This window comes from Coptis chinensis, chromosome 8 (assembly GCF_015680905.1).
Source record: "Coptis chinensis isolate HL-2020 chromosome 8, ASM1568090v1, whole genome shotgun sequence".
Lineage (NCBI taxonomy): Eukaryota > Viridiplantae > Streptophyta > Magnoliopsida > Ranunculales > Ranunculaceae > Coptis > Coptis chinensis.
Window position 1 is genome coordinate 7,363,060 of NC_141463.1, and position 72,089 is coordinate 7,435,148.

General features: G+C 36.5%; 1 protein-coding gene, 2 long non-coding RNA genes and 1 pseudogene across 6 annotated transcripts; 1 reads left to right on the top strand and 3 right to left on the bottom strand.

The window, feature by feature from the left end:
* Positions 1–7,613: 7,613 nt before the first annotated feature.
* On the bottom strand, positions 7,614–11,277 carry LOC147479645 (uncharacterized). The gene is made up of 2 exons (XR_015206792.1): positions 10,907–11,277; positions 7,614–10,769 (listed from the first exon to the last, which is right to left on the bottom strand). It is a non-coding gene; the product is annotated as an uncharacterized LOC147479645 (long non-coding RNA).
* A 799-nt stretch (positions 11,278–12,076) lies between these two features.
* LOC147479646 (cytochrome P450 CYP736A12-like) lies at positions 12,077–14,634 on the bottom strand. Of its 3 annotated transcripts, none has more exons than XR_015206215.1 (3): positions 13,841–14,634; positions 12,474–13,357; positions 12,077–12,365 (listed from the first exon to the last, which is right to left on the bottom strand). XR_015206215.1 is itself a non-coding variant. In XM_086580724.1 (3 exons), the coding sequence occupies exons 1-2, from the start codon at positions 14,534–14,536 to the stop codon at positions 12,533–12,535; spliced, it is 1,521 nt and encodes a 506-aa protein (XP_086436850.1). In that variant the 5' UTR covers positions 14,537–14,634; the 3' UTR covers positions 12,077–12,365; positions 12,524–12,532. The 3 variants fall into 3 exon arrangements, 2 of the variants coding, with proteins under 2 accessions (XP_086436850.1, XP_086436849.1); XM_086580724.1 differs by having other exon boundaries at positions 12,524–13,357; XM_086580723.1 differs by having other exon boundaries at positions 12,077–13,357.
* A 13,315-nt stretch (positions 14,635–27,949) lies between these two features.
* Positions 27,950–30,065, bottom strand: LOC147479647 (cytochrome P450 CYP736A12 pseudogene; annotated as a pseudogene). The gene is made up of 2 exons (XR_015205406.1): positions 29,284–30,065; positions 27,950–28,666 (listed from the first exon to the last, which is right to left on the bottom strand). The product of XR_015205406.1 is annotated as a cytochrome P450 CYP736A12 pseudogene (transcript).
* Positions 30,066–61,932: 31,867 nt separating this feature from the next.
* Positions 61,933–63,977, top strand: LOC147479648 (uncharacterized). Its single transcript, XR_015206645.1, has 3 exons — positions 61,933–63,218; positions 63,406–63,483; positions 63,742–63,977. It is a non-coding gene; the product is annotated as an uncharacterized LOC147479648 (long non-coding RNA).
* Positions 63,978–72,089: the final 8,112 nt, after the last annotated feature.

Consider the following 72,089-nt stretch of genomic DNA (forward strand, 5'->3'; position numbering starts at 1 on the left):
TTTTTACAAAACACCTTATCACCTGCCCATTGCAATTCCTCAATGTTTTCACTCCCCGAGACTTTAATTTAATCCATTAAGACCTAGAAACAAATAATTGTGATAATAAAATGTGAAAATACTTCATCGATTGCAAAGGGTTGTTGTCACAAAAACCAAAACACGGCATTAAATATGTAAAATGCAAGTCCATAGATAATTGAGAAAATGACCAAAAAATACATCAAACTTTGCAGTTGGTTTCAAAACAGACAATGTACTTTTTTTTTATTCAAATAAACATTGTACTTTCAAAACATTTCAATTTAGTCAAACCGTCAAATTAATTGGATGGCGTGCTGACGTGGGTCATTAAAATTTTCCCCAAATCTAAATTTGCTTATGTGGCATTAGTTTTAATCTTGAGAAATCCACATAACATTTCAACACACCAACTTTTGAAATATATATCAACTAAAATCCGAAATTATAGTGAAATCGAAATTTAAGATGTTTGATGAAATTGAGATTTGAAATAAAAAGGGAGAGATAAAAATAAAACCCAGCACTTAACCAAAGAAACTAATCTTCCCTCTTTTCCCGCCAATGCAACTTTTTCCCTCCATTTTCTCTTTATTATGACAGCTAGGGTTAGTTGCAAACACTCCAGCACTTAAATTTTCTCTTCTCATTTCTCTTTACCCTCTCTCTTATTATGTCTTCCAAATTTCGGTTAATACTTTCGCGTTAATTCTCGTACGATTTGTGAATGTGGGTATCAAGTTATTGTAAAAGTTTCCAACACCCAACAAAACCCAGGAAGAAGATTTTATGGGTGTGCCATTAGGGTTTGTGGTATTTTTGGGTGGGTTGATCTTGATCCTAATAGAACAGTTCAGCCCAACCAATTGGCTAATTTACATAATCGGATTAGGACATTGCAGACAAGTAATGAGCAATACCGGCTTGAATTTGGTCATTTACATAGAATGGAATTTGAACTTTTGAGGAGAATTGAAGAACAAAAAATGCTCAACAATGAATTGAAAAAGGAAAATGCGTTATTGGTGAAGAAATGTGCTATGGTGCCGAAGATTGTTTTTTTTTCAAAGTTGTTGTTTGCTTTGGTTATTGCAGTGGTTGTCTTGAGATCTCTTAGTAGTTGAGATCTCTTAGTATTTATTTGTTGTAATTTCTTTTGACTCTTTTTTGTTCTCTGTCCTCGTTGGTATTTGAGATCTCTTTGTAGTTGAGATCTCTTAGTATTTATTTATTGTAATCTCTTTTAACTATATTTTGTTCTCTGAGATCTCTTAGTAGTTGAGATCTCTTTGTATTTATTTGTTGTAATCTCTTTTGACTATATTTTGTTCTCTGAGATCTCTTAGTAGTTGAGATCTCTTTGTATTTATTTGTTGTAATCTCTTTGACGCATTACTATATTTTGTTCTCTGTACTTTTGGTATTTGAGATCTCTTAGAAGTTTTGTTCTCTGTACTCTTTGGTATTTGAGATCTCTTAGAAGTGAATTTTACAATGATAATGAATGAACTCATGTATCAATTAAATCATCTCACTACAATTTCCATCCATATTAAAATCTCACTGCAATCATCTCACTCATGTAGCCAACCCCGTACATAATATCTCATAAAGATAACAGAGATCTCAGGATAACAACACTGTCATAACATTGAGTTCTCCTATTTCAAATGTCATAAATATAACACTTCCAAAATAAAGACTACAAAATAAAAAACATTGAGACTTCACATACTGACAAATCATAAATTTTAGGTTCCATAATCCAAAACATCACACATTGTCATAACAAAATGAGATCAACATGTCAAACAAGAGACATTACTTCCAAGGTGCCCTAACTGTATTAGTTGTTGACTTCTTCAAACCCAAAGTCTTAGTCCTAGGTTTAGGTTTAGCTGCTTGGGCATCAGGTGCTGCAATTGGTGTTGTATTATCCCTTTCTGGTGACTCCATCAACAAAGCTGGCAACATCCTTCTAGCTTGAGGGTCAAATAGTTGTTGAGGTCTAGCTCTGGATGGTGTACACCTTACTTCAAGAGGTGTTGAGCTCTTCTGGGGTGGTGGAGTCCTTGTTGGTGAATTACTAGTATTCCTTCTTGGTGTAGACCTCGTTGGTGAAACATAAGCATTACTCTTCCTAGTTAATGGTTGATCTCTACTTCTTTTCCTCGAGGAAGAAGCTCCTGGGGCAGATGACATGGTAGCTGAAGCTTGCGTACCTTGAACCACTTGAGTATGATCAATGTCAGTAGTAGTTTGAACACCAGGTTGTTCATCAATATTGATAGGTGGTCCTTGTCCTGACATCTGTTTAAACAACACCACCAATATTGAAAGATGATCGATACTGAGATGTTTAAATTTGACCTCCAATAAAAATAAGAGGTCTCAAAAAATAAAAGAATACTAACCATATAAGTATTCCCAGTTTGGGGGTCATCAAACACACCAATTCCATTTGGTAAACCTTGTTTTCTCTTGTATTTCTACATAAGAATGGAAACACATTAGTGATTGCATAACCAAGATATGAGCTTCAACCGTAAATGATAAACTTACCCTCCCCGCTTTGTTGATGGTGCATTGTTGTTCTTTTAGGTCTCCCCCCTTCTCTGCCACTCTTGGCTTGTTCTTTATCTTTATTTAGCATAGGTCTCCCTCTTGTTTTTCCAGTGCTCTTTTTCTGTGGAACATAACAACCCCTTACTCCAAATAATGACTTAATGAAGAACAAATAAATAGAATATAATAACATAAAATATTAAATGAATAGAATAGAATAGAATAACATAAAATCTTACAGTTTTAGGTACTGGTTCTTCTTCAATGTTTGGGCATCTCCTTTTGTTGTGTCCTGGCTGGTTGCAATGAGTGCAAGTCATAACCCTGTGGGTCCTCCTTACTTGAACTCTAGGTGCTCCTAGTTTCTGACCATTGGGTTGTTCATGCATTTCCCTTCTCCTTTGCTTCTTAGGCCTTCCAGTCATTCTTCTGTGTCTTGGAGGTAAAAACTTCTCACCACTACCCACTGGCCATAACAATTCACCATTAATGGGCTGTATGAAATGTCCATAAACCTTCAAGTTTGTCTCCTTCTTAAACCAGTGTTCCACATAATCATCAGGGTCCATATTAAAAGTGTACATGCATGAGATAGCATGAGGGCAAGGTATTCCACTCAATTCCCACATCCTACAAGAACATGTTCTCTTATGCAAATCCACAACATATCCTTCCTCTTTATACTTCACCTCAAACTTTTGTTGCCCAGTGTGAAATGGCGACCAAAACCTATGATTATCCTTGCTCTTTTCAAGCTTCTCTCTGATAATTGGACAAATTTCATCAGTCCATGAAGCAATTATCTCCCTTCTGTTCTGCATTCTTTTCATAGCATTCATCCTTATCTCTTCAAGCATCCCAATGATTGGTTTGAATCTAGCATCTGCTATAGTGGAATTAAAACTTTCAGATAAATTGTTTTCAACTGAGTCACAAGAGGGCTTGAAGCTGAAGAAAGCTCTAGACCATGCCTGAGGAGTCTTTCCCATTATGTGATCCCTAGCCCTGAAGTCAATGGCATTCATTTCAGCCATCACCTTGTCAAATGCCTGAGGTGTGGAACTTTTGGTAGACTCCCAAGAAAAGAGACTTCAGTTGTGCACCAGGGTAGGTTTTCCTGAAGTTGGCATAAATATGCCTTGCACACATTCATTAACGGCCAAAAGGGGGAAAAAGCGGTATGGTGTGCACAAGACCCTTCTGCTGATCAGTACTAAAAGTGATTCTAGTTCCATCACCTAAGTCCAAGTCATTGTCCAAGTTCAGTAGAAACCACCTCCAACTGTCCTTGTTCTCACATTCAACCACTGCCCCAAGCAATTGGAAACATTTGGTTATTCCCATCTCTTCCAACAAAGGACAATATTTCCCCTTGACAAAACTTTTCAAGAAGGCCCCATCTAAGCCAATGATGTTCCTGCATGCCTCCTTCCACCCACTCTTCAATGCATGGAAACAAACATACATTCTATGAAATCTACCCTTTCCTGGTTCCACCCAGACTCTTCTTCAACTTGAATTTTAACAAGATCGCTGGGTTGGTTGCTCCGTATGATTTCTTGAGAGTAGTCCCATAATTTACCATAGTACTCGACCAAAGATGCCTCAACCTCACCCATGGCAAACTTCTTGGCCCTATAACACTGGATCTTACTGACATGTATCTTATAATTCTCTCTCACATCCACTTTAAAGTCTTCCAACTTCCAACATGGATTAGCAACAATTCTCCTAACATACTTTGTACACAACCACCTTGAGTTTGCAATTTTATCTTGAAATGCTTGATACATTTATGTTCATTGTACAAACTCTTTATCCTAAAAACTCTTCTCAGCTTGCATATAAGTAGCCCATAACCTCCACTTGCACTTTCTACCACACTCTACAAGCAACCATTTAGTAGAGCTCCTAGTGAACCTAAGAGGACAAAGATTGGCCACTGCATAATCAATTAGATACTCCTTAAGTTCTTCACAACTACTAAATCTCATTCCAAGAACAGGTTTCATCTTCATTGAGTCATTCTTTTTATTGAAAACAGGAAACCTTGCTCGATTCCTCTTAAGCACGCCATCCTCATCACTTATAGGACTATCATCATCAGAATTAAAACCTTCATTCACTTCAACTACTACATGATCAGTGACTTCTCTTATGGTATCTTCTTCTTCAACAATCACTTCAGGTGCCTTCTTCTTAGGTACCTTCTTAGCAGCTTTCTTAGCTGTATTTTTTTCAATTTGGGATCTCCTATAATTAATCAACACCTCATCTGCATCACTACAATTCCCCATGCTATCAATCTCTGACTCAGCTGTCTCATCAGAGTAATAGTCATCAATCTCATCATCATTATCAGTCTCTGAACAAACATCCCCCAAAATTTTCTCTTCAACACAATTCTCAACATAAACTTCAATTGCTCCTTGTTTTTTAATTTCCTCAATCATCAAATTTGTGTCGACATCATTGGAAACTAGTCTAAGACCATTTTCCAATGATTTCCAAGGAACATTGTAATATAGAGAAGCAAATGTTTGGTAACCCAACTCTTTAACTATGCCAACAAGTTCAAAATATGATAACTTATCAATCTCCAAGTCGCTATAATACATAGTCTTCCCATTTTCATAAGATAAAATAGGACAATGCACAAAAGCCCCACCATGGTGCAACTCTAGTGAATATGTATCATGCATCACTGCAAACAAGTTCAAAATATACTTTAAAGAGACTATAAACAATGTTTTTGGAGACTTTAAACATTGTTTCACATGCATCCAATCAATATTTTAATGTAAACCCCTAAACAGAGATAGTGCTTTCATAAAAAAATATATGCTTTATAAACAATTCAAGCTTTATAAGCAATTCAAACAGACAAACAGACAAGAATATGCTTTATAAATCAAACAAACCTAGAAATCAAACAAATCAACCAAAACCATTTTTTATTCAAACAATTCATGCATCATAAACGAAAAAGGAGAGAAAAAGCTTACTCTCGAATTAAACCAACGCATTTTAATATAAACCCTTAAACAGAGATAGTGCTTTCATAAATAAAAAATATGTTTTATAAACAATTCAAGCTTTATAAGCAATTCAAACAAAAAAAACAAACAAGAATCAGCTTTTATAAATCAAACAAACCTAGAAATCAAACAAATCAACCAAAACCATTTTTTATTCAAACAATTCATGCATCATAAACTAAAAAAGGAGAGAAAAAAGCTTACTCTCGAATTAAACCAACGATTTTAATATAAACCCTTAAACGGAGATAGTGCTTTCATAAATAAAAAATATGTTTTATAAACAATTCAAGCTTTATAAGCAATTCAAAAGAAAAACAAACAAGAATCGCTTTTATAAATCAAACAAACCTAGAAATCAAACAAATCAACCAAAACCATTTTTTATTCAAACAATTCATACATCATAAACGAAAAATGAGAGAAAAAGCTTACTCTCGAATTAAACCAATGTAATCCACTTTGAAATTCTCAAATTTGTCGGCTACTCACCACCAACCAATTTAAGGTTTAGGACTGGCGTTCTTTAAAAAAGAGGGAAGATGAGTTTCTTTGGTTAAGTGATGGGTTTTATTTTTATCTCTCCCCTTTTATTTCAAATCTCAATTTCATCAAACATCTTAAATTTTGATTTCACTATAATTTCGGATTTTAGTTGACATTTCAAGAGTTGGTGTGTTGAAATGTTATGTGGATTTCTCAAGATTAAAACTAATGCCACATAAGCAAATTTAGATTTGGGGAAAATTTTAACAACCCACGTCATCACGCCATCCAATTAATTTGACGGTTTGACTAAATTGAAATGTTTTGAAAGTACAATGTTTATTTGAATAAAAAAAAAGTACATTGTCTGTTTTGAAACCAACTGCAAAGTTTGATGTATTTTTTGGTCATTTTCTCTAGATAATTGTAGGTATTTTTATAAGCTGAAAAATTTCACACGGGCTGTTTTTTTGTTGTTGAGATCTTGATTTCCAAAAACAAATTGCAAGTTTAACTTGGTTCTTGTTCATATTGTTTGAGTACTCGCTTCTTACCAGATATCTGTAGTAGGTGGTACTTGTGAGTACTGGTTGAACCGCACTCCCTGTCATTGAGAGACACCACTGACCGATCAAGCTTGATTCTTTAATGGATATATTGGTATCCTTGAACAACAGAACCTACATGAGAAGGTGAGCGCTGCATTTGTACAACCCAAGGAACATATATTCTTTCTTTCTAACTTTGCCCTACACCTACTTGGTTGCCTTTTCATTCAAATTTGCCCATTGCTTTGGTGCTCTCTCTGGCCAGTCCTTCGCCTTAGACGACTAACATCATCATAACAGTTGATTCACAATCACCACGAAATAGTTGGTGACTTTCATAAATTGAAGACCCTTTATAAACTTAGCTGAAACATGTAAACCACAAAAGGGTTATGTAGATATGGTACTCAATCCAAATGACACAACAGACACGTACACTAAAAAGACATATTTATGTATGCACCATGGGATAAGTGCTATTCCTCAATTTGACAACTGACATGCCCCACACCCACCCAAAGTATCAAGCGCTTGTAAATTTTCATATGTTTGCATTGACAATTCCACAACCTCAAGATAATGACCAAGTTCTAATGAGGCCTGAACGGTGGCATAAAAGCCTTGAGACCGCTGTAGTGCCTGATTCGCCTTGCGATTATTTAGGCATTCCTTGTTTGCACATTAACTACTTATGCCACATTACCTTACTTCCTTAACCCAAAATTAATAGCCATTCTAAATTAATTCTCGAGCCACGTGTCATTGCATTCATTGTATCTTCTCAAACAGTAGCTTAACCCACCCCTTTGTCAATCCACTCATTCAATCTAGTTTTTGCAAGTGGTCATCAATTTGTAATATTTTTCTTAAAAGGAAAAAGGAATACCTCCTTAACACGAAATCCTCCGAATGAACAAAATGATTTCGTTGCATAATAGAAAATAACAAAAATATATTGGTTATTCAAACAGACGATACTTTTCATTAAAATAGCAGGCATACAACAATAACTTCATAGAAATATAGGTTTACCGAATGCCTATTTGTGTCATCGATTCTCCCCATTTACAAAGCCATGCTATATTACAAAGCAAATCCGGCATTTGCATGCCACCTAATGAAAACCTTAGAAAGTACCACTTTCTGACCAAACAACTTTTTCAGGGTACTGCTTACCACTACAACAAGTTGCAAAAGAATACAAAGAACCGAACTTATGAAAATACAGATTGAGTAGAGCACTAAAACTATTCGAAGAACCAAACATGGGTGCATGAAAGCATGTATGAAACCCCCACCTTCACCTTTAAATTTGAGATAAGAAGTCGCGACATCACGAGCATCAACTACAAGTAGAAGAAAGCTCTTGTATTCCAATGGTCCTTGAAACTTTTGACTGCGTTAGAAGCCAATAGAAGAAAGCTCTTGTAATCCAACGGTCCTTAAATTTTTTTGACTGCGTTAGTAGCCAATTTACCATCTCCCGCCTAAAACAAATATACTTGGATGATGCTTCTGTGCCAGAATTAGTTACCATCACCTCAACTACCACTCGTTCTCATCTGCAAACGGAATGTGCTATATTTTATGTATTCAACTACCAGGCCATGGTCATCTTCTTGTTTCTTAAATGTCCAAGAAAGAAATGTCTGGAAAAGAGGAAATCAACTAAGGAAGTCAATGCACCTTTTCTTTAAAACCAACTTCAACACCTAGTAATTTACATAAATATTTTTTCAAAAACAAACAAAGACATAAGACATTCATACATTCAAGAATCCAAGGATGATCTTCGTTTATGTAACTTGGACTCCTCGTTACAACAACTTCCACAAAGTGAACTTCCATTCTCTATGGAAAGCACCCCATAGCAAAGTCTCATTCGCGATTTATAACTCCTTGACAATATTTTTTGTACTATAGACAACACTGAGACACCCCCTAGTGCTCAATAAAGAGTAGTATTTCTCTAGAAAACATTCATCCTAAGACTCATATAACCATGTAACATGCTACAGTTGTCGCGCAATGTCTCACGCACCTTTTCTTCACCAAATGAAGAAGGTAGCATACCCCAACTCAAACACCAACCACGACATAATCATACCATATAGTGCATTCTATACACGACAAAACATTTTAAATGTGTTAAGTTTTATTATAAGTTCAATATGATAATGAATCATTAGTAATGTGTTGAGTTTAATATGGTTACCTAAATCAACCAAGTAGTTTCCGAAGATAAATATTTCTGGAACTAAGTCTCCCTAAACCACCAGAGGAGATGAAACAAAGACGCAAGTACATGTACTAAGGAATCATATTCTACCCCGGCCATAAACTTCTTCTAAATACGACCATGCCATATAGTGACCATACTATATATCCTCAATTTCGTCTTAGTAAATTCATGACAAACGCAAGACAAAAGCTTCGACTATATACTTGTATTTCCACTTTAACCATAAACAAAATTAAAACACACACACACACACACAATATTCACATAAAGCCTTTGCAAAAGTCATAAGCGCGGTTTCGTGTTCCACCTTACAAGTTCCGTTTCCCTGCCATCATATCCATAATAGCATTTGAACTTGCTCCCTCCACATCTTTTGGAAATGCAAATCAGCTCTGGGAATCCAATCAAATATCTTCTTGAATTTATTATTCCACTATCATAACCCTGCCATGCTCCACATTGGCAAAATATTGTGATAGCAAAATCTAGCTTCAAGGCATATTGACAAACCCACAATGCATGAGGAAGAAAAAGTCCCTATCAAATAAATCTTGGTATGAGGGTATGCCACGTGATGATCCATACAACGATTGTTCAGAGGGTTCAAAACAAGGTTCTTGACACGTGGAAACTAATGAATTATTATACATGACTAAGAACATATCAAAATTTCTGGCAGCGCTTATTAGGGCAGGAATCGGGTCGGGTTCGGGTCAGATATGGCTATATCCGAATCCGAATAGTTTCGCAATATCCGAACTCCAACCCCAACTCGAATAAAACCAAAATTTAATATTCGAACCTGACCGACCCGATAGGTTAACACTAAAAATTCAAAAAAAACCCCAAAAATTATATCCGAACCTGAACCCGACACGAATAAATAAATGGATATGAAAATGCACCCGAACCCGATGTATTCGGTAATCTCGGGTCGGGTCGGATTCGGGTCTACCAGACCCGATTCCCTGCCCTAGCGCTTATCTTGTCTATATGGCCTTTGAAAGATACCAAAAATGATTTGATATATAATTAAGTTTGAGAAGACTGACCATATGATTGATAGAATTGATTGTTATAGAATGTGTAGCCTCTACCATAAGGGCTAAAGCTAGTGTCAACTGAACCCACCATGAGAACAATTATTATGTGGCGTCAAGGATCATTCACCCTTACCATAACAACAAAACAGTTAACCAAATCTCAACATTAGATGTCAAAAAAGGAAACTAAACAAATCGAAAAGAACACCGACGTCGTGTTAGCATATTGACCAAGTTTCTTTCATGCCCAACGTCTTGTTGTTCTCTCAGTCAGGTTCTCACTATCATATTGCCTAAATTGAACCTAATAGTGCAACAGTGAACCATAGTACTTTTGGGAGCTCTAGTAGATAAGCTTGTAGGCCATGTGTAGCCTAATTTGGGAGCTATAGTAGATAAGCTTGTAGTCTAGATATGGTGTTCCTATATGGTGTGTCAGTGTGTGTGCTTTGCAGTTTATGATGCTTCTGTAATTACAATAGTGCAAATTACAATTGGAGAATTATCGTGTAATTACGTTTGGTATTTTGATAGTGCAAATGCTTGTTAAAAGGGAAAAGGAAAAGAAAAATAATAAATAAATAATAATAATAAAAAGGACAAAACTAAAATTTCAACTCAAGTGGCAAAGCAACCTAAGATATAAATGGCATAGTACGACATGAAAACTAAAGTGGCCTAGTCACCAATCTATTAAGGGATAGAAAAGAATCTAACCTGGTTTAGAAGGAAGTCTTGTGCGAAGTTCCCGTCAACTTGTACTTGACAATCAACCAATTCTACTGCTTCTTCCCATTTCATTCAATCCCAACATTGTAGATAGACACTACAAAAATACATCAAAAGTTAAGGATGGTTTTAGAAATAAAATAGTATGAAAAATTGAGTACGCCGGAAAAAAATAATTATAATAACAAAATGAAGACAGAAACATCATTAAAAAAACAAATGCAAAAGTTATACCTTCTGGGGATGGCTACAACAAGAAGCTTTGTGCAAAGTGTTGGAGAGAGATCGAGATTGCCGAGTCGGGGTTTTATACTGCTAGAGTTGAGAGAGCCAATTTCTACCCATAGAGAGTTGGGGTTTTAATTGCATGTATTAAACTCTTAATTAGTAACGGAAGGAAACAATCACTGGTGCTCTAACTCTCTTTAATAAGTATGGGGGAGGGAGTAACGGTTGTGCTAATGGTGTCTTCAATAATCCGATTAATTTTTCGGTGAAGGAAAATGAAATTGGCCGAGGTAATACCGGGTGGATTCAATGAGTCGTGGGTTATTTAGGAAATAGATGAAAAAAAGGAAAAGTTTAACCACAAAACTTATGCCCCCACGGCCCCACGCAATAAGCTGGGTTATTGATTGAGCTATTCAGGCCCTAAGCCCATGTCAAACTCACATTAATGTAAGTATGTAACACAATAATTAGACTAACGTATTTGAATAATACATTAAAATATCTATTATACTATGAATATACCATTAAGTAATAGCATGAATATTGATATATACATTAAATCCTTAATTAGAATATTGACGGGTTATACCATTGCTTTATTATTTATTAATTTGATATATTTAGTATGGAATAGCCATAAATGTGCATTAAATCAACGATTAAAGCTCCAAAGAGATCCACACGAATCCCCATGCACACCTAATTCAGATCCCCACGATTCCGATCACTCTTTGTCTACCTATTTTGTTTTATTATAATAAATTTGTATTCTGTCTCTATAAATACAATACAGGCCTGTTTCATAGTGGCGGAAAATGACAAGAATACAGGGTCTTCTGTTCATAATGGCGGAAAATGACATCAATATAATAACAAAATCATCAGAGACATAATACACAAAAGAAAAGGGTGTTTACTGTGTTACTTATAATGCTGATCTTTAGGTGACCGAGAGAAAACCCAGAATCCTATTATCAGTTTTGCACAAGCATGTAACTTAGACAGTGTGAATCTTTTTTGCACCAATTGCTATACTAGAAAGTAGATTTAAAATGGTTTCAAACAGTCACTGACATAATCCACGACATTTGGTAACATACATATCACTATTTGGGTTTAGTTCAATCTTAAAATCCATACCTGAATCTCAAACACCAAATAAAGCAATCAGAATTTGGCAAGAAACAACTTTATAAACATTTCATTAAACAGTATGCATTAACATTTCAGAATTATTTGGTACAATTCAACAAATACTTCAGGCATCATTATTTAAGTTCACGATTCTCCATAAACATGCACATGAAGATAAGATCAGTCTGCGCACTAGAAAGCTTCAAGCAGCACACTCCAGTTACAATTAGCTGAATGTTAAGTTGTGACGCAGTGCAGGTATATAAGCTCCAGAACTTGATTCCATATAACTCTATGAGCCACTTACTGAATACTTCAATGGAAGGGGCTAAAAGCCAAAAAATACCACAACCAGATTAGCAACAGCATTAGGGACAAATGGACACAAACGACGTAGTAGTGACCATATTTTGAAGGAAAGAAAAACATATCTTACTATAATATATTATCATCAATTTGAATCAATCGAATAACAGTATAACGTACTATGCCTTCTTAGATATCGGTCATTGGCAAACGGTAAGTTGGGATTGCAAGTAGATGATTAGTTCGCGGCAACGTTACGCCAAATGTCTCGCTCATATCTAAATCCTCAGCTGACATTCCATCTGGAAGCTCGAAATTGAAACAATGTACCATTTGAGCAAGTACCAATTGAACAACGGTAATTCCTAGCTGCATACCTGGGCATTTACGACGTCCTGATCCAAATGGTAGAAATTGAAAATCACGTCCTTGGTGATCTATTTTAGTACCAATGAACCTTTCGGGATAGAATTCTTCAGCATTGCTGGACCATACCTTGGGATCTTTTCCAATGGCCCAAGTATTTATAAGCACTCTAGACTTCTTTGGCATGAAATATCCGTTAATTGTAATGTCTTCAATGGACTCACGAGGGAGAAGAAATGGAGTCACTGGGTGGATCCTCATGCTTTCCTTAATAACGATATTCAAGTAGTCCAATTTCGTCATGTCCGCTTCCTCGACCATTCGATCCATGCCAACGACGTTTTTCAATTCTTCTTGGACAAGTTTCATGACACGGGGATGTTTTAAGAGTTCCGAAAGGGCCCATTCAGTAACACTTGTCGATGTATCTAATGCTGCAGCAAGCATGTCCAACAGTATCGCTTTGATAGTGTCACGATCTAGATGTTGTTCACTTGTATCGTTGGTTTCCATCAACGATAACAACACGTCGATGAAGTCCCTGTGCTCCCCTTGTATACTTTTTGCGTCTTGTACATGTTCATCAATAATCCTCTCGAAGAATCCGTCTATTACCTTGCTAAGGGCCTTCGATTTGCGTCCTATACCCTGGAGGTAATAGAATTTACTTATTAACTTTCTGCTAAAAAAAGAATAAGTTAATAAATGTGCCATAGAAAATAGAAATTATTTAGTGGTGAATGGGGCAAATACCTCCTTGGACGTGACTCTGTTTTTAAATCTATTCTTGATACATGGGTATGGCTATGATGGATGTGGTGTTTTTTTTTTAAGTGAGTTATGCAACTTTAAGACGCGCTTTGACATGACCAAATCTAGTAGATGATACTAATACGTAAATTAAAGGGTTAACCAATATTATTCTTCGACTAGATGAGCCAATTAGGATTTCTCCCCACTAGATGGCAACACAAAATAACACGTCAATCCAAATTGATTCTTTTTTTGTGTGTACTTAAAGAGAAAACCCTAATTTTCTCATCTAGTAAGGTGGAAATCCTAATTGGCTCATCTAGTAGGAGAGTAATGCTAGTTAACCCTAAATTAAACACAACTAGCAAGCTTCTTTACCTGAAGATCGAGTGCTGCCATGTATGGGATAAGGTCAGCTAGATTAAAAGTTCCACACAATACCGTAGCTTCGTCAATAATTGGTTTGAAATTAAACTTGTCATCCTTTGCCCCAAATATCATTATGAATGTCATGTCTTCCACTAGCGATCCAATTTTAGCGGTAAGATTAATCACTGAATGTGACTCAGCAGCAATTTTTATCGATTTAATAAAATTGTGCACCTCCTCTCTTCTCATGGATTGGAATGATTCGATCTTTGAGTTACTAAGTAGCTCTAAAGTGCACAGCTTACGCACATTGCGCCAATTCGGCCCATAAGCTGCAAATAGCATACTCTGCCGTCCGCGAGATAAGCACTTCGAAGCTTGGATATCAGGTCGACTAGCGAAATTTAAGTCGTGAGTCTTGAGGAGCAACTCTGCCCATTCAGGAGATGAGACAACAATGGCAGGGACCAGACCTAGCCGAATGTGCATTATTGGACCATATTTCTGGGACAGTTTCTGTAGATCACGGTGAGGAAGGTCACCCAACATGTGAAGATGACCAAGTAGAGGGAACCCCCATGGTCCTGGGGGCAGACTCATTGAGCCCTTAATACATTTTTTGGTCCTCAGTAAGGCAATGAGATAGGAAAGAGACCAAAAGACAAAAAGGAATGCAAAGAAAAGAAGAGCAACGCTTAAAACCATCGTGAACCAGTAGCAAAGATCATTCCAGATTGGTTGCTTTCTTTCTTTCACTTCTGAACTTTTGAGTATGATAAAGAAGGAAGTGATATGTGTTTTTTCATTGGTAATGTTACTATATTTATGTCTTCGACTGAGCCTGTCAACCTGATAACTGTACTCCCATTTCCTTCCCATATTCAATGGGATTGGTCTATCTTCACAACTACTTCCTACAATATTAACTAATTTAATAAATGCTTTAGGTAGATCACTACTGAAATATTAACTAACAGTCAAATATATGTTAAAAACCCAACTACTTTTTTAACTAACCTTTCTATGATGGTGCAAGAAAAAAACACTTGTACCTTTAAGGTCTAAACATATAATTCAGTAAAAGTGAGTGTCCGGACAGACATAGCAGGTCTTGTTTCGAACATTCAACACAATTTGTACTTTTTTTTTTTTTTTTTTTTTTTTTACGATCGAAAACTAAACAAGTTACAACTTATTGTTAGGGTTTATACCAATACCAATCGATTCCTCCACTACACAGATAATTTGTATTTGAATACAATTTAACTCTAGACAAATTCTAAATATTAACTACAACCTATGCTAACATGCCCAACTTCACTAGAAACTTGACTCTTTGTCACCCGCTCAAGTCCCCTCATGGCCAAAAAAAAAAAAAACATGCCCAACTTTCTAAACAGCTATTAACATCAGATAATAATGTAAAACAGAATTAAACGCATACCATAATACAAAGATATACCGTGGTTCAACCAATGGTATATATATCTACAATAGCTAGTCATTTAAAAAGTGGGAAGGAAGATTACAATCATTCCTTGCAGTCTCTCACTTTACTAGATCACTCTTATCTCTTTATATGGTTGTCTATCTGTAAAGATTATCTCTCAATCTTGATAGCTTTCAAGATTGTGTTTTCTCTAACTTTTGTGCTGTCTCTCGTGTGTTTGGTTTTGCCAAAAAACCCAAACATATAATGCAAAACTCTCGGTTCCACAAAAATAGAATCTTGCCAAAATAGGCATGCATGGGCGCGCTTCGAATCAGCTATTGAGTGAGGGGTGCGCGCTTTGCCTTGGACAATGTCTAGGAGCTTGAGCGCAGAATGCGCTCCAAAATGGCTTGTGGAGAGCGTGGGGCGCGTTCTGTCTTCTCCATACAAGCTAAAACTGAATTTCTCTCCTCTCCTCATGTGAGGGATAACTCCAACAATCTCCCCCTCCCGAACAGTGAGGGGGGATACCTCCATGCAATTTCCAAATCAATAGGAGGAGTATGCTACCATTCCGGCGGTAGCACATCAAACATCAAACATCAAACTTACTTTTCGGTAAGACTTTGGTCATCATATTCGACCCGTTCTTGTCGGTATGGATATTCTCGATACACAAATGCTTGTCTTCGAGTACTTCTCTAATCCAATGATAACGCACGTGTATGTGCTTGGATCTAGAATGAAAACACAGATTCTTGCTCAAATGGATGGCACTCTGACTGCCACATAGAACTACAAACTGTTTCTGTTTTAGCCCTAGTTCGTCGAAGAACCTCTTCATCCATAGCAACTTTTTGCAACACTTAGTGGCTGCAATATACTCGGCTTCTGTAGTGGAGAAGGCAACACACTTTTATAACTTTGATTTCCAAGAAATTGCTCCCCCTGCAAAAGTAACCAGATAACCGGAAATGGACTTCATCGAGTCAACATCACCTGCCATGTCTGCATCAGTGTAACCTTCAAGTAACGGGTTACTTCCACCAAAGCACAAACACGATTTGGAAGTGCCTTTGAGATATCTCAATATCCACTTAACACTTTCCTAATGCTCCTTCCCCGGATTTGACAGAAAACAGCTTACAACGCCCATGGCGAAAGCTATATCCGGTCTTGTACACACCATTCATACATCAAGTTTTCCCATCGGATGCATAAGGAATCTTTTCCATCCGACCGCCATGCTCACCCTTTACACACATCTCTTTGGTCATATGAATCCCACCACCGGACAACTTCATCGGGCTTTGCTTAATCCATGTTGAATCTTTTCAATACCTTCTCAATGTAGCTTTCTTAAGAAAGCTACAACTTCCCACTCTTTCTGTCACGAGTGATCCGCATCCCAAGTATCTGCTTTGCTTGACCCAAATCCTTTATCTCAAAGGACTTACTCAAGTCTTTCTTCAGTTTGGATATCTTGTTGATGTTTGGGCCAACTATCAACATATCATCCACATACAGTAATAACACTATGAAATCCCTATATAGAAATCTCTGAACAAACACACAATGAGCAGAAGCAGACTTCTTGTATCCTTTCTTCGCCATAAAGGAATCAAACTTTATGTACCATTGTCTCGGTGCCTGCTTCAACCCATACAAGTTCTTTGTCAGTTTGCATGCTAGGTGCTCCTTGCCTTTGACCTCAAACTCCTCTGGCTGGTCCATGTAGACATCTTCTTCAAGGTTTCTATGAAGAAAAGCTATCTTAACATCTAGCTGCTCAACCTCTAGGTTCATACTTGCGGTCATACCCAATACCACCCGAATAGAAGTCATCTTCACTACAGGAGAGAAAATCTCATCAAAGTCAATCCCTTTTCTTTGACTGAATCCCTTCACAACAAGGCGAGCTTTGTGCATTGGGTGAGGATTGTTCTCCTCATGCATGACTTTGTATATCCACTTATTCTTGGGAATTTTTTGTCCTTGTGGTTTCTCAACTAACTTATAAGTGTGAATCTTATGCAAAAAATCCATCTCGTCATGCATGACCTTCAACCACTTCTCTTTGTATGTACCTTCAAGTGCCTCTTGATAGTACATAGGTTCTCCACCATCCGATAGTAACACGTATGTATGTGGTGGATACCTGGTTTAAACTAGTCTCTCTCAGTTTGACCTCCTTGCCCAATCTGCTGGTGCCTCAGGAGGATGCACTTCTGCTTTCTCTGGTGGTGGTTCATGCATGTCATTTGCATCTTCTATACCAATAGGTTCTATCCCATAATGAGCAATAGGATTCTCAGCATGAGCTTCAAGCCCATGGTTCTCTGCATTCTCAATGCCTTCTACACGTTCCACAGTAGGAACTTCTGGTTCTGAATCAACAAGATCATTGGTGAAAGTCTGTAGCTTCTCACCCTCCTCAAAGTCTGCTATGGTTTGGTCTTCCAGGAACACAACTTCTTGACTTCGGATTACCTTCTTGTTAATCGGATCATAGAGTTTGTAACCAAACTTTTCATCTCCATAACCCAGAAAAATGCACTGCTTGGCTTTGTCATCAAACTTGGATCTCTCATCTTTCGGAATATGCACAAATGCTCTGCACCCAAATACCCTCAAGTATCCATAATCAACATCTCTGCCTGACCATACTCTCTCTGGATAGTCACTATTCAGAGGCTTTGACGGCAATAGGTTAATCACATGCACGCATGTACGCATTACTTTTACCCAGTAGGTTCTAGGTAGCTTAGAGTGAGACATCATACATCTCATCCTCTCTACAATGGTACGGTTCATTCTTTCTGTTATTCCATTCTGTTGCGGTGTCTTGGGAACGGTCTGCTCATGACGAATCCCATGACTCTAGCAATACTCTTCAAACGGCCCAATGTACTCACCCCCATTATCTGAGCGAATACACTTCAACAACTTCCCAGTTTCTCTTTCCACCATGCTGTGGAATTTCTCAAACACGCCAAGTACTTCATCCTTGGTCTTAAGACTATAGGCCCATATCTTTCTTGACGCATCATCAATGAAGGTCACGAAGTATGAAGCTCTCCCATGGGACTTCACTTTTATAGGACCACATAAGTCTGTGTGCACTAGTTCAAGGACATTGTCCTTTCTGTGAAACGGGAGTCTTTGGAAAGACACCCTGTGTTGCTTTCCTACCAAACAGTGAGTACATGTATTTAAATGTGTACCTTTGATGTCTGGCAAGGCCTTTCGCTTAGCAAAAACTTCCATCCCTTTTATGCCCATATGACACAGTCTCTTGTGCCACGGTTCGGAGGAAGCTTCTTCTTCCGCACAGATTCACTTCTCGCTTTTACGCTTAGCCCTGTGTTTTTGTAAAGAGAGCAAGTTTTTTTTTTTCTCGGCTGCTATAATGGAACCTCTCGCCGGTTCCATACTTCGCTACCAAACGAAGTTTACAAAGCCATCGCCATCTAATTTCCCCAAATTAAATTAGCTTAGCCGTATGTCATGGACATGTCTTACATCCTTGAGTGCCAAGATGTAGCCGACATTGGTTTCTACATGAACATCTCCAATGCCTATAATCTTCAAGATGCCACTGTTACCCATCTTCACTTCACCATATTCACCATAGTTGTAGGTAGTGAAGAATTCCCTGTGCGGTGTGACGTGATAGGATGCTCCTATATCTATCACCCACTCTGTATCCTGACATGAGGTACTAAGACATCACACACCACAATCTGACATAATTCCCACTAGGTCGTTGACTAGTGCTGTAGTATCTCTGCCTGTGTTTCTGTTCATTTGTACCATGTCTTCATGTACACAGTTATTCTTCTCATCTCTCTTTAGTGTTCTGCACTCATATATGAAGTGGCCCTTGATGGAACAATAGTAACATTGCTTCTCTGCCTTAGGAGTTCTAGCTTCACCCCTAGATTTACTTTAGTCATCACCTCTAGAACGAGATGGTTTTTTGTATCTACCTCTCCCCTGTTTCTCTGTGATAAGGATCTATGAGCGAGAGGAGCTGTCTTTTGGACTCTTTCTAGTCTCGTCATTCAACAAAGACGCGGTAGCTATCTCCATTGTAATGATTCCATCCTTGGCTGCTCTGTGTAGAGAGACTGCTAATGTCTCCCAACTTTCGGGTAGAGAGCCTAATAGAAACAAAGCCTTAACTTCGTCTACCAAATTAATCTTCATCAAATGCATCTGATTGATGATATTCTGTACTTCGTTAAGATGCTCAGACATTGAAGAACCTTCTTGGTACTTCATGTCGGCAAACTTCTTAACGACCAGCACTTTGTTTTCGCCCGACTTCCTCTCATAAAGGTCTTCGAGTTTCTTCCACAAGACAAAAGTTGTAGTCTCTTGGGATACATGGTGAAAGACACTATCGTCAATCCACTGTCGAATGTACCCAATTGCTTTTCTGTCAAGCTTGTTGCACTCAGTCGCAGCAACCGCTTCCGGTTTTTGTCTTCCATTCTCAATGGGTTGTGCCAAGTCCTTGCAATAAAGCAAGTCTTCCATCTTGGCTTTCCAAATGGTGTAGTTCTTCCTATTCAGACTCGTCATGCGAGTGTTCATGGAATGGTCTATTTCTATAAGTTATTTAAACTCAAATCTTCTCTCAAAATTTTTGTCAAACACCTTCCGACCAAGATTTGGATAACACCCTAGGCTAATCTAACTAAGGCTCTGATACCATGTATTATGGGTTTATACCAATATCAATCGATTCCCCCACTACACAGATAACTTATATTTGAACACAATTCAACTCTAGACAAATTCTAAATATCAACTACAACCTATGCTAACATGCCCAACTCTCATGATAAACTATTATGCAAAGTCTACTATATGGCCAGGAATTAAGTGGGCTTTGCCTGAAGTTTCTTCTAGGGCTCAGTGGATTTTGGGCTCAGGTGAGAATGTAGATCTATGGAGAGACTGCTGGATTGGGGAGCAATCAATTCAACAGAGGCTACAATTACAACCAGAGGTTCTCAAGGGATGTAAAGCTAAGGTTAGCAGTATTATCTCTGATGGTGCATGGTCTATCCCTCGAGCTCTTCAAGTCATTCTTATGATTGCAGGGTTTAACTTAAATCAGCTGCCTATTATCAATGGGGCAGACCATGCGATTTGGAAGCCTGACCAACAAGGTCAATTTTCGGTTCAATCTGCATTTGAGACAATTAGAAGGAGAGCACCAGGCTCTTGGTGGTGCAACCAAAGATCTCGGGTACTGCTTGGAAGTTATTGAGGAACTGTGCTGCCACTGATAAGTCTCTCCAAAAAAGAGGTGTTAAACTAGTTTCCATATGCTACATGGGATGTAATGCGGCTGATACACTCCAACATATTTTGTGGGATTGTACAGAGGCAAAGAAGCTATGGGAATGGGCCGGATTTCAGTTTGGATGTAACGACAATTTTACAAATTTTTCTGAGGCACTTAGGCTACATAGAAGAAGTTTCTCTTAAGCTAAGGCCAGGGTGTCGACGATATTAGCGTGCATGGTCATCAACCGAGAAGTAGAAATCGATGCATCTTTGAAGGGGAACAAAATGAGTCTATGTCAAAGAAAAGCACAATCGGACTAATATCCAATTCTCTTACTTGCCTTGCTACAGTCGATGAAAAGAGGGGGTAGTAAGTCTCATATCTTGAAGAATTGGGGTTTGCAAGACAAGCTAGGGGAGGGCACCTAGGATTAAGGATTGCAAATGGTACCCACCTGGAGGGTGATATCATAAAAGTTAATGTCGATGGGGCTTCTTGTGGTAATCCCGCCCCTTCGTGCTATGGTGTGTGCTTTAGAAATTATGAATGTGTGTTCCTAGCGTGTCTTTGCAGGAATATGGGTCATCGCATCTAATTTCATAGCTGAATGTTTAGCAATTCTAGAGGCGAAGTATGCTATTAAGAGAAATCGAGGAAGGTATGGGTGGAGTCGACTTCGACATCCGCGGTTAATGCTTTTGAACTTCAAGTGTACCTTGGTGTATGAAGCGAGATGGCAGAGAGATGCATAAATCTTTTAGACTACATCGCAAATTGACTCGGTTTGAAGAGAAGCCAATTTCACAGCCAGATCAATTGGCAAAGTACTCGGTCGGTTTGCAAGACAACGATCAAGTTGTTTTTATTATAAAACCCCATGGATAACCAAATGGGAGGTTCCGAACATGTTTATTATAGGTTTTGTTAAGTTCTTATAGTGCTACTGTGTGAGTAGACTGTAAGTAAGTCCTCATGTACTCTCCTCCTCCTCCCCCCCCACAACCACCTTTATCAATACAAATTTTTGCTTACTGAGAAAAAAAAAAAAAATGCCCAACTCTCTAAACAACTATTAACAACAGATAATAATGTAAAACAGAATTAAACGCATACCACAACACAAAGATATACCTTGGTTCGGCCAATGTTGCCTACTTCCACAAGAGCTAGTCCTTTATAAAGTGGGAAGGAAGATTACAATCACTCATTGCAGTCTCTCACCTTACTAGATCACTCTTATTTCTTTACAGGGTTGTCTATCTGTAAATGTTATCTCTCAATCTTGATAGCTTTCAAGATTGGGTTTTCTCTAACTTTTGTGCTGCCTCTTGTGTGTTTGGTTTTGCCAAAAAACCCAAACATATAATGCAAAACTCGCGGTTCCGCAAAAATAGAATCCTACCAAAATAGGCAGGGCGCGGGGTGTGCTCGGAATTGTGCTATCAAGGGCGCGGGGTGCGCTCTTGCCTTGGACGATGTCCAGGAGCTTGAACGCAGGGTGCGTTTCAGAATGGCTTGTGGAGGGTGCGGGGCGGGCTCTGTCTTCTACACACAAGCTGAAACTGAATTTCTCTCCTCTCCTAATGTGAGGGATAACTCCAACACTTATCATGTACTAGCAAATGCATATGAGTAGATATAATGGTGATGGAGAATTTCAAAATACAACAAAGTGAACAAACTACAACAACTCAACATAATGCAGCAATACACACACCCTCCCTTTACCAAAAAGCAGCAAAAATGAAGTGTACTAACTCCTAAACAGCTTTGTGCCTTTTCTCTTAAAACAAATAAACGATAAGTTGGGATTGCAAAGAAGATGGTTAGCTCTTGGCAATGTGAGACCAAATTTCACTCATGTCTACATCATTTGGTGCCAATCCATCCCGAAGTTCTAAGTTGAAGCAATGAACCAATTGAGTGTTGGGTTGTTGTTGAACCGCCGAAGCTTTGCTCCCGTCCGCTCACCACTCTCTCGCTCAACCTCGATGAAGAGGACAGACCGCTGGTCCAGTCCACATATGCCCAAGCTCGTGCAACCGCTACTGATGTCTGAAGAAGAAGGCGACTCGGCCACCTAAGGACTTTCAAGCCATGCTCGATGAAGAGGGCCACCCACCTATATATAAGCCAAGCTCCGCTCGAATGCGCCCAAGCCCATTTTACTTCCCTTTGTCTATGTACACCTATATAAAGGAAATAGATTAGGTTTTGAAGAACAACTTTGAGAGATTCATTTCTAGGGCATTGTGGGAGCCTCATTGAGCTGTGGTTTGAGCGAGGCCTCTTCTTATTGATTCTTGATCTCTTGTAAACTCTCCAATCTTTGTTATAAAGGAAACTTCGGCTATCAGGTGTGGATGTAGGTAATATTTACCAACCACCTAAATCTTTGTGTCTCTTTGCATATTTACTTCCATTATTATTGTTGCTATGAAGCGGTGATGATAAGTTAGTGGTTTTGCTTTGTTGAGGTTGTTGTGATAACTACCAAAGTTTGGGTGGGTGATTTCTTTGGTGTGAGCTCCAAGTTGAAATCATTTGGGATAGAAAGTAACTAGATTGAGGTGTGACTTTCTAGTGAAATCTCCCAACAAGTGGTATCGAGCACGGTTTTGAATCATTGAACAAGGTGTGTGAGGAAAGTTTCCACCTTTAGCATTTGAGGCTAGGTGTTTGAAGAAATTCCTCCGGTAGAGTCTCCACCGTTGTGTTGGTTCAAGTGGAAGTCATGACGACCGAAAAGGAAAGCTATTAAGATAGAGAAGTTTGACGAACAAACTTCGCTATTGAAGATGCAAATTGAGGATGTTCTCTATCAAAAGGATTTGATGGAAACATTGATATGTGAGAAGCCCATGAGATTCCGCAAGATAAATGGGATTTGCAAGATAGAAAGGCCTTGGCCACAATCCGATTGAGTCTTTCGGTCGGTAGCCTTCAATATTAAGACCGAGAAGACGGGCGGTCTCTCATGGAGGCACTTACTACGATGTATGAACAACCCTCGGCCGCAAAACAAAGTCTATTTGATCACCAAGCTATTTAGTATGAAAATGTTGAGGGGACCTCCTTCATGATCACCTAAATGAATTCAACCAAACTAAGGACCAATTGAGTCTGGGTGGTTGAGATTACATTTAGTGATGAGGTGCTAGCTTTGGCGATATTGACAATTGCCTCCAAGTTGGAATGCGACTATGGCGGCTATTAGTGGCTCGCATGGGAATGACCAAGTCAAGTTTGAGCACGCTTGTTAGTATGGTACTAACCGAGGAAATCCGGAGACAGATTGTCCGTCATCGCCTGATCAACTTCGTGGTCGGCATTGAAAATCGAAAGTAGGGAAGAAAGTCAAACAGAGTCGAGGGTAAGAAGAAGTGGAGGGGAGATCGAAATCTCAAGCCTCCCAATTGCAAAGCGTTGAACACAAACCCTCGGAGACACGAGTGAAGTGGTGTGCTATAATTGTGGTAGGCCCGGCCACTATAGCCCCAATTGCCCTAAGCACCAAGAAACAACAACAACATTAATAAGAACATGAAAAAGAATCAAGAAGCTAATGTTGTTGGTGATGGTAGATGACGCTTTGATATGTTCGATGGAGCACGCTAAGGAGTCTTTTGGGTACTTGATTCCGCCAAGATCTTTCCATGCTACCTCACATCGAGTTCCTTGAGAACTACAAATCGGGGTGACCTTGAACGGTCTTTCTGATGACCAACCTTGTGACATTGTCGGCAAGCGGTGATGTGCATATCAAGATGAATGGCTCGCCATGGTTATTGAGGGACGCCGACATGTTCCGGATTCGAGGGAAGAATTTGATTTCGTGGGGCAATCGCAAGTGAAGGATTTGTTACGCCTTTGCCGGATACTTGGAAGGTCTCGGGCGGTTCATTGATTGTTGCAAATGGTAAGAAAGATGGTACTCTCTACATGACCGCACATGGTTGTGGAGTCGATTGCCGCGGGCTTATGGCAAAGAGGATCCGAATGTTTGGCACCGCAGACTTGGTCACACGAGTGAGAAAGGAATGAAAATCCTTCACTCTTCCTCGGTAAACTCCCAAAGTTACAAACCGAAAATTGACTTCGGGAGAACTGCGGTATTTGAAAGCGTAGTTCGGTGAGTTTTCGCAGAAATGGGTCGACCGAAAGCTAGAAGGCTTGAGTTGATACATACGATGTCCGGGGCCGCCTAATGTCTCTTCACTCATGGAAAGTCATATTTTGTGACTTTCATCGATGACCATACTAGGAAGGTGTGGGTCTATTTCTTGAGACACAAGTCGGCATTTTGAAGTGTTCAAGACTTGGAAGCGCCATGGTCGAGAATGAGACAAGCTTGAAAGTAAAGAAGTCGAGATCCGGCAACGCGGAGAGTATGAGGATTCGTGTTTTAAGAAGATCGGTCGACAATGGCATCAAGATGGAAAAGATTTTGCCAGTGGATACCCCGCCAGAATGGGTTGCAGAGCGGATGAATAGAACATCGACAGAGAGAGCTAGGTGTATGCGACATTAGCAGCTTGCCCAAGCAGCCTCGGGCGTAAAGTGTTAGCACGTGCCAGCCTTACCCGATCAATAGAGGACCATCGCCTTTGGATTTTAAGATTCCGTGAGGAAGTGTGGAGTGGGAAGGATGTGAACCTTTCCCATTTGAAGGTGTTTGGTTGTGTCCTATGTCCACATTAGTGACCAAGCTAGAAGCAAGCTTGATGCTAAGTCACTAAAGTGCACCTTCATCGGCTATGGCGGTGATGATTTTGGGTATCGCTTTTGGGATGATCAAAATCGAAAATCATTCGTAGTAGAGATGTCAGGTTTAATGAGAAGGTGATGTACAAGGACGTAGATGAAGCACAAACCAAGGAATCGGGTACGCAGAAATGCAAGCACGTAGTATGTTGAGTCGGAAGACTTTGATGTAAGTCGTGGTATAGTGGGAGCCCCACAAATGAGGATGACAAGAGTAGTGACTCGAGAATAATGAGGATACTACACCACCGAAGTCCATCTCCACCTCGCGGCCCCAAGGAAGACATCCAGCCACATGTACCGAAGTTCGAGATATCCGCCCCACCTATGTGAATTACTTGCTACTTTCATCGATGGTGGCGAGCCCCAATGCTATGATGAAGCATTGAGGTGAGTGATGCAAGCAAGTGGAGCTTGCTATGCAAGATGAGATGAAGTCCCTCATCTCTTGGCACGGGAGTTAGCCAAACTACCCACGGGCAAGAAGGCTCTACGAACAAATGGGTGTTTAGAGTCAAAGAGAACATGATGGTTCCTGAGAGATATAAGGCAAGGCTAGTAGTCAAGGGTTTTCAGCAGAAAAGCGTGCATTGACTTCACGAGATATTCTCTCCAAAGGGTGAAACCGAATACTATTCGGTCAAGTGTTGAGTATTGTTGCAGCCGAAGATTTATATCTTGAGCAGCTTGATGTTAAACCGCCTTCCTCCATGGTGACCTAGTTGAGGAAATTTATATGCAAAGAACCGGAGGGTTTCATCAAGAAGCGGTAAAGAGAATATGGTATGTAGGGCTCGAAAGAGCTTGTATGGTTTGAAACAAGCCCCTAGGCAAAGGGTACAGAAGTTTGATAACTTCATGCAAGGAAATGGCTACTATAAGTAAACGTCATTGTTGCTACTTCAAGAGGTTCGACTCCGGCCTACATCATCCCGTTGTTATATGTTGATGATATGTTAGTAGCGAAGTTCGATATGTCGAAAATCGGGAGATTGAAAGAGAAGTTAGCAAGTGAGTTCTCTATGAAGGATCCGGGTGCAAAAAAACGATTCTAGGGACGAGGATCGAAGAGATAAAGGCGTAAAGGTATTCGAGTTGTCTCAGTCGAGTATATCGAGAAGGTATCAAGAGGTTCAAGATGGGTAGTCGCGAAACCAGCTTTACACACCTTTGGCGCTTCACTTCAAGTTGTCCAAGGAACACTCTCCCAAGACTGTTGAGGAAAGAAACTTCATGGCCAAGGTACCATACCGCCATTGGAAGTCTTATGTATGCCATGGTTTGCACACGTCCCGATATAGCCCAAGCCAGGAGTTGTCGCAGATTTATGTCTAATCCCGCAAGCAACATCGGGAAGCCGCGAAGTGGATATCGAGATATCCGGAGAGGTACTACGAGAAATGCCTATGTTATGGAAGGGGTGTCAGGAACCCGCAAGGTATGTGGATGCCGATTTTGCAGAGAAGTAGATCGCAGAAGAAGCACTACCGGTTATGTCTTTACAAAGAAAGTGCTACCGCAGCCGAAGTTGGATTTCGCCATTCTAAGATTGTTGCTTTGTCTACCACGTATGCGCAGTATGTGGGTCAAGCTACTGCAGGCAAGCAAAGAGATGATCCGTTACGGGATTGATGGAAGAGCTTGGGATGAAGCAAGAGAGAAGTGGTTACACAAAGCTGATACCGAGTGCTATACATCTTGCCAAGAATTCCGCTTTCATTCTAGGACCAAGCACATTGTCTCCCGTGATCATTTTACCCGATCTCGCTGAGGATGAGGTCTTGCACTTGAGAAGATCCAAGGAGTGAGAATCCGGATATGTCAACCAAGGCCGCGGCTCATCGAGAAGTTGAAGTTGTGTTCATCCGGTGGGTCTTCTTGCTTGGAAGACCATGATGGATGAGCCGAAAGTGTTTCTTTAGTATATCGATTTGATCGAAAGTGGTTACAATCGAGATGCGATGTGCATGAAGAATCTCGGTTCCAAGCGGGAGATTGTTGGTTGTTGAACCGCCGAAGCTTTGCTCCGTCCGCTCACCACTGCTCAACCTCGATGAAGAGGCGCCACCGGCCGGGTCCGTCATGGAAGGCCGCAAATAACCGCTACGATGTCCGAAGAAGAAGGCAAGGCCACCTAAGGCCACCGGACTCAAGCCATGCTCGATGAAGAGGGCGCCACACCTATCATGGCGCCAGCCAAGCTCCAAATTGCGCCCAAGCCCATTTTACTTCCCCTTTGTCTATGTACACCTATATAAAGGAAATAGATTAGGGTTTTGAAGAACAACTTTGAGAGATTCATTTCTAGGGCATCAGGGGAGCTCATGAAGTTAGGGTTTGAGTGAGGCCTCTTCTTATTGATTCTTGATCTCTTGTAAAACTCCAATCTTTGTTATAAAGGAAACTCTCTCTTGTGGTGTGGATGTAGGTAATATTTACCTAACCACCTAAATCTTTGTGGTCTCTTTGCATATTTACTTCCATTATTATTGCCGCTATGGCGCGGTGATGATAAGTTAATGGTTTTGCTTTGTTGAGGTTGTTGTGGATAACTACCAAAGTCTTAGGTGGCGATTTCCTTGGTGTGAGCTCCAAGTTGAAATCATTTTCGATAAAGTAACTAGATTGAGGTGTGACTTTCTAAATAAATCTCCCAACATTGAGCAAGTACTAATTCAATCAACGCCAAGCCTAACTGCAATCCCGACACTTTCGACGGCCTGATCCAAATGGTAGAAATCGATAATCACGTCCGCGGACATCGATGTTGGTACTGATAAACCTTTCGATAAAATTCTTCAGCATTGCTTGACCATGAATTCGGGTCTCTTCCAAGTGCCCAATTATTTATAAGCACTCTCGACTTCTTTGGTATGAAGTATCCATTGATTGTTATATCTTCAATGGATTCGCGAGGGATAAGCAATGGGGCTACTGGATGTAGTCTCATGCTTTCCTTGATCACCATTTTCAAGTAGTCGAGTTTAGGCAAATCTTTTTCTTCGACCATTCGATTCAAGCCGACTGCATTTTCCAATTCTTCTTGAACTAACTTCAAGCAACGCGGATGCCTCAACAGTTCAGCGATGGTCCAGTCAATCACAGTTGTTGATGTGTCCATTCCTGCTGCAAGCATATCTAACATGATTGCTTTGGTATTATCGCGATCTAGATGTTCTTGGTGTGTCTCATTAGATTCCATCAAGGATAACATTACGTCAATGAAGTCCCTGTGTTGGCCTTGTAGCGTTTTGGCATCTCGCACATGCTCATCGATGATTTTCTCCAAAAATCCATCTATAATCTTGCTAAGATCCTTCATTCGACGACTTAATCCCTGGAAATACATGCGTTGGAGTATTGGACATAAGCAAAAAAAGAGTAAATGTAAACATAGGCAAAATGCTTCGTATACGCCAATATGCTATGAATTTTATTTGTGTGGACTGAAAAATCCTACATTAGTATAGTACTTTTATACAAGGCCCAATATTTTGATATTGGGTATCGGACCCTCAAAAAATCAGATATATCGATATATCGGTGTATATATATTTTTTTGTTGATTGATCAAAATTTTGTTTTGGATGTTGATATATCTGAAAATATCACCGATATATTAATAAAAATTGGTCAAAGATTGGTCAACATCAACGATCTATATCAGTTATATCGATCGATATATCGGAAAATTCAATATATATCGGATCCAAAATGTATCAATATATCCATCCGATATATCAAATATATCCATATTGAGTACCTCAAAAACCGATATATACTAGAAAATAGACCCGTGCATCAGCTCTTTTGAAAACTTGCTCAACAATCGTAACTATACATATAGAAATTTTCTAACAAATCGTGATTCCTGTTTTCGTCACTAACCCGTTTTAATTTCCTAATAAATTTCGCTACTCCGTTTTTTAAGCATATAACTAGATGCTACCTTACCTGAAGATCAAGTGCTCCAAGGTAGGGGATAAAATCGGCTATATTGAAAGCTCCTGCTAGCATCATGACCTCTTGCATGCTTGATTTGAGGTTGAACTTATCATCCTTGAACCCAAATAGCATTTGATAGGTCATGTCTTCAATGAGCGATCCAACCTTTGCACTTATATCAATTGCAGATCTTCTGGCAGCTGAACTTTTTATCAATTCTACGTAATGTAGTAACTCTTTCCTCCTCATAGGCTTGAACATTTCAATCTTTAAGTTACTAAGTAGCTCTAAAGTGCACAATTTCCGAATGTTGCGCCAATAGGGACCATATGGTGCGAAACTCATATTTTTTCGCCCATAAGACAAGTACTGTGATGCCATGATATTTGGTCGACTCGCAAAAACCAAATCATGAGTTTTAAGGAACAACTCCGCCCATTCGGGGGATGAGACCACAATGGCTGGGACTAGACCAAGTCGTAGATACATGATTGGACCATATGTTTGGGCTAATTGACTGAGAGTGCGATGAGGAAGATCACCCAACATATGAAGGTGGCCTAGTAGAGGGAGGCCTAAAGGACCTGGGGCTAGCATACAGCCATTCTTACTATTTTTGAATCTCAATGAGCCTATGAGAAAGGAAATACACAATAAACTTGCAAGGAGCACAAAGAAAAGCAGAGCCATGGATGGAATATGGAAACATAGGATCCAAGAATGAAGGTTTCTATAGGGAAGTTCTGAACGAGCTGAGTAAAAATTCCATACCTTATCCATGAAGTGGTAGTTTCAATTGTCTGACCTACAGGCTACAGTCACCTAACTTCTGTACATCCTAGAAACGTAAGACAGTTTTACACCAACAATTTCCAAGACGCATTAATACGTCCGCGGGTCCACCCCATTTTTAGAAGGAAAAATGATAGCAGATCGAAGAGATATCTAGTGGTTATATTGTAAGATTACAGCTTAGTGCGTTTTCAACTGATGGCTGTGAAGTGTGAACCAACACACACACAAAAAACTCAGTTTCCCGCACGCAGCTAGCGTAGTGTGTTCTATACATGTCGTTTTAGCTTAGTGCTATAGTCGTGGTGCTTCAGTGAAGTACTTGAGCCACTGATTCACATATCTTCCAAGTTGTATAACAGTGTGGTAGTCGAAATTAATAGTAACAGACTAGCAGTACTTGAATAATAGCTTAGAGAGAATCACAGATGTGGTTTGTCACATTGTACTAGGGCTGTCAATAGGTTGGGCCATGCCTGAATGCCGATTGAATCCGAACCGATAAAATATGGACTTAAGACTTAAATATTGTCAGATAAGACTATTGGGCCACTTCTTGACATATCCCTGTCCGGTCCGAAAACTAATGTAGTTTTGTTAGTGTTTCAATTAAATACAAATAAATATTTAACTATTAGATTACATAAAAAGTTTGAGGCTTGGTGGTTAAGTGATATAGTGCTACACATATGGCATAGGTTCAAGTCTTGGACTTTCTAAATGTAAATATGCTTTAGACCGGGACCTAGACATAGGTGAGTCTTGTTCAAGTCCGGCCCGTTGACAGCCCCACATTGTACACCAGAAAGAATTTTGAAATTGATGAAATTTTGGTAAGCATAAAATCCGAAACTTTGGTTGAAATCTACTAGGCTTCAGATTAGATAAGTTTTCTATCTTAAGTGAAAGAATATACCTTGTTGAGGAATATCTTTCATTTTAGCTTTGAATTTTCTCTTTGTTTCGAGTGAGAAGTGTGCTCTTCTTTCTCCTCCCTGTAATATAATTCCACAAATATAAATAAAAGTTCAGTTTATATCAAGTGTTCTTGCTGCTGACTGATCTTTCCGCATTAATCAGGTGTTTAACCTGATCTCTGTTTTTCTTTGGTATATATATATATTTGGTAATCAACAGTTGTATATACATTAATTTAGCAAAGGTGTTACAAAAGAGCTCTCCCTGTCTAATACATCCATTAGCCATGGAGGAGGTACATCCATCCATTCTACAGGTCAAGAGATTGAGTTACCATACGGAGCAAGTTAGAGTGCAACTATTAGTGTTTCCTGGCACCCAATTAAAATAGAAAGCATCATATAGGTAGTAATAATTATCAATGATTCTCTATCAGAAGTCAAAGAAGGAAGTCAAGTCAAGCATTAGAAGCTTCCATTGTACCTAACTAACAATTGTATGACAGTTGTATGTAACAGAATTAGTTATGATATCGGCCTGCAATGTAATCATATATATAAACACTTCTTTGTAATCATCAGAAACTAATGAATCATATACAATTTCATTCATAAATCTAGGGTTTCTATTATGGTATCAGAGCCCTTAAAGCTCATTTGAGCTCACCCCTGTTGTTCTTCAAATTCAAAGATACAAGCTTGTAATCGTTATCAATGGTGAGAACAAATCAGAATTCTCAACCTTCAAACAACAGTACAAACACAAATCTGATTACTGCAGATCAAAATCTAGTAAATCATGTCAATTCAACAAATTCTGTAGATCAAATTTCAGCTGTTGCTCAAATTCCAACTATGAATCAGCAAAACATTGCTTCGATTCCATTAACTTCTTCAATCACTCCAAATTAAGAAATGAATCAGTTTCAATTCTTGGAAGTAATCCAGTTCAAGGAGTAAATCAACAAACTTATGGTTTCAATCATCAAGCTTATGGATTCAATCAAGATCAAAGTTCTAACCATCAAATTCATGGAATCAATTCTGTCTATGGTGATTTCAATCATCAACAACAAGGTTTTAATCAAGGTTTTACTACTTCTCATCAGTCTATTCCTATTTTTAGTAATCCACAATCAATTCAACATGCAGAAGAATCCTTCCATAAGCATGATGCCAATGGCAACACCACCACAAAATACCTCATATGCATTTCAGAATATTTCAAACATGGTTCTAGTAAAGCTTACGAGAGAAAATTACTTGATTTGGAAGCAATTCTTTTTACCTATATTCAACACTTATGATCTTAATGGACTCATTGAAGGTACTAGTCCAAATTATATTCTAGTCCAAATTATATTAGTAGGATGAAAAGATATCAGATGTTGTTCATTTGGTGTCACTCTAAGTGTAGAGATTCTTCCTTATGTGGTTGGTATTAAATCATCAAGAGAATTGTGGCTAACACTGGAAGCTAGATTCTCAACCCTTTCTAGAGCTCATGTTATACAGCTCAAGGGTAAGTTTTAGGATATAAAGAAAGGTGGTTCCACACTTCCACTATGTCAGCTTATCTCAATCAGATTAAACAGATTACATATGCTCTTGCTGCTTCAAGGTGTCCTCTTGATGAAGGAGATATAATTTTTAATACACTAAAACATCTATAAGAGTTAGGTCTAGGCATGGTTATATTTCAGCTGAAGAGCTTCATAGCCATGTTCTTAGTGAAGAACTCATCATAGAAGGTTTATATGGAACATATGTCCATTATGATAATAATTATCAAGCTTTTTATGCTGGGAATTCATCTGGAAAACAATATAGAGGGGGCTATAATGGCAGTGGTAATGACAATTGTAGCAATGGCAGAAATAATTTTAGAGGATCAAACATAGGAAACTATAGAGGAAGAGGAAACTATAATGGTAAGACTGGCAGTGTCACAATATTTGTTCCCGACTCTTCGATTTTCGAGGTGTGAAAGCAAACCCAACTTCCAAACGCACACATATTTTAATTATTCCAATAATTTGAAACCATTTTTATTTAAAAATTAACCAAAGTCCTCTTCATTACAAAAAAATACAAATAAGATTAAGTTACAAACTTCCCCTTAAACATTGCTTCAATTATCATTACAACCGAAAATACAAAAAACATTGTGTCAACTGAAAATTTGTTGCACCTCAAGGGAAAACAAAACATATTCTGTAATGAGATGCTAACGCAAACCACAAGCAATAGTAATCAACCTTCTTCAACACTAATCCTGTCAAGACTTATCGACTATATTCATTTTATGAATACACCCGATAAGCAAATATGCATATCGGGTCAGCTTCATATAATAATAAAATAACAAAAGTAAACTTACTATATACTTACATAGGTGTAAGCCTGATCACAGAATGGGTTATACCTGCATAAATAATTAATATAATTCTACCCACCCTTCTCCAAAACCGTTGTGAGTGCAAATAAAACACTATAAAACAAAATATATCATATACAAAATTTCAATAATTCCATCAAACCGAGAAAAACAAACTCCACGAAAAATTTCACAACCATAGTCAATCATTTATTATTGTGTTAACATACATTTTGACAAATAATATTTATTATTTATATTTTCTTCAAGTGTCCCTAGAATAACGTCGTATCTATGTTTTACTGAGTTTCTTGTCTACCACAATCGCTCCCCTCTATTGAGCCAAACATGCACATCTGCATGCCTCACTCACATAATATACCACACCGATGTAGTTACCCTAAGCGGGATGTTGCATACAACGTAACCCCACCCAGACGCCAAAACTATGTGAGTAAGCCTTTATTAGGCATAAAATATCACGCGTGTCGTACTGAATTGGCGACGAGATAAATAAAGTCATCATTTGGCTATAAGGGCTCCAAATTCCCTTGAAACAAAGTCACATTTCCTTCACAAGGGTTAATCATATAATCAAATGAGTTTTGGTAGCTAAGAACTAGGATTTTTGTTACATAACTTATTAAGGTATCATACATTCATATCTCATAACCATTTCACTCTATCACGTGCCAAATAAATCATTACACTAAGCCACAACGTTTGGAACTATCATCAATTCTACTCTATCACGTGCAAATCGAATATATTGCACTATACCATGTATTTATATCTCATATATCATCACCATTCTCATTCTTTCACGTGCCATATAAACTATTGCACTATACCACAATATTTAGACTTATCACAATACTCACGACCATAAGAATCCTTTAACTCGTCAATGTAAAATCTAACGAAACATTTCCATTTAAACATGTCTCAAATTTATCCAGCAAAGACATTGTCATACTATTTCATAGCAACTCAATCATAAACACGATGCCAATTTTGTTACACAATCATTCATCCAAAAATATTGTATAATAGACGACCACCTTAAATATCAATATCACAATTATATCATTCATACAATAAGTCATGGTGGATAAGAGTGTACTACATCACAAATAATTGCACTGATAATTACAATAATAACACCTATTAAATGTCATGAATAATGATTTATCAAAAAAATATTGCAAAAACAGTTCTAGCAATTAACAACACAATTATAGCTTTCACTAAATACTATAATCAGTCTTAAAAGTGTTGCCAATAGTAATATAACATATCTAACAACATTTACATAAATGCCATTAATAAACATTAACACTACATTATCAACCATTGACGCTATAGTATCGAACAGTGACACTACTAATGAACAGTATGCTACAGTATATATTTCTAATCTTTTTCGGAAAACAAATCTATAACACATTAAAGCAATATAATTTACTACTAGATAAGCAAAATTCCTTGTCCTCAGCCATTAAGAAATTCTCACCATTTATTAAAGATTTAATGAAATCTAAGCCAACAAGAAAATCAAGAGTAACTCATATTAAACTAGCACTTACAGCACCTTGCATTAAATTATAAATCTAATCCATATTCATGATTTCATCCACATAAAACCAACAATAAATTATTTCTTCCATAATATACATATAATATATTTAATACCACACAATAATATTGGCAACTCACTAGTACAATTTCAATCATATTATTTTCTCCCTTTTAAATTATTCAACATTAATAACTACTACATACACAATATTAAATAGATTCATGTAAGTAAATATGAAACCATATTTAAAACAACCGTTTTATAACTATTATACAAACACGAATTTTTAATGCTCTTAGTACCAATATAAAAGACTCACAATATATTTCTTTGTTTTTTATTTTTTTATTTTTTTTTCTAATTAATTGAATGTAATAGGAATCAACAACCAAATAATTGAAAATAACTAATTAGTGAGGTCGTCTACTCACTTTTTTTTTTTTTTTTTTTTTTTTTTTTTTTTTCTAGCTAGCGAAAAAACAATAAGAAAAAGAACGCCACTCCACATGAGATTCAAGAAACATCAAACAATAAAGTACTCTACGTAGATCCAAGAAAAGCAACAAAAAACTCAAAGAAAATACCAAGCATAGAAATACTCCTTTTCTTAATTCTTTCTTCTTTCTTCTTTCTTTTTCTTTCTTCCTTCTTCTTTTTAATCTTATTTTGTTTTTTTTTTTATTTCTTTTAGATCTAAAAACAATCTCAAGACATTTCCATATTTACAAATTTTCTATACATTTTTTTTTCAAATAAAAACTTTTCTCTCTTCATAAATTATAGACATTTTCTTTCTAATCTAAATTTTTCCATATTTTCTCCCATAAATTACAAAATTATTTTCTCTATATTTTCTTATTAATCAAATCTCTACACATTATTTTAAAACTTAAAAACTTACCTTTTAAGACATTTTCAAAATAAATAAACTATTCCTTCCTTTTACAAAGTCAAACATACATATTTGTTCCAATTTTATTAATAAATTTATGGCATAATAAAAATATAGTATAACAATTTTGGACATTAATAAAAATGAGGGTGTTACGTACAGTTATACACATCTCAAAAGAATCACGTCTCGAGATTCGGAAGTAAAGTGAGCTATGCGAACAAATATCGCTAGTTATTAACTTATAGCATACTCAAAAATGTACATAGACCAAATTGAAGATTGGCACGTGAAATAATAAATTTCGAGATTTGATATAGAGATATTTGGATATCGTGCAATGAATATTATTGACACGTGATAATGTAGATTGTATTATAACGAGAAACGGTGAGCTTCAGTACAATTAAGTATACTGGCATGAGATAGAATAAGAATTATTCTAAGATATAAAGGTATGACACCTGAATAAATTACTTAACGAAAATCCTAGAACCTAGCTACCACAACTCATGTGATTTGCCTTTGTGATGGGCGTATGTGATATGATTGGCCCTTCGGGCGTTTCAGTGAATCTGAATGGCCCTTCTGGCGTAAGTAATGTGATTGGCCCTTCTGGCGTTTCAGTGAATCTGAATGTCCCTTCTGGCATAAGTAATTTGATTGGCCCTTCTGGCGTTTCAGTGAATCTAAATGGCCCTTCGGGCGTAGCCGAATAGTTGCTTGATTATTCCATTCGCAAAAAAATAAGAACGAGACGCGCGATATTTTATGCCGAATAGTGGCGACTTACATAATGGCTTTCGTGGTGAGGGTTACCCGTGTCGCGCATCCCGCCGGGTAGTTACGCACGCCGGAGTGGTTCATTATGTAAGAGGAGGCATGTGGATGTACATGTTCGGCGTTGGGAAGCGATTATGGTAGCCAGGGAAACTATGTAAGACATAGATACGACGTGATTTTAGGGACACACAAAGAAAGCCTTAATTAATATAATTATGGTAATGTGTTGGTTAATGATGTATCTTTAGATAGATGATTGTATATGGTTTTGCAGAAGTGTGGGTCAAACTAATTACTTGGGCAGAGACGACCCACTCTGTAATTGAGCATGAAATGCGGTAAGTATAGAATATGTTTGGCTGATTATTAGTTTAGTTAGAACCTAAGGTGCCTCGTGGAGGAACTAAATGCCTTTTTATTATGCGTATGGTTTGTTGTGTGGTTAGTGGAAAGTTAAGGCGCCTCAGTGGAGGAACTACTTGTCTTACTTATTGTAGTTAAGGATATCGTATTAGTTGTTGGAAGTTAAGGCGCCTCGGTGAAGGAACTAACTGCCTTATGGATTGTGTATGTATATGTATAAGTATATGTTGTATTTTAGAGCTACTCACACTAGCATTGTTTATAATGTTGACCCGATTTGCATGTTTGCTTATCGGGTGTGTTCATTAAATGAACATAGTTGATAAGTCTTGACAGGTTTCATGTTGAAGAAGGTTGGTTGTTGCTCGTGGTTTGCATTAGTGTCGCATTCAGGATATGTTTTGTTTTCTCCTAAGGTGTAATAGATTTTTAGTTGAGACAAATGTTGTTTTATATTTTCAGTTGTATTTATAACTAAAGAGGGTTGAAAGGAGATTTATAACTTAATCAGTTTTGTGAATTTTTGTAATGAAGAAGACTTTTGTTAATTTGAAATTTTTATTGGTTTTTAATTATCCGCGTATTTAAACTGATTATGGGTTTTTGGGAGTGGAGAGTGCATCACACCTCGAAAATCAAAGAGTCAGGAACAAATATTGTTTTTCCGAATTCTGTCGAAATTCGGGGTGTGACAAAGTGTCACTCATGCCATTGAAACTACAAAAATCTCAGACAAATTAATTATATTAAGCGTACTCCCGTATAATAATATGAGTCAAATCGGATGGAAAACATCTAATAAAATAATATATACAAACAATAATATTAATCAAGAATGTACGCTACTCTACTAAGGTATCGTTTTCAAGAACGTACCAATCTATCTAATAAAAAGGCTTGGTGTGGGGGATTCGGCGGCTACAAATGTTACTCAGAAGTTATGACATGACAGATCCAAAGTCTTATAGGATAAGTGCAATTTAAAATGTTAATTTGAAAGAGTACAGGATCATTGTTGATTTGGTCAACAATGACTGTTTTGTGGGATGAGCTTTTATCATTAGGTTGGTTGAGACTCTTTTAGGCCTAATTTGAAACAGTATCGTGAGTACGGCCTATATACTAGTTATAAATATTCTTCAACATGATATCTATTTTCCTTTGTATTCATAATATCAACAAAACACTTTAAAATACTTTTCTCTAACTCATCATTTTCATCTCATGAATATATCAAAATACATGTTTTTTTCAAGTAAAAATTTGAACTAATCGATATTATAAGTATATTATGTGATAATCATTTTATTATTTTTATTATTATTATTTTTTTCTTATTTTCTTAACAAAGAAACAAATCAAATTTCTCTTGCTATCACCAACGAACTTACCACATATTTTGAGAATATTTAAACAACGAAAACATACAATTTTTGAATTTATTCATCATGACTACTAATTATGATAAACTGCCATGAGACTAATTTTAAGTATAAGAAATCTTCGACACACCAACACATTTTAAACAACACAAGAATAAAATTAATTCTTTGTCAAAAGTTATAGAGAATGGATGAATTACACTAATAATTGTGCATGTAACATTTATTAATATATTACAAGATAGTAACAACCTCAAACAATAAAACTTTATATTTACTTCAGTCATGCTATCAGAAACCCTTTTATTTTATTATTTTATTGTATCTACAAATATTATTTCTTTGCATTATCAAACAAAATATTAAGGAACTCTAACTCATGTTTATGCAACTATGATTCATCAACATGAGAGGAAGATAAACAATCAAACATATAATACTCTCATTTAAACAAACAAAAATGAGTAATTTAAAGCTATATAAATAAAACAAAATATTAAATTTAAAATAACCATCGAATCCTAATTCATCAATGCAACTGGATCAAATATAACACACATTTTAAAAATAATGATTCATATCCACCTATCAAAATTACATAGACTGAAACAAAATAATTAATAAGACTAGCACAATTGCACGTGCTCTGCACAGTGATTATGTGGAGATAGTTTTGGTTATTCTTTGGGCACTGTACTAAGACTGTCTAAACTAATAGGCAGCATGCTACAACTATATGAACTGATAGACACCATAATAACATGAAATAAATATCGTATCAACGTTTCCAAAGTTATTTTACACATTTCCATGGAAGAAACCCCATAATCATATCAGCATTTACAAAATGAAAAAAATAAAAAACCAAAAATACCAAGAATGTTCCTTCTAATTCTTGAAGCCTCCTGTTAGTAGTTTGTCTATTCAGCTCAACTAACCCATTCAGGTTTTCATTGCCATACCAAGGAACTATTTCCTCCACCTTAAGTTTTGTACTTCTATAAACATAACCGACCATTGCTACTTGAATTAACCATTGGACTGAAAATCACAACATGTCTTATAATTACTTCCACAAAGATCGTACATCCTATCATTTGGAAACATTTTGTTCAGATACGCTGGAGTGGGGCCAATGCCAACAGTTTCTCTTGGCTATTGTAGACCCTGTAGTTAAGATCAAGGAATAGTATGTCAAATGAGATTGCACACTCAAACACGACAACACCAATTTATGAAACACCTTAAACAATATAGCAGTTTGATAGATAGTTAATTAGCACTAAAGCTAGAAATGATGAAGGAACAATGTGCTTACCATAAGATTCAAAAGTAGGCAAATATTCTTCTGCAGTTGGCATGTCATAAAATAGGGGTGCTACTTGCAGCAGGTCTATGTTTCCCATTAATACAATATGTCCCATCTAATTAACTGAGGTATAGGTGCAACTTCGTCTTATAAAAATTGAATATAGGGTCGTAATATTTGGAAGTAGGGATGCCTCGACATTTGAAACCCAGGCCCGTTTAAGTTCAAAGTTGAGTCTGGCTGGCTTGGTTACAACTACATTAACCCATTACTTATTCCACTGGCACTTTCTTTGACATTTCCATAATTCCATTAAGCACTTCAATTGACAAAGCTGGATTATCAACAATATTTCATAATGCAACCAAAACAACCTATACACAAAATTTGAGTTTCATAATGCGGCCAACAAAACTGTTTTGTATTTTAAACACACAAAATTTCACATAGAGAAGAAGATGCATACCTTGAGTTGAAGATCATGGATTGCTTGTTGGAGTTTTGGAAACTTGATTTGGATATTGGCATTGAAGAATAGAGCTCTATGGGTAATATCCATTTGGGTAGAGTATATATATAAAGAAACAATTAACCATAATTTTAGATAATTGATAGTCCATCGCTGAGGCATCCCTCCGGCCTTAATTGTACCATCTTCAATATTGGCTTAGAAATTGTTTATGGTGTCCACTATAATTCCACCACTGCACCTGCGAAGGATAAGAAAAATTCAAGAGTAGAAAGATACCAAGTAAACTGAATGAGTTGCATAAACAATTGAAATGCTTAGACTACCATTTAAAATTTGAGAGCAGAAATTACATGTATGATTTTTAAATGTTAAGAAAATTTCAACATACCTTATCTAAGAAGAAAAATATTGCCTCCCTTTGACGTGAAAAAAGGGAAGAGGCTTAATATGAATATAAAAGTCTTAAGTTTATACTCTATACAGCCTGGCCATCAATATTCATTTGTAACATGACATTTAAGAAATTGATCTAAACCCCGAACAATGGCAATATATCTACGGTACTTCTTTTGGGGATTCTTGGGCACTTTTGAGATTAACAATGGCAACGTACGTCACCTACATATGATAATACACCTCCCACATATAAAAACACAGAGTGTTACATAAGTCAAGGCCACTAAAACCAAAACTAAAATATGAAATCCTAGTAAAGTTTAACACATTTTGTATGAGCTCACATTTAAATGTTCGTTTTGGGCATTTATTTATAACACCAACAAAATATTTAAGAATTGAACAATTATAATAATAGGCATAGCCATCAATGCATAGAGCCTAGAAAGTATTTTTCTTGCTTTTTCATACATTATTTTTGTGTATCTAAACCTCTTGTTTTCCACCGTTAAGGCAACTTACAATTATATCAAGCAATAGTAATATTAAGAAGGAGACTATGTTGGTGTGTATCTAAAATATTTGTGTTTTAGTTATAAGTATTAAGAGGTGTAGAGAAAAGACAAACTAATGAGAACGGTTGCTATGCTCAATTGCATTGGTTGCACCAACAACCCTTAAGTTGCTACCTGTTTGTAACACTTCCCAGACTTCATTCATGTTGCTCACATGAGCTTCAACCAATCCTGGAACATGATGGACTCCATCTGTCACTTGTCTAATTTCAAGCCTAAACACAAATAGAGTGAGATAGATCTAGGCACAAGAAGGTCTCACTATAGACTTCTAAAACACATACAGAAACTTCATAGTGGTATAGTCCCTGAAGATCTCTCATGCATGGTGCAAAACAACTCCTCAAGAGTTATGTAATTTACACCAAGGGATTTGGCTGAACAACTAAGTCCAAATTTAGGTGCTTCAGCTAGGCAAGCATTGACAGTCTCGACGACAACCTCCAATAGGTCGATATTATTAGATCTTGAAAGAGATTCAACATCTTCTTCAGCAACAATCGATACATAGCTACTCCCAAAGCACTCAGAAAGTACCCAGCTAACAGTTGCTTGGACACTCCAGTCTGTTTAAATAAACAAAATCAAACACGTTTAATAAGTCTATGTATAAATGACATGGACCTACATAAACCTGGTAGACAGATTCTTTTAAAATTTGTTAGTGCATTTGAAACGCAGGGTACAAAATAGTATGGAAACAACACTTTTCATTATGAACATTAAGGCAACTCAGCAATGATATAGACATTTTGAGGAAGAAGTTAAACTGATAAGTTCGCACCCTCAATGCTTCCAGAGAGCGTTATTATTCATGGTAATGTACTCGTGTATGTTTGTTCATCTTACCATGAATCATGTTCAGTTGATGGTTATCATGAGTAGGACATTGTAGGCATCTACCACAGACGTGGCAAACAGGGCTATGTCTTCAAACACATAAGCTAATCAACCAAGCACAAAGAAAAACAAATATTAATCAGTTGGAGAAATTTAAGAAGCAATGTATCTAATTGAAGGGATTATTAACATACTAATGTAATTGTGCTTCTCCCATTACCCTAGTCTGCTTGTGGGCAAAATAGTGAGTCAAATTTATAGACCTTCTTGGGTGCTCCATTTGCTTTCACCATAAGTTCACCATCCTTTGCCGATTCAAAGTTAGTTGCCATTAAAGCTCCAATAGCAATTTCTTCCAAGTTTAAAGGTTTGCATCTGCAAAAGACTCTCTTATATTCCCTACCAAAAAAAGGGAAAAAATAAACAAACAACAATTTTAATTCGCATTTGCCTAAATTTGTATGTATATTAGATGTCACCAGTATATTCAATCACATCATCAGTATGAATGATTTACGACATAAATAAAATCCCAATAAGATTTACATAGCACTAATCTAGCAGTCTGAACTCTGAAACATATTTCCTTTCTCTTTCCTAATTAGTTTAGCAATCTACAGATACAAAACATACATACCTAAACGGCAATCCACAAACTGAACTGAAACGAAGTTGTTCTCAAACTAACTCGATTAAGTCACTGTAGTTACTATTTGATTGTTCTTTGGGGACTAAATTCAAGATTAATCTTGGATGCTACACCTTTTACCAAAAAAAGGGAATATAAAGAACTTCCTTCAATTCTCTATTAGTTCCTTTTACAATCACTTGACTGCAGCAGAACCAACCAATGAAGCTATAATAACTAAAAGTCTAAACTATTCTATCCATGTTATATAGTTAATAATGCCAAATTGCCAACATAGTAAAAAAAAAAACTATGAACAAAACATATGAACAATATTATTACCTGACACCAGCATCACCAACAATACCAATAGCCATACCAGCAGATAAACCAGCGAGACCACGAGAAAGTCCACTCGAAAGATGTGCATACTCATGTCATTTTCTAAAGGCGAAATAAACTAACCTTTCAGCTCAAGAACGTTTTTGTACAATTCTTTTCTTTCTTTGAACCCTTCAACAAATCTGAGCTTAAGATCCTTGTGCTCCCTTTCAAACGCTACGTTTTGGTTAAATACAATAAAAATAGAAAAACTTAACAAAAAACTCAAAGACGATTTGAAAACACATACTATATATAAACAAACAATCTGACTACAAATAACTTTCTAAGAATTTACTTGACAAATAATCCCACAAAGAATTGGATTTCAATTTCGCTAAACAACTGAATAGGGATCTGAAAGAGATGAAGACAAATCTATAAATAAAAATATAATAGTGTATCACCTCCTCCATGGCATGTGACGGAGTGAAGGATACGAAGAGATTACAGAGTGAGTGAACAAAACATAGTTGGGTTTCAATGAAAATAATGGTTTTGGGTTTCTATCCCTTCGTATTCTCCCCTTAGACTTTTCATTTTCTTTTTAACATCTAATTAAAGTCCAATTCAAAATGGCATGGATTTAGTTTTTTAATTCACCACCACATGAAAAGACCGATTACTCCTATTCAAAGGTGTTAAGGAACAATTATATAAGGACAATATCGGTACTAAGAATTTACAAAAGCGTAAAAAGACCAAGTGGTCCTCATTAATAAATATCTAGGTATTTGATTTAATTATTCATTCAGGGGTATTATGTGTAAGAAAAATACCCAGATGAATTTAAAAGGTCAGGTTGATTATAGGAGATGCTACTAATAGAGATATACTCAACGTTCATTGTTATTATTATTATTACTAATTATTTTAAACAGTGGATAGGTTCAAAAAATTTAATCTTCATATACAATGACAATTAAAATAAGACTTGTTACCGTATAACACGAATTTTAAAAGTTTTAAGATAATACAAACCCACTTTTAATATGTCATCAATAACAGGTTATACAGGTATTAACCGAGTTCAATATAATATTTATGATAAAAAAAAAAATCAAGGTATATGTTTAAGAATACTTGAAGATGCAAAAAATCAATGTGAAACTAATTTAACAATATCAATCAATCACACGTGTCATAATTTATAGGCACGAATTATAAGACAAAAATAAAAAGTTAATGTACTGTTAAAGTAATATCATTGTCCTAAGACATCCTCTATAGAAATTCCAATATGGTTTAAGACTAACAATTATCACAACTATTTTCTTTAATCGTATCATTAATAACGTGGCATTAACCAAAATAACATTACAAATGCATGTCTCATGGGTGAAACAATATTAACATCAAATACACACGGTAATAGTTCATCCACATATACATACAATAATAAAAGAAAGTGTGTATATGCAAGTATATACTACATCTCAAAAGGAATGCACGTAATAATATATTTTTTTTCAAATTTTCTAACTAACAAATCTTTCATACTTTACAATATTGTTCATCAGTTAAAAGTGTATGAGTGAGGCGAGTGAGTTCCCCCAACACTGAAGCAATTAGTTCCTCATTTATTACATCATCACTTACTACAGTTCATTCAACATTTACCAAAAATATCTCCTTATCACTTGAATAATAACATAACACTTAAATACAAAATTCATAAACATGTTGTCGTACTTAATGAATTACCCATGTGAAATATGAAAACTAACGATAATTAAACAACATTGTTGCAGCACATATTATTTTAGTCAAATCTGTGCACAATTGACATATAATAAATATAACCAATATGACTACTCCTTCTATGATAAGGAAAATCGGAATGCATTTCATACACACTCCACGAGACTAACAAATAATTATACACATTACAAAAACAAACAACACAAAACAAATCGAGAAAAATATAGACCCGCTTATTATTTTTTTATAAAAATAAAACGACTAGTGCAAACAGTTTTGAAAATATATAAGGACTGAAAAATTCTTAAACACTACCTATAAACCACGATCCAATGATCACCTAAACTCACTTTGTTTATATCAATACTACTAAGTCAAGTGATAGATATCTAAGTTTTGGTATATCAATTGGTGGAACACTTCATTATACACAATCAATTTTGACATAATGGCTTTTGAAAGTGGGTTCATTAATTGGTAAATAACTATTTTTTGCCTCTATCTAAAACCTCTGATTACCTTTATAATTGATTATGTAGTGGGTTATTCTAACATAACAACATTAACAAAACATGCAAGCTATTGTGGACGAAGAATACAATGAAATATGACTTGATAACAACTACTCTGAAATTGTTAAGCGTTTCACCCAATATATTACAATTGGTTCAAAAATTTCTCATGAGTATGCTTTATAGTGTAATTCCACATATCCACTCAGAGAAAAGTTTTTTTGTAATGAATGACCCTCGAAACCATGATCTGTTGATATAGTTCTATATCATTTGTTGAATGGAATCATATTGTGTCATTATGAGTAGTATGCGTTGGGTGCTATAGTGGAAGCTCACCAAACTCTTTTAACAAATTAAAACTTACCATGCATATTCACTTCCTTTTCGCAGGTACATATGATGAACTCATCAATGTGGATGCAGCAAGGCATCAAGTGTTGGATTCATAGCACGCACCCTTTCTTTACCTTGAACTAGAGTGCGAGTTTAGTTTAAGAGCATCAATGTCAGTCGCTACAGGTACATATAAAATTTATCACGTTGAATTACTTATGCTATTACTTTGAACTAGCATGTGGGTTATGGATAAAAGTATGACACAACAATACCACCTGTTTCCTTTCAACACTAGAAATGCTAGATATAACCAAATAAAATTTATGGGCTCAAAGTTAGGATCCATTCTAACATTTAATGCTACATGCCCTCTTCTTATTGTTCACGCTCGGTTATTTGTTGCTGCTAAAGCCATTCTTGCTCAGCAACAACCCAGAAACCAAGTTCTTGCGAATGTCAGGCACATAGAGCACCTCATTCAGAGTTAGTTCCTTCCCAGAAGTCAACCTCATCACCACCTTTCCTTTGCCTTCAACCTTGGACGTAGAAGAGTTTCCCATAAAAAGTTGTTCTTCCTTTTCCACAACATGATAAGTGTTGAACATCGACTTGTTAGAGCATATGTGGCGAGTAGCACCATTATCCACCCACCATTCCCTTTCATTTCCAATCATGAGACATTCAGAAACCACAGCAGATAGGTTCATGTCATTAACATTGTCAGAAAGCTTATCCATTGTCACATTTGCTTTAGTATTTTGCTTCTTGTACTTCTTTGGCTTGCGACATTCACTTGTCTTATGTCCAGCCTTCCCACAGTTGTAGCATTTTCCCTTGAACTTAGTAGGTGTACTACTCTCTTCGCCTTGAGCTTTGTCTTGGCACTTCCTCTTTCCCTTAGCACTTGATCCTTCCACAACATTGGCTTTTGCCACCATGGGATCATTGCCCTTCTTCTCAGATAGACGGTTATCTTCCTCTATCCTTAGACAGACAATTAGTTCGTCAAGATTCAAATCTTTACATTTATACTTAAGATATTTCTTCTAATCCTTCCAAGATGGTGGTAATTTCTCAATCATAGCAGCCACTTGGAAGGATTCTCCTAGGGTCATTCCTTCAGCAATGACGTCATGGAGGATTACTTGAAGTTATTAGACTTGGCTTATGACAGTCTTACTATCCGTCATTTTGAAATCAAGAAATCTGCCAACTATGAATTTCTTTATGCCAGCATCTTCACTCTTGTATTTCTTGTCCAACGAATCCCAAAGTTCCTTAATAATCTTGAACACACTATACACATTTTATAATGAGTCAGCCAACCCGCTTAGGACATAATTTCTACACAAGAAATTAGCATGAAACCAAACATCCTTGGCTAAAACCTTCTCCTTGTCGGTTTCATCATGGCTTACATCAGGAGCCTTATCCCACAGAAACCTTGCCAAGTTAAGGGCGGTCAGATAGAAGAGCATCTTCTGTTGCCAACGCTTGAAATCAGTTCCATTGAACTTGTCAGGCTTCTCCCCATGAGGAATATAATGGGGAACATCAGTAGGAACAGTAACAGCATGTGTAACTGGTGGTGTTGCCATATTCTGAAATACAACCACATTTTGTTATTCCTTTAAACCTAAAAAGAAAAGAAAACATAAACAAATTCTGTTCCGTAAAGAAGAAGAAGAAAAAGAAATATGTCTTAAGTTGTTAGGAATATACAACTTAATTGTACTTACTCTTTACCAATTACCAAACTATACAAATATTTTGTCTTGTACGTATCTTGTATTTCTTAGTTAAATCCGAGCCTAGTGTAGATACACTATGTCCTTAAGACAGATTTTCCCTCTCACAGTGTTTGAAGGTTAATAGGAAACTGTCTCCCAAGATAGAACGGATTTCCTTCTATAGAAAGCTAACACTTCAATTCTACAGAATCAGCGAACACAACATAATATTTGACTACGAACAGAGGGAGAAGAGAAAGATCAGAACTCTGTGTGATCTAGTGTGTCTTTCTCTCTAAATTAATCCACTATTTATAGGTGAGTGGTGCCTCTTCGAAACAACACAGTGACTATTGGGAAAAAGTAAGCAACTCTTTGAAAAGTAACATATTTTGAAATGACACACCATTTCGGCATAAAGCACTATTTCAAACCAGTGTCTATTTCGAAAGATCACAACTTTTCGGCATGATGCATTGTTTCGAACCAGTGTACATTTCGAAAGGTCGCACCTTTTTGGCATAATGCATTGTTTCGAACTAGTGCACCCTTTCGAAAAAGTTTTTCCTACTTTACGTACTGTTTCAAGAGAAACTCATTTCATCTCAAGTGGGATTACTTGGGAGACAAATTACTCATTCATATCTCAATGGATTTGTGCAAATCTATTTTTCTAACAAAATGCACTTCATTGATCACTTAATATAGGCCTAAGTACTAGATATGCTTTTAGTGGTCATTCCTGCAATCATGCGGTTTTGTGATTGATTATCTTCCCAATTGTTTTCTTTTGTGTTTGACTTTAATGGTTATCATTGTTCTTTGTGGTGTCATTGATTATTTTGATTATTTTTAATTGACTTTGCGTGCTCAACATGGTGCTAAAAAGGTCCTCATTTGCTGTGAGCAAAGATGCTCCTCATTTTTAGTGTGGTAATTAACCAATGGAAAAAATGCTGAGTCGGACTTCAAGATTGTCTTCGTAGCATGTTGCAATAGAAAACACTTTTCCTCTTGCTAAGGTTTGTCTAAACTTGAAAAGGAAAATATTACTGGAGTATTTGCTAGATTTCTTCCTATTGCGAATTACTAAACTACGTTCTTCAATTCGTAAGCAGATAAAAACATTGTCACATTACCCTTTACATAAAATAGAGCACAAGAAGGTGCATAATGTAGTTAGAAACCGCTGCACGCTGCACTGATCGATCTAAATGCAATTTCACACTCCAACTTATATATGTATTGATTTTTAAGTTTTTTTTTTTTTTTTTTTTTTTTTTTTTTTTTGATTGGTTACGGGTTAGCGGACCCCAACCTCAGATTAACTTTGAAACCTTTGGTACATGGTGCCTCTTGCATCATCATCTATCATTTCTGATAGTTGGGCATCAAGAGGGTGATTGATAAACATAAAAACTACATAATTGATATTACATAGTTTTGACAAGTAGTCTGGCGGCTTGTTACATTCCCCAGTATGTGTGTTGTATCTTGAATTTCCCGGTCGGTGATGAGGAGGGTAATGGATGCGTGAAGGTTTAGGCAATACCACGGAATGGTTTCCTTACCTTGAATGATCTGCATTGCTCTGTACGAATCAGTAGCTACTCTCACTTTCTTAAGGTTCATAAGAAGTGCACACTCAAGTCCTTTCTCAACAGCCAATAGCTCTTGAAACGTGACTGATCTATTGAGTGAGCTCCCTGTGTAAGCACCAAGAACAGCTCCTTCTCTATTCCGTAGGACACCTCCATAACCACAACTGCTGGCAGTGACTGATCCATCTGGATTCAACATAACTTCATCTTCTCCCGGTTTGATCCATGAGCATTCAATGAACGTTGAGGGGACGTAGTTCACTTGCAAACCTATTCTGTGCATAAACTCTCTTGTACCAATACTATCAGTTGCGTCCTTGACTGCACATTGCAAATACAGCTTCATAGTCTTGACCATTCTCCAGTAGAGTAATTGAGGCGTAGTACTCTGATTTCTAAACCTCCTAGCATTTATTTTTCGTAAGTTTGATTGTTAATCTAGCATTAATTTTATTCTAACTTGATGAAAAAAGGATAATTCTAGGTAGTACAATTCTGTATTTTTTATGGAATCCAGTGTCTTTATGCCATTTTAGGAGATGACTAGAGTTGCTGAAAGCAGAGAAAAAGAGTCGTAATATTCCTGATGTGGTGACTCCATTGTTGTAATGCTAGACTCAGGTGACTATACATAGATATAAACATTATATTACAATGCAATCTTTACATGGTCTTCAATATCACCCTTACTCACAAAAGGTCTGCTAACGACAAAGGATTTAGTCTTCCTCATGCAAAATGGAAAGGATATCTTTAGCTGCAGTGTGTAAATCATTTTTTATAGCAATGTTATTGAATGTTTTTATGATTACATTAAACTAATTTTTTAGTAGAAACTATTTTTAGCATTGTTACTCAAAAGGTGGACTTCTTAGTGCAAGGATCTTCGTGTGGTAGTGATCTTGCAGATATATGGTAGCTGCTTTCGACAATGCAATAGCAGATGCAGTCGACATCATATTAGTTTGCCAATGTACTGATGCGCCACAATAATACTTTTAATTTATGATGAGTATGGGATGTCTTTACTTTTCATGATGGGAAATATTGTAAGCCAAGTTCAAAGTACATCTTTTTATACTCAGCTGAAAAGTTGCATTGTCATTCAGTTTGTTGTTAAATATATAGGGTTTTCATCAAGTATCAACTTATTCCAATATGTATTCCGACTTCAGATTAATTCCAAGTATCAAATTAATTCCTACTTCAGATATTTTATCTTATGTCTCCGTTAAGAGAGGTCATAAAAAGAACAGGTTCTAAATCACGATCAATTCCTTTTTCAAATCCTGCTAAGCTGCACGGACCGTACCCTCAGACCTTTTGAATAAGAGTCAAGAATGCAAGTTGTGGTTGATAAGAGCCCAAAACTGTAGTTTTAACCCCTTAATAATCATACTTTTAGACCAATTATGTGAATAATAAGTAAGAGTTAATCTCGATTCGTGTTTTATGCATTTCAGGGCTTCAAAGTCCATTATGTGCAAATGTGCCATTTTAGCGAGATAAAGGAGCAAAGGTCGGTTCTTGGGAGTTCTGTGATTAAAGGTAAAGATTCAAGAAGAAGCCTCCTCTCAGAAAGCCCGGTCAAAAGATGAAAAGTCAAAGTCCACGCGGGCAGAAATAGTGCACAAAGTCAGCAGAACTTCCGAAGATCATATCTTTGGACTCAGACCTCAGAATTGGGCCTACCTTATGTCAAAACGACCGGCTCGGAAAAAGCTTTCCAATGGTCTAAGGCTTGACCCAATCAGAGGAGCAAAAGTGGACGAAAAGTCTGTTGAAGCCAACTGCAGCTGAAGAGGCCTTTTTGGACTGAAAGAATTAGGTTTTGAGCCTGATTCTCTGGCCCAAAACATGGCTCCAAGCCCATGCACGAATTTTGGATCTGAATGTATAAAAACAAAAGCTTAGCTCTTTGTTAATGGTAGATAGTTAGACCTAGATTAGAATTAGATTAGTTAGCCTCCATTAAACCTTAGTTCTAGATCTAGTTTTAGATTAAAGTAATTAGTTTTTATTCTTGTTTTAAATTTAGTATTGAATGATTGTTCTCCCTTGAATTAGATAATAAAATAGTTGTTCTTGATTCAATTTCGATTTGTCAATTACAATTGTTAGATCTAATTTCATTTATTACTTGTTATTCAATGCTTAGTTATTAATTAGATTTTGTTATTGTTTAATTTAGATTAGTTAAATTTCATAAAGTTAGAATCTTTATATTATGTTTAGTTTAGATTCAATGGGAAATGTTAGTTTGATGAATCAAGGCTAAAACCTCCATTAGAGGGGTTGATGAAGCCTTGATGAAAACTTAGTTGTTAGTGTAGAATTGTTTGTAGATTCTATTCCACTCTAGAAGGTCGTGTTTCGCCATGAGAATGGGTGGACGACCTCACATGCTAGTTAGTACTCGGTAGAAATGCCATGAACACTAGGGATTAGAACTCGAATTTCTTGCCGTAAGAACGTGAGAATCGAGATACAAGAATCTATACTAGGTTATTAAGTTGGATTCAAGGTGGATTCAATTCCCCTCTAATCCTTTATCTAGATTCAAAAACAATCATATTTCCATAGCATTCGTAGTTTAAATTCAAATAATCAATTTCATATTGCATCGTAGTATAATTCCCCTTCGTAAAGCTCTCATTGACTTAAGACTGACTAATTAGATTAGAGAACATCCATGCTAAGGCACTAGGAGTGGAACGAACTTCATACTCCACTCTATTTCGATAGATTTGAGAGTAGAAAACTTTGATAAACAGACACGCATAAGAATAGTTTTAGTTTTACTTGCGTTTTGAGTTTCATCGTTCATTTCGTAGGTAAGACTAATCATTTTATCTAATTATCAAATGGCGCCGCTGCCATCTTAGTTGCACTTTATCATTGTTTTCATAATAGAATTAGTCATTTTTAAGTCCCATTTCACCCACCCACCCTTGTTTGATTCATAATGTGGTTATTCGTTTCAGCGTCGAAAAATTCCGGGAAAAATTACACGGAATCGATGCCTATAAGGAAGCGCTACGCTGTATAGTCTGGACTTTGAGCGCGACCATCTTTTTCGAAGCGACCATACCACTTTATCGGACCTCGAAAGCACGACCACTCATACCAAAGCCCGACCCGTGCTCACTTTATCGACTAGGAGGCCCGCGACCTATGCAAAATTTTATGGATTTCTACAGGTTTGTTTTGAACCCGATTTTAAGTTTTTCAGTGTTCTAACTTGTTATTTATTTAATCGAACACGTAAACAAGATGCTATTCAAACGCGTAGCAAGGAGGCATTCAGGTACTCATTCTTCCACTCCTTCCGCTTACGGAGGAGTTTTAATTCTAGTATAATCGGGCTTGTTTTTCGTAGAAATAAATACAACACGCCTATCTAGAATTTCACACACTACACCCGATATTATGGTGAAGAAAGAGAGACTCCTCTCTCGACTTTTATAAAGCCTTGGCGATAGCCCTAAATCTTGCATCGTTCTAACAGACCGGTGGGGATTTCCGCATCCCCCAAATATATTTAATTTGTTACCCGTTTTCATGGTTTAGACCATGAAAACCTTATCGGCATTACGCGTAGGATTGAACAAGTCCTTACAACATTCCATCATCCTACCGTTGGTATGCGAATGTTAAACCGGGGTATTTCCCTTCACCTTAGCCGATAAAGGCGTCTTCTTTAACTTCCCAAAGCTAACTCTGTGGACTTCGTGGGCTAAACTTGTTCAAATTGTTTATGGAACATTTTACCCACCCCTAAAGACGGATGAAATGCTTTCCAAGATTCACTTCTTTCGGCGTAGAATCCTCATGAATCATTTTCAAAGGCTTGGAATCGTTTCACCGATCCGCTTATAGAGTGTCCACACCATAACCTAGCAAAAGACACGTTAGTTAGTGCCTTTTTTCAAAGGACTTCTACACCACCATAAAGAAGTCCTAGACATAATGAATGGGGGTTTTCCTAAGTAAAGGAGCCTCAAAGGCATATAAATTTTTGGAAGATCGGACTAAAGCGTAATAATAATGGGGGTAGTGACGATTACTCCGGCTCCGCTAGTTCTTCTTCAACAGATTAAGGCTACGGTATGTTTGAGGTTAAATCAGATCCTGAGCTTAAAACTCTAATTGAATCCCTCACAAAAAGGTAGAAGCCATTTAAAGACAACAAAAGCTTATCCCTGTCATGAATGTAAATTCAAATCCCATCGTTTCGTTGGAGTCCCGAGCATCCCCGACTCCCAACGTCCTATAGCCTATGAACATTCTTGTTCCATTAATAGTGAACCTAACGCCTTGAAGACAAAATCCCAACTTCGGTTGGAGAAATAACCAACAAGTCACACCTACGAGGTACAAGAATCAATATGTTAGGCCAACGCCGCGGTTATAACCAAGCTCCACCACAACAAGGGCCGGGATCGGGTAATTATAATAATTATAACAACCAAAGCGAAACCTCGACAAGGTCAAGCACAAGGTCAATGTAGTTATAATAATTATAATGCTAATAGAGGTATCGTTCCGTAAATAATAACTATCACAATCGCCCATAAATAATCAACGCGAGATAGTTCCAGTCCACACCACCCGTGACTACTACACCCACACAACCGGATCGTCTTGACACCTTCATACAAGTGAGCCAACAACTTTTCCAAACCATGGCTCAATCTAACCAACACATTCTACAATCCGTTAATAATTTAAACCAACAGTTAGCCCAAGAGAAAGCTGACAAAAAAGTGTTTCGGGCCAAGCGATACCCAACCCTAGAACGAAGAACCACACCTTTGAAAGTAAACGGGTAATACTAGTCACGGAAACTACAACCGTGGGTGAGCTAAATGCCATCACCACTCTCCGTTCGGGAAGAGTGGTTGATAACAAAGTAACTATGCCTATAGTTACCCCATCAATACTCCTACACGGATATCGAACTAGATACGAAATAGAAACCGAAGAACCTACCACCACTGTAGAGGTACCGGTTAAGCCACAACCTAAAAACAGAAAGCCAAGGTTACACATCAAGTTCGAGCCATACGGCTAAATATAGAGCGAAACCACCGTTCCCTCGAAATTAGCCATGCTAACCGGGATACTAACTTTGAGGAGATTAGGAACGTTTTCAAAAAATCTAACGATAAACCTTCCTTTTCACCGAAGCTATAAAAAGCTACCTAACCACGCTAAGTTTCTTAAGGAGTTGTGCACTACAAGGCGAAGACCAACATACCTAAAGACGCCTTTCTAACTGAACAATTCCCAACTTTATCCTAAAATAATGGAATTGTTAAGTACAAGGACCTTGGTCGCCCCTCTCGTCTAATGCACCTTAGGAGATTCTCACACGACGACCCGGCTTTACTAGACACGGGGCTAGTGTTAACTTACTCCGTTTTATTTGTATAAACAAATAGGTCTAGAGGAGATGCAACCTACTAAAATGACATTGCAATTAGGCGATCGGCCTATTAAGTATCCTAAGGGTGTGGTTGAAAGCGTCTTTGGTTAAAGTCCAAAATTTTTACTACCCAACTGACTTCGTTATCCTCCGACCACGAAGTCACTAACGACCTCTGTACCTATCATTTTAGGGCGCCCTTTCTTGGCTCTTGCCAACGCTCATAAACTGCCGCGATGGTTCGATGTCCTTGTCCTTTTTGCCATCTTTCCGTTAAGGTAAATGTTTTCAAAAGCGAGGACACAGATATCGATTCATCTACAAATGGAGAAGTTAGCATGATCGAGAGCTTAGCTCAAGATTACTTCAAAACATGTTTCGAGAAACAGATTAACAAATTCCTTTCCTTCCGAAATTCGACTTTAACAATGACTCCACGGTAGTAGGCGAAATCGAAGAAGAATTCACCGCAACTCTTTTGCACCGCTTCTTTACCACTTCCAAGTCCCCTTGCTAACAACCATTCATCCCTTGATGTTATGACCCGAAGATGAATTTTTCAATCTCTATCCCAGTGATCCTTTTGACCCACCTATTGAGGAATGTCTTGCATATATCAAGATTTACGATGATATGGACTTGAGAGCTCTAGCTGAGAATCATTCACCTTCCATCACCAATATTCCCCACCCTCCACCTTTTCAAAGGAACCTCGAGTTTGCACTTTCGACCCTTTAGTTTCTCCTGCGGCTTCATGATTTTTAAATCCACCTAGTAAACAAATACTTCCCAAGGATAAACCACTTGACACCTTCATTTTTAGACTTGAGACGGTCCCTAACTACACCATGAATGAGTTTTGTGCTAAACCCACATCCTCATTTTTTCCATGCTTTCCCTTTAAAACTTATCCCAATCCACCATATCTTCCACAACCATTCACTTTTCCACACTTATTCACTAGGACACCCTCTCGTTCAAAGATGAAACATAAGGTACATGCTCGGTTATGTTATAGGTCTATCCGACTTCGCTTTCATTTCACTAGGCTGCGTCGTAGGAAATCTTGGTGCTTGATTGTGTTTGGATATGTTTTCTGTGATATTTATTTATGGAACGATCCACAACTATTTCGGTTGTTGATATATGATAAATTGCATATTCATACATATGTTTAGATAAAGTCTCGAGTATCTGACTATAAACGACTCAATTTTTGTGTTTGGTGCATTTCCTTTCATTTCCATATACTGCTGAATGCACCATTCAGGTAACCGGGCCCTCCCTATGGAGTGTGTGGCTGTAAGTACCGGATCCTAAGTCCACGTTTCACATAATTCACGTTTTCCACTCTTGCATGTTTTCTTGGTTTTTGAGTCATGTTTCTCGATTGTGTGAATTATGTCTTTACTGCTTATTATTTTCCTTTATATTAAACCTAATTCATAAAAAGTAAAAAAAAGTTTAAAGCTATAAAAATAGTAATCTAGCAAGTCTTGGGAATCTGACTTTAAAAGACCCAAGTTTTCGTGACAATACCAACTTTACGGTATAGGCCAAACAAATTTTTCAAACTTAAAAGAGTTTTCCAATATTGTTTGGGGGTGGCGATTTTTAGTATTCATTTCAAATCATGTTGCCACCTAAGCCCTGTCATGTTTACTCCAAAGGGAGTTTGTGTTAGTTAGACGCGATACCAGTTTAATTGTGCTTCATATTATCATATCATCTTTACAATATTTACATTACAGTCGCCAATTTTTGCCACGCTTCTATGGTAAATTCTTTCCTTATCTCTTTACACTTTGAGGACAAAGCGTTCGATTGTTTGGGGTGGGATAGAAACATTTGCAAAAATTAGACACTTTTAGGATGTAAATTACGCACTTTTATGTATAAAATGTTAAAAATTATAAAAATTAGTTAGTTACATAATTTAATTGTGCTATTGAATTGTTTCATGAACCCCCTTCTCCCAAATTGTTTGGGGGTGGTATAGAAACACGATGTAAATGTTAAGGACATATTAGGTTGTATATTACGTATTATTTGTCTTAAAAATAATAAAAATTCAAAAATATAAATAAATAAGTTATGCTATACACTTAGGAATATTGGTATTGTTTTCTTTCTCTATGCTCTTAACAATCTAGAAGTCTCACGTAGCTTTTGCATTAGAATAATTTCTAGAAACTTAGGTTAATATGTAGGTAATAATCTTTGCATCTATCTATAAATATATTACATGAGTATCTATGATTGTTAGCAATAAGTTTCAAAAATCTAGGCTAGAGTACTTATTCTACAAATCCTGTGAGAATATAGCCTAAAGCCTTATATGAAGCGAGAAACATTTGAGAAATGACACAAGGGAGAAGTAAAATCCGGATAGAGAAATCACACGTCTACTTGCTTGATCACTATGCCATATCCTAAGCGAGAATTTAGGCCCTCTTTGGATCGATATAGCCAGAAATTCAAACCTGTGAATTATTTTCAGCTAGTCGCCCCTCTGAGCCCTTCTTTAGCCTTTCATAACCCACAAATCCTTTACCCTGTTACAAACAAAAAAAAAAAAAAAAAAAAAAAAAAAAAAAACCTACCCAATTTAGAATAAGTCTGAGAATAGAATGAAGAAGAGAAAACCTGTGTAAACAAATATTAGTTAGTTGCTTCAGAAAATAAAGAAAATAAGTTTTCATCCAAAGAAAAGAAAAATAAAAATAGAAATAAAATAAAAACTCCAAAAAATAGAATAAAAGGAGTCAAAAGCCAAAGAAAAAGAAAAAAAAAATATGGCTAAGGATGGAAACAAAGTGTAGAAGCAAAAGTAAATAACAAGGTTTTCTCTAGTTACATAATATGAAGACTCTATTATCTCAGACTTGTCCTTTTTGAATATCCATTTCCTTCCTTCTTAAACCATCTTCTAATCCCCCGCACACCTAATAAAGACCTCTAGCTCAATTAGGAATAGGTTAGTGTGATAGTAAGTGGCGGATGTGTTTCATCGACTCCGGCTTCCTTGTGTGTCATTGAGATTGTAAGGTAAAGTGTGCCCATCAAGCACTAGAGTAAATAAAACTTGAGTGGAAAAATCAGTGTTGTATCTTGACTATTATTGTGAGAACCTACTTAAGGACGCTTATTCGAAGTTTCGAAACGGACCGCTATTGCATTTCATAGTATTACTCATTGTATATATGTTTATTGTAGATGATTGATTATTATGCATATATTTAGCTTAGGTTTTCACTTGGTTATTCTTGTTCATAGCTAGTGAGATGTATAGATAATTTGGAGCATGAATAAGGAAACAATAGTTTTCTTTCTTAGTCGTTGTAGTATAGATGAAGTTTGTGAGTACCTTCATTGGAAAACTCTCCACGAGGCTATAACTTCGCCTACTACTAGGGAATTCCTAGTGGTTTAAGGCCTTGTTGCATATGGTCAATGCAATCGCGACTCAAATAAACGGTGAGTAGTTAGAACTCCATTTTTGTCACTTATTCTAATTTCTCATATTTGCTTGAGGACAAGCAAAATGCTGTTTGGGGGTGGTTTGATAAGAGCCCAAAACTGTAGTTTTAACCCCTTAATAATCATACTTTTAGACCAATTATGTGAATAATAAGTAAGAGTAATCACGATTACGTGTTTTATGCATTTCGGGCTTCAAAGTCCATTATGCGAAAAATGTGCCACTTTAGCGAGATAAAGGAGCAAAGGTCGGTTGCTAAGGAGTTCTGTGATTAAAGGTCAAGATTCAAGAAGACAAAACCTCTGTAAAGCCCGGTCAAAAGATGAAAAGTCAAAGTCCACGCGGGCAGAAATAGTGCACAAAGTCAGCAGAACTTCCGAAGACCATATCTTTGGACTCAGACCTCGGAATTGGGCCTACCTTATGTCAAAACGACTGGCTCGGAAAGAGCTTTCCAATGGTCCAAGGCTTGATCCAATTAGAGGAGCAGAAGTGGACGAAAAGTCTGTTGAAGCCAACTGCAGCTGAAGAGGCCTTTTTGGACTGAAAGAATTGGGTTTTGGGCCTGATTCTCTAGCCCAAAACATGGCTCCAATCCCATGCACGAATTTTGGATCTGAATGTATAAAAACAAAAGCTTAGCTCTTTGTTAATGGTAGATAGTTAGACCTAGATTAGAATTAGATTAGTTAGCCTCCATTAAACCTTAGTTCTAGATCTAGTTTTAGATTAAAGTAATTAGTTTTTATTCTTGTTTTAAATTTAGTATTGAATGATTGTTCTCCCTTGAATTAGATAATAAAATAGTTGTTCTTGATTCAATTTCGATTTGTCAATTACAATTGTTAGATCTAATTTCATTTATTACTTGTTATTCAATGCTTAGTTATTAATTAGATTTTGTTATTGTTTAATTTAGATTAATTAAATTTCATAAAGTTAGAATCTTTATATTATGTTTAGTTTAGATTCAATGGAAAATGTTAGTTTGATGAATCAAGGCTAAAACCTCCATTAGAGGGGTTGATGAAGCCTTGATGAAAACTTAGTTGTTAGTGTAGAATTGTTTGTAGATTCTATTCCACTCTAGAAGGTCGTGTTTCGCCATGAAAATGGGTGGACGACCTCACATGCTAGTTAGTACTCGGTAGAAATGTCATGAACACTAGGGATTAGAACTCGAATTTCTTGCCGTAAGAACGTGAGAATCGAGATACAAGAATCTATACTAGGTTATTAAGTTGGATTCAAGGTGGATTCAATTCCCTCTAATCCTTTATCTAGATTCAAAACAATCATATTTCCATAGCATTCGTAGTTTAAATTCAAATAATCAATTTCATATTGCATCGTAGTATAATTCCCCTTCGTAAAGCTCTCATTGACTTAAGACTGACTAATTAGATTAGAGAACATCCATGCTAAGGCACTAGGAGTGGAACGAACTTCATACTCCACTCTATTTCGACGGAATTGAGAGTAGAGAAACTTTGATAACTAGGCACAGAAATAGTTTTAGTTTTACTTACGTTTAGAGTTTCATCGCTTTATTACGTAAGGAAGACTATTTAATTTTATCGTTTATCAGTGGTCTTAATTTTTGGTCACTAGCATAGTTTTTCCTTTTCTACTTTTCATTTAGGACAACAATGAAATATGCATTTTAGTTGCGAAATTCGAGACTGAATGATATAAAGGACACTCACAAACATATGTTGGTGTCATGTTCAATTATATGGGTTAAAGGACAACCTAGACAATGAGTTGCACTTATTCTTGCATTTCTCAATATTATTGCAATTGCCTTACAATGTGTTCGCATTATTTATTTTTTACGTAAATCTGATTGGGAATTTAGTTTATTTAGATGTTGTTATGGATCTTTAGCTCAATGGAAGAACACTTAAGTGTGGAAGTACAACTCAAAAGATGGTGGTTATTCGAATCCATGATATATACGAACGATGAATCAATGATTGAAGTATGGAGCGAGATGTACACCCCAATGTGGTTGTGCATAGATTCTATATCTAAGAAGTGTAAGCTAAAACAATAGGAATAAAGTGATGAGAGACCTTGGTATATTGAATTATTGGATTGATTACACATCCATGGTAGTAACCTATTAATATGGCATCAATGAAGACTCTAGAACAAGATTAGCTACGTCGTTACTAAAACAAGACTCTTTACTCTTCACTAGTAGAAAAAAAGGGTTTTTGTGACTGTTTTAAAATGTTATTTGTGACTGTTCTGTTCGAAATGGTCACAAATAGTAGAAAATGGTTTTTGTGACTGTTTTAAAAAGTTTTTGGTAACGTGCGTTTTCGAAACAGTCACAAATAGGTTTTTTCTAAAGAAGGCGTATATGTGTGGAGAACTATTTGTGACTATTTAACTAAAACAGTTACGTATTACGTACCCACATATTACCCGACCTTAAGTGACCATTTGACCCATCTATTTGACCAAACTAGTTTTTGGTCCAACGCCCATAACTCCACTCTAAAAAACTAATTCGAAACACAACACTACTGGCCCACGTTTACTCTCACCTCTATCTGTCTCCCGCTTCCTTCAAACTCTAAGTACCTGCCTTTGAACAAAAAAAAAAAAAACAGTTACATACTCTCCCATTTTATGTCACCTTCTTATATATGTACCATTTCGTTTTTGCTCCCATGCGCAACAACTCCACTAAAAAATAACTACTTGGATCCACAAACAGCCCACGTTCAGACTCCCGCTTCCTTCAAACACTTCCAGTCCGTACATGCTCTCCTCTTACCAAAAAAAAAAAAAGGTTACAAGCATATCGATCTAGATATACTTAGATTTATTTCTTTTATGTTATATATCTTCCTTTTTAATTCACAGGTTCCCTTTTTTTTTTTAGTTATTGAGTTATCAAGTTTTTATTTTTCCAGGTCTGTTTGACTTTCAGATACGAATCTAGATTGCAGAACTTAGCAGTGGACCACGGCGATTTTCATTTACCTTGTTTAACACTATACCATAACAGGATATTTGTAACATGCACCTTTTTTGCTTTGCCATCATCAAGAACATCAAGCCGAAGGTAAAATGGTTCAAATTGGTGTGGGGGAAGTTGTCGGTGCCATAACATTCCTTTACTACCTGGTAGGCTTTCGCTAGATGCTTGCCCACCCAAAACAAGTTGAAGCAGAAAAAGCTCCTTTCTTAGTCGGTTTGCAACCTATATAACTCTCATTAGGAGAGTACGTCACATCTCTTCTTCGACTGCTAGTTCTCAAAGGCTATATGGAGGCAATGAAGGAAAGTATGGGCTTACCAAAGACAGTCCTGGGATCACGAGAAGAATGGAACTACCTGTTGAGGCTGTGTAGATGCATCTTTATGTTCTCAGAAGTGGTTAGGGCCTTGATATGTGCTGCAGTGCATGCCATCTGGTGTGAAAAGAATAGGCGAAGGCTAAATGGTTGGGTCAAGACAGCACAAGAGGTCAGCGACAATCTTAAACACACCATGAAGGAATACTTGGCCAAATACTTGATAGAAGTGACCGAGAATATCCAACTGTGAATTATTTTACAGAGGTTGGTTATCTCCCCAAGATACCAACAGAAGGAAATCAGGTGGTGTAGTTGGGTAAGACCAGAACCTGGCGAGCTGCTGCTTAACTCAGATGGGTCGGTGAAGGACAATATCACGAGATATGGTGGACTGTTAAGAGATGAAGACGGTCAAGTGAAGATGGCTTATTATGGCATATCGAGACAAAGCTCACTCTTATACTAGGAGCTACAAACTATAGTTGTTGGTCTAAAGGCTGCTCTCGAGATCAGTGCGAAGTACATAAAAGTTGCATCTGATTCTCTCAGAGCTATAAACATAGCAAACTGGCAGGAGCAAGCGCCGTGGCACTGTAAGAATCTAGTAGTTGAGCTTAAGAGCCTTAGTAGTTTGTTTGTGTCTCTCATAATAGTTCATATTTTTAGAGAAGGTAATAGGGTAGCCGATTACTTGTCTAAATTTTCTGACTACCCGGATATGGATGTGGTGTACTTTATACCTCCCCTAGACTCAACTTTAGATTCCATTGTAAGGGAGGATAAAGAAGGAACTGTGTACCCAAGAGTTAGCTAATCTATGAATAAAGGTTGGGATATCCTTAACCCCTAGCTTCTTAAAAAAAAAAAAACACTTTGTTACCATTAGTAAGTTCCCAACGCTATCTAAACGCTGGGAATGTGGTCTTGTATTACTTTAAATCGAATGAATTTCAAAAATTAATTTCTAACACTTTCATATTAGAGAGAAACCGTGTGATAAGTGTTACAATTCCAAAAAACCAAAAACAATTCAAAATTTTGCAAAAGAGAGAAACCAAAAACATTTGCGCTCGGTGAAACAGACGAATAACCTCTATTTTTCTTTCTCGCTCACTGCCGCTCCTCCTAAACTAGGGTTTCTTTCTGACTTTCTTTTATCTCTCACTTAGTTAATTTAAGTGGATAGCTCGAACCGAGTTCTTCAAACCTGCTTTTTTTCTTCTAAAAAACGAGATGATGGGCAAGTTCAAATTCTTCAATTATTTTGTTAGGGTTTTTATTTTTGTGCGTTTCTTATCAATTTTCTTCTTCATTTTTTGGATTATCTAATTAGGGCATGACTGAATTTTGATTTGTGAACATTTCCAATTTTGTCAGCGAATTTGGTAAGGGATATGTGAATTGTAGATTTTTTTTTTGTTGGTTTGTTGATAACGGTTCCTAATTTTAGTCCACGCGCGCTCTATAAATACAAGAGACTGTTCAAGTTGTTTCATCTTCACAGTGGTGAAAACAGAAATGGAAACAAGGTTGTTATTTCTGGTGTTCCTAAGAGTGTGAGCTTCTTTGGTTTGAACTTCTTTGGTTTGAAACCAGTTGTTTGTTGACGCACCACAGTTATTTGTTGATGTTGTTCAGTTTTATAAGACTGCTTTTGCTGCTGAAGAACTGAAACGTGATATTCATCCTAAAAGGAAAGATGTTCATGAACTTCCTCTTATTTTCTCTGCTGGCCTTAAGCTGGGTTCTTCTGTTTTCATTCTTTCCAAGTTGTGTGGTTAGATGAGTTGTTCATATTTCTGGCTTGTTGCTAGAGTTCTATTTGAAGACAAGTAATTTCTACATGTTACGTTACTCTCGCAGATGTGTGTTAGTTACTGATATGAAGAAAGTTGCTTGTTTCCATTATTGTAGGCAATATTGTTTGTATATTGTTTTATCCAAAGCCATCGACAACAACACTATTATTGGAATCAAATGCAAAGATGGGATTGTTATGGCCAGTGGAACTTTATTTAATTTTATTTTTTTTCTAAATAAAGGGTTTTTATCTGATGTATTAAGGATGTAGAGAAGCTGATTGCTTCCAAGATGATGTTACCGGCCTGGTTCTAATCGAAGAATTCACTCCGTTCATCGCCATTCTGGCATGGTATGTTTCTTTATTTTCCTTGAAACAATATATGACATATTCCTTAAAACCAACTACTAATTCACTTCCTTTATTCATCTATGAAGTATATAAATTATAAATGTTGTTACTTGTTTCTTTGTAAGGAAAATTTAGTATACTATCGTGCATTTTACTTTTTAATTGATTCCAATCCCTATATATGCAGGCTGTGGCTAGATTAGCAGTTGATGGGAAACAAATTGTCGCATGCAAGAACCAAGTTTGAAGCAACTAATTATGAAAGGTTAGCATCTTTACTAGATGCTTAGGATATAGGGGTAATTTCTCATATTTTGAGCTTCGTCCTCAAGTGAGAGATTACCTCCCTAGAAATCTATAACAGGCTAACAGCTGACTTTCTTTCATTTGTATTACACGAGACACAATGCGAGTAGATTAACGTTGTGGCTCAGCTGGTGCATCTTGGGACTTAATGACATGAGAAATAGACATGTTTCTTTTACTTCATTCACTCTTTTTCCATTTTGATTTTCTTTGTTAGGGATTGTTTGTGTGGTGCAAACTCTTGTGTGGATTAAGAATGTCTTTGAATAATAATGAAGAAGAAGAAGAAGAAGGTGTTTATCATCATATGACTGGTGGAGGAGTTGTTGATAGAAACAGATGGCGTATTGCTGAAATATTTTATGTATTGACTATGTGAAATATGGTCTCATCGGTTATCCAAGTCTATCTTGGTTTGTAAAGTTTCAATGGAATAAGTGTTTGTGAATACTATCTTGAAACTTAATGGATTATGTTTGTTTAGAAAGAAAAAAATTATGTGCAGGTCCAATTCGATGTGGAATGCAGTTTTTGCTTCACATGTATTCACTATTTTTTTTTTTGAAAAAAAGAGGTATATTTATCATAGTTTTAAGCAAACTGTCATGACTAGCCGTCCTTTATGTGACGGTTCCAAGGTATTTACATTACTATTTTGTCAAAAGTGTTACAAATTATTTTATTTTTTGTGACGGTTTTTAAGTTTTTGTTATTGTTTTATGTAGTGGATACAGACTAGTCTGGAACAAATATTTGTGATGGCTTTGGAAAAAAAATAACTAACTCCCATTCCGTCACGGTTTTGGAAAAAAAAAACAGTGACAAAAGACTTATTGTCACTGTTTTTAGCAGTGATATAAAGCCTTTCTCGTAGTGCTTGTATACCAAGAAATTGTCAAGTCATAGCTTGTGTTTCTATATTAGTGAGCATATTGTTAAGCCATAGCTTGTGTTTCTATATTAGTGAGCAGATTGTATTATTCTTCCTTTACTAATTAGGAATGTATTAGTTGTAATATAATTACCTTTATAACCTTGAAATTATCTACTTATACCTCCTTGATGAGAAGAATACATACAGAAACATCAATGAGGTATAAATAGATAAGAGTTAAGTAGTGTTACCCCCATTAGGATGGAAATTAAATTAGGTCTTCCCCAAATACACACAAAAAAAAAACACGGTCAACTCAATTTGACTTTTTTTTTGTCACTAGTAGAAAAAAGGCTTTTTGTGACTGTTTTAAAATTTTATTTATGACCGTTGTGTTCAAATAATTGGATGAGCCAATTAGGATGGAAATTAGGGTCTCCCCCCAAATACACACAAAAAAAAAACACGATCAACTCAATTTGACTTTTTTTTTTGTCACTAGTAGAAAAAAGGCTTTTTGTGACTGTTTTAAAATGTTATTTATGACCGTTTTGTTCGAAACGGTCACAAATGGCAGGAAAAGGTTTTTGTGACTGTTTTAAAAGGTTTTTGGTGACGTGCGTTTTTGAAATGGTCACAAATAGTTTTTTTTTTCTAAAGAATGCATATATGTGTGGAGAACTATTTGTGACTATTTCACTAAAAGAGTTACATATTACCCATCCTTAAGTGACCGTTTGACCCATCTATTTGACCCAACTAGTTTTCGGTTGAGCGTGCCACAACTCCACTAAAAAAAAATAATTCGAAACACAACACACCCACGTTGATTCTCACCTGTCTCTTACTTCCTTCAAACTCTCACCTCCCTCTGTCTCACACTTCCTTCAAACTCTAACTACCTGCTCTTAAAAACAACAACAAAAAAAAGCACTTCACGACTCTCTCTTCATTCATTCTCATTCTCAACCTGATAGTGTCAACGTGTCTAGAACGCAAGAAATTACAACTTAAGGGACCGTGTATTCTTCTCTCGAATAAATTACAACTCAAAACTCAGTTCCCATCTCTCCCCACTACCTCCTCTATTCTTTACCGTCCTTTCCAGTTCCCATTGCTAAACTAGGTCCGACTTCGATTAGAACACATAAATCTAGAAATGAAGTTTGAACAAACTCTAGAAATGATTGAAGTAAGTCTCGAAAATTCATTCTAGTGGTACTGAAGGCAAACACGCTGAAGAAGAAGGAGATGGGCACAATGCTCGAAGATGCTACTAATTTAATTGGATGATAGCCATGAAAGCCCTTGTGATTAATCTGCCCTCTCTCTCTCTTATGATAACCCATTTCGAAAACGTTAGTTTTTTTTATGCTTACTCCTCCACATCTGAAAAAGCTTTGATTTTCAAGGTTGGTTCTCTTATTCAGACTTAATTAATTTTGGTACAGTTTTATTTTACATGTTGATTCTCTTAATTAATTTTACCACTAGAGAGAAAAAAACTGAATCTTCAATTTTTTCTAGCTAGGTATTTTTTCTTTAGTTTGTATTCCTTTAGATTTCAGGTTGCTTAAGTTTGTTTCAATTGTTTACAATAATTTAGTTTCTGGAAATGAATTAAAGTTTGGTTTTGGTGTTGGGTTAGCAAACGCCTTTAACTTTTGTTAATCTCCCATCACGTTGGTTAGTTCTCTTTGGGGATAAATTTAATTAATCGACTGCTTGGCATCTAATTCGCATGTCTATGTTTTTAATGTCTTTTGACCTGGTTTACTAGCTTTTCATGAATGGTCATGCCTTCATAGGTATGTGAGAGAAGGGGATAACTAAGTGAAGGCAGTTGCAAATATGCACAAGGCGGAAAGATGAGATTAAGAGGGCACCAAAATGCTCCTATTGGCTTATCTAGTTAGTGAAAACTCACTGAAACTTTTACTAAACTTTGTATACAAATCTATCATGGTCTTCAATTTTTCTCGTTAGTTTTATTGGATAAATAGGTTTGAAGTGATTGGAAGATTAAGCTATTGTATATGTATGTGATTGGAACTTGGAAGTTTATGGGTTCACTAGAAAACTACTGTATATATAGTTTTGTTGTCCTTAAGTTTCATTTGAATGAACATTAAGGTGGAGGAAATTTTATGCTAATTGAAGTGGTTCACCTAAAAACTATCATTTAGTTTCATTTGGGTTTGAGTTCACTAGTATTTTGCTAGGGAGTGTTGTGGCATATTTGATTAGATTAATTAATCTTTTTCCAAGAGGTGTTGTCTGGATATGAATATATGGTTGTATCCCCTACATTATCATTTATTAATTTATTCTTCCCATGGTCTATCATATGCAATCTCAGTGTTATGACTTAATTGTTCTTGTTTGGAAGGTACAAACCAAAGAGCATACCAAACATAATTTAGATATCATCGGCAAGTGTCTTTGGATAATATCTTTCCTATTAATGATGGTTTGCTTCCATTTCATTGAGTTATACAAGTTGTGTTCTCTTTGTACAGAGAGAAATTGAGGGGGAGAAGCTCTCTATTAAAAATTTCCAGCAAACACCTTGCCTATATCAACTAATTAGAAGCAATTATCATGTGTGGGAAGACGCCCAAGAAAGAGAGTTGGGATTTGTTGGTGTTAATTTGCACGGGATGTTTTCGAAACCGAAGTTCAATTCCCGCAGGAATTCCGAATTTGCTTTCAACTAGTGAGTAATCATTTACACAAGGTTTAATTTTATATATGACTGACTAATATTCAATGAATTATGTTATTTGATGGAGAGTAGTCTTTCTGTTTTTAACACCAATTTCTTATTGACTTTTGATTGGAGTTTTGGCATGATATTTACCATTAGAAACTTTGTATAACTTGTTAGTAAATCATAACAGAGGTGGAGAGGAATATTCAAACCAATTGATATTCACAGTTGATTTAATTGTTTGGGTCCATCCATATATAAATGGTGTCTGCACTTTAATTATATGTCTTTGCTAATTGTTGCTTCAGAGTCTTGGCTAGAGATGATGAGTGAACGATTATCGCTCATCTATTGAACTTTCTTTTATGCGGTAATGATAATCTCATTATCTGGTTTGCTTAGTAATTGGGCTATATTGTTGATCTTTCACCTCATTCTATTCTTCATAGAAATTTTGGTGTGTTTGCCTTGTTGTTAAGGTGTCTTCATTAGGTGTAACTCGGTCAAGAAGTTAACCCGTCAGAAATCAGCAACTGCCCCAGTTTTGGAACCGCCTTTTAACATAGTTAGGCTGTGATTCAAACCCTAGTCGAAACATAAAAAAAATACGTTTTATGTGTCTACTTTCCAGCCCAATTGGCCTTATCGCGTTCCGAGGCCAGTGGAAAAAGATTTTGTGTTTAGAAGTTTGGTCGGCAGAAAACAGTGCGTCAAAAATCAGTTTTTGCACAATGTGTTCGAGCCCAGTTTTCACATATTTAGAATGAGATTGAGAATTTTTGTAAAGCATAATAAAGTAAGTTATGTGTGTTATCTTTACAATGCAAAAAGCCTCGTTGCTTTTGGATAAATGTGGAAATAGTTATGCTATCCCGAAGATAGTTCGTCAGAATTCTTGTTTGCTGAAAATTAGGATTTTTACCAAGTTCGCGCTGTAATTACTCCTCGATAGGCTGACATTGGGACTTCAAGTTCTACATGAAAAAGTAAGTATATATATCCTAGTTTTCAAATAATCAAGTGGTGTATTATTTGGATAACTGTAGAAAAAGTTATTGTATTGGTAAGTTGGCTAGAAAACCTACCGTGTTCTCTTTTTATGTGCAAGAACCTATTTTGGGAAATATTTATAGTAATGAACAAAGTTTCTTAAACTTTTCTTGGGTGTTTTGTATAGTGTTTGTAGCCTACGTTTTGATGGTGGTTTTGTTTGGAACTGACATGAATCTTAAGATAGTTTTGGAGACCCGAAAGTATAGTAAAAATCCATTTTTGAGCAATTCTGACTTATAGGTTTATTGTGCATCAGTAGGGCTGAAAATTTATATATGATGATTTGAATATGAACGTTATTTAAAGTGAGAATAATGATTATTTTGAGCACGGTTATGTATGACAATTATGTTTTAAGTTAAGAGTTACGTAAGGCTTGATTCTAATCTTGAAAAATTAGATATTTGTGTGACTATCGTGGTCGTGGCTAGGGATATTTGTGTGTTATATTATAATAATTTTAGACTATTTAGTTAAGTTTGAATTAATATATATGTTAGCTAGTTTTACTTGTTTAAAATATGCTTTGCAGGATGGTATTATCATATAACGATGTAGGTAAACATATTAATTAGCATTCTTACTGGTGTGGATTATCATATAACGATTTTGAAAAAGGTAAATTTATTTTATTTGTTGGTTAACTTTGATAAAAGGACGCCTTACACTGTATAGAGGAACTAACAGTCATAATGTAAATTTTACAATGTTTTTAGTAGATTTTAGACGCGTTAGAAAAACTAATGCCTCCCAAGGGAATGAACTAAATTGTCTCGAGGAGTAAGGGTTATTAACTGTTCTAGCATTCGTCGAGATGGTTAAGTAATTGGGTTGAGCAATGAAATATATATTGTTATGATTTTCAGGTTATGACATGATTAAAATTTATGAAATGTTGAAAATACAGAAGGAGCTCTGTCAAAAATTTTGTAGGATTTTCCTGTCTTTGTATAGTTTGGGTTTTGTTTGGTTGGTCTGTATCACATCCCGAGTTTGGTAATGATTGTAGATGCCACGTGCCCTTGGTATTCAATCATTATGAAATTTGGGGTGTGACAATAACATAATTAATGATGTCTCCTCCATTTATTATTTCCCTGAAAGAGGTCGACGAGGTAAGACATTATGGTGGAACTTTTATAACTATGATTTTAAAGATAGAAATGGTTTACTTCTTATTTATATGCATTTACATATGATGTTATTTATGCCCAAAAGGATTTGCAATGTAGTTTTAGACTCAACTTGTAGTTTTGCATTGTTTAGTAGTTGATAAACATCAATTTCATATTTTTGTAGGGCCCTAGGCAACCAGATGATAAACAATGTATTATTCATGCAATACGCTTCATGTGAGACATAATGAGCAATCCTTCTCCTTTGACATTGAAAGTAAATAGAATGCCTCTCACATTTTAACTTAATTTATATTTGATGTCTTTAGCAACTGTGTTTTTAACTCTTTTGTTTTTCTCTCTATTTTGCAAAATATTAACCTTGTTGTTTCTTATATAGTTATATTTCAGCTAAAAAATCTTACCCATAGAAAGGTCTTCACCGACAAGGAGATAAATGAAGTTCTAATGGATTTTGTTATGTTCATCCAAAAATGTATTATGAACTATCTTCAAGACGAAGATGAACCATAAGGTTGAAGACATATGTGGGTGATTGACTTTGACGAGATTATGTTATTTTTTCATTTGGATTTGGATTAGGATGGTTATATTTATATGAATTAGATTGAAAATGTGTTATTTACTTCATTACGTTTTACGATTAAGTACAAATATATATTGGTTATCCAATGGGATTGGAATGTTTCAATGAAATTAGCAATATATATGAGTGTTATTTGAAATTTAATAGATCATATTTAGATATATAGTTTATTCAGGTGTGTAGTTTATTGCAGGTATCCAATTTTGGGGGTTTTTATATATATTCACGTTTTTTTTTAATAAAAAAAACAATATATACATATCACGGTTTTAGCGAAACCGTCATGACTAATGATACTTTTTATGACCATAAAAAAGATGAATGCATAACAATTTATTTAAAACCGTCACAAATGATATGATTTGTTGTGACGGTTTTTGAGCATTTGTTACCGTTTTTTTATTGTTTTATGACCGTTAAAAAAGATGAATGCATAATCGTTTATTTAAAACCGTCACAAATTATATGATTTGTTGTGACGGTTTTTGAGCAGTTGTTACCGTTTTTTTATGGTAGAGAGAGGCTAATCTGGAACAAATATTTGTGATGGTTTTGGGAAAAAAATAAATGACTCCCACTCCGTCACGGTTTTGGAAAAAAAAAAACACACAGTGACAAAAGACTTTTTTGTCACTGCTTTTAACAATGATATAAAGCCTTTTTTCTTGTAGTGTGTGTATTTGGGAGGGGGGGGAGGGGGGTCTAATTGGATCATCTAGTGGGAGTTAATACAAGTTAACCCAATAGATAATTACAAGGCTATAAAGGTAATTACAACTAATACATTCCTAATTAGAAAAGGAAAAATAATACAATATGCTCACTAATATAGAAACACAAGCTATGGCTTAATAGAAATGACCGACTAACTAAGTTCATGAAATGTCTAGAAACAACAACCGACTCAATTACAAATAACTTCCAATATTTCTAAATTGTGATCTCCCACTTAGTCCATGAGACAAGGCTGTAGATCACCTGCTGATGGATGCAGTTGTGTGCATATAAGGTCATCGGTTTTGACTATTTAGTTGACAAAGTACATGGTAAGATTAAAGGTTGGAGAGCTAAAATTCTGTCACAAATTGGTAGAACTACCCTCATATAGGTTGTTGTCCAAGCTACCCCCCCTGCTTGATATATGTGTCTACTTTTCTTCTCCCTACCTCTACTTGTGAGAAGCTTGAATTGATAAGGCTTGCAGGAGTTTCTGGTGGCATAACACAGAGGAAAGCAAAAACATCCACACCATTGGGTGGGATAGCATATGCAAGCCTAAGGCCATGGGTGACCTAAGCTTTAGAAAAACACAAGATATGAACAAAGCCATGTTAGCTAAGCTTTCTCTGAAAGCTTTAACTGACACTACCTCTCTATGGGCAAGAACTTTCCTTGCTGCCTATGGAAGGAGCTGGTTAATTTGATATTAAGAAGGATCCACCACCTTATGCCTCCTGGTTTTGGAAGGGGGTACATAAGGTGGCTATCAGTATTAAAGATGACTGCATATGGAGTATTGGCAAGGGGGAGGAGGTTTCAATGATGAATCACCCTTGGCTTAGTATAAATAAAAAACCTTGCAGTATTATAGATCTTATCCCTATGAGGTCTGACCCTCATAATCTCAGAGTTAAGAGTCCTTTTCTTGAGGATGGTAGTGGCTGGGATACAAATAGGATTGATCACCTATTCCCACCAACTATAGGTAACCTCATTAAGAAAGTTATGATCAAACCTATACATGCTGAAAAAGATAAACTAAGATGGATGGGAACCAAAAATGGAACCCTGTCAGTCAAGTCAGCTTATCTCAAGTTGACAGAGCACCAATGGCTAGAGCAAGCATCTTCTTTCAATACTAAAACTGTCAAAGCTATTTGGAAGGTTTCTATACCAGCCAGTAATCCATTGTTCCTATGGAAATTGTATATGGGAGTCCTTCCTACTGGGGACGACTTGCTCTGCAGAAGAGATATCAAAGGAGAGTTCTCCTGTCCTCTGTGCTGGTTTGAGCAGGAGGATCCAATTCACATATTTTTCAAATGTGAATGGACTAAGTCCATCTAGTTTGCCTCAAACTTGGGGAAGATAGATGAATTGGAGGATAACACCATAAGAGATTGGATGGATCTATTCTTAGACTGGAGCAAGGATGCAGATAAGGGTATAGCAGAAAAGGGAGTCTTAGCTCTCATTATTCTATAGT

Excerpts from the sequence above, each read along its gene's own strand:
- LOC147479646 (XM_086580724.1), bottom strand. The coding sequence starts at position 14,536 with ATGGTTTTAAGCGTTGCTCTTCTTTTCTTTGCATTCCTTTTTGTCTTT. Across the intron at positions 13,358-13,840 it reads TGGCAGCACTCGATCTTCAG|GGTATAGGACGCAAATCGAA; the intron begins GTAAAGAAGCTT and ends TATTACCTCCAG.